Source organism: Saccopteryx leptura, chromosome 4 (assembly GCF_036850995.1).
Source record: "Saccopteryx leptura isolate mSacLep1 chromosome 4, mSacLep1_pri_phased_curated, whole genome shotgun sequence".
In the NCBI taxonomy this organism is placed as follows: domain Eukaryota; kingdom Metazoa; phylum Chordata; class Mammalia; order Chiroptera; family Emballonuridae; genus Saccopteryx; species Saccopteryx leptura.
In genome coordinates this window covers 42,201,828-42,273,916 of record NC_089506.1, presented here as the reverse complement: position 1 = coordinate 42,273,916, position 72,089 = coordinate 42,201,828, and the positions used below count along the sequence as shown (strand labels likewise).

At 40.8% G+C, this 72,089-nt stretch overlaps 1 protein-coding gene across 1 annotated transcript; it reads right to left on the bottom strand.

Annotated features, from left to right (window-relative positions):
* Positions 1 to 20,250: 20,250 nt before the first annotated feature.
* Positions 20,251 to 66,276, bottom strand: EFNB2 (ephrin B2). Its single transcript, XM_066380578.1, has 5 exons — positions 65,774 to 66,276; positions 42,667 to 42,950; positions 26,244 to 26,336; positions 25,397 to 25,510; positions 20,251 to 23,924 (listed from the first exon to the last, which is right to left on the bottom strand). Exons 1-5 carry the CDS (start codon positions 65,893 to 65,895, stop codon positions 23,536 to 23,538), a joined length of 1,002 nt encoding a protein of 333 aa, XP_066236675.1. The 5' UTR covers positions 65,896 to 66,276; the 3' UTR covers positions 20,251 to 23,535.
* Positions 66,277 to 72,089: the final 5,813 nt, after the last annotated feature.

Sequence of the window (72,089 nt, the reverse complement as noted above, 5' to 3'; positions counted from 1 at the left end):
GTTTGTTTTACAAAGCAGATCTTTAATATTTTGTTAAAGTCCAGCTTATCAATTATTTCTTTAGAGAATTGTGCCATTGGTTTTGTATCTGAAATGTCATCACCACACTAAGGTCATCAAGGTTTTCTCCTATGTTATCTTCTAGAAGTCTTATAGTTTTGTGTTTTACATTAATATCTGTGATCCTTTTGAGTTAATTATTGTGAAGGATGGAAGCTCTATGTATAGAGTAATTGTTTTGCTTATAGATGTCCAATTGTTCCAGCACCATTTGTTAAAAAGACTGTCTTTCTTCCATTATACTGTAGTTTACAGTATTTATGTGGGTTTATTCCTCAGCTCTCTATTCTGTTTTGTTGATTATTTTGTCTGTTCTTTCACCACTACACAAGTCTTAATTGCTGTGGCTTTATAGTACATCTTGAAATTGCCTCCAACTTTTTTCTTCTCTTTCAATATCATGTTGGCTATTCTGTGTCTATTCTCTTGTCATATAAGTTCAGTTTGAAAAGAAGTCTTTGGACCAAATCTCCAGAATTAGCAGATCGTTTATTTTAGGTTCAAATAAAATCCAATTGCTTACACCAACAATAAATATAAACAAGCAAAAAACTACTATATCACACCCTATGTTAACGCTATTTATGTTGGTAGATGGCTTTGCCTTAGGAATATAAGGAATTGTAAACTCTGCAATGCAGTAATTACTTATTCAGTTTACACCTTACTGTTTATGCCCAACTTTTTCTAACTTCATCAATTTTTTTGAGGAATGTCAAATAAAAACATGTTTTGCTCTGGTCCTGGCTAGGTGGCTCAGTGAATAAAGCATCAACCTGGCATGTCAGAGGTCCCAGGTTTGACCCCCGGTAAGGGCATGTACGAGAAGCAATCAATAAGTCCACAACTACATGGATCAACTAAGTGAAACAATGAGTTGATGCTTCTCTCTCTCTCTCCTTTACCCCACCCCTTTCCCTTCCTCTCTATCTCTCTCAAATCAATAGAAAAAAAAATTTAAACCCACTCTTTGCTTTGAATATGCTAAAGTGAATAAAAAAGGAAATGGTTAATGCATTATCTTTACAAGCATCCCTTTTCCTATTTCCAGAGAAAATATTTTCATTGAAAAATAAAATTCTTCTATTTCCAGTTATGCCAGTGACCATCACAGTTCCTCCTCTGTTTTGCTTTGCTGTGCTCTGCCCCAAAATATGTCCCCATTCTCCCAGGACTGGGGCAAAGCCAGTGCCCCTGGATGTCTGACAGGCACTGAAGCGTCTTCCCCATGTGCCCATTTCCTCCTCTGAACTCTCCCCCTCTGTTTCCTAAAGACCACTCCACCTCATGGCTGTTCTCGTTATCAACACTCTAAGAAAGCACTTGGTTACATCTATTTAGGCATAACACCAACATAGGAGTTTTTAAGCAAATCATACCCCTTAAATTCTTGCTCATTTGTGTGCTTAGTGTCTAAATAATGAAAGATGAAATAATAAGATGTTTTAAGTATGTAACATGTGTTCAGCTATTGCCAAGTGCCTCAGAGCTTGGTCTCACATGCTACTCAGAACTAATCTCTACAAAGTGTTGTTATAACAAAAAGGGAAACTGAGGCTAATAGAGGTAAAGAAATTTACCTTTGGTGGCAGAGGGAGTAAATGACCTTTCTAGGATTGCAGTAGTCTATCTGATGGCACAGTCCCCGCTCTTCAACAAAACAATGTGTTTAGATCATTTTTAACATTGCTAAGACAGCAGCTCTCCTCCTGTAGTTTTCGATTCGAGAAATGGAATGTTTGACTCTACTAAGTGAATCAGCAGCACCCACATATGCTGCCTTTTTAATGAAATCCTCTCTGTAAGCCCCACACTATTATTCTAGGAAAAACAGGGAAACACACCATTGTTACCTTAAAAGCGTCACTTTATCACCAACAGGAAATTTAGATATTTTCACAGCACATCACAGTTTTGGGAAATACCTTGTAATGTCATTGCCACTCATCACAACTTATGGATTACATGCAGATCCTGCTGCTTAATGAGCTAATAAAGAGGCATTGGTATTACTATATCACAATTATTCTAGTATTTTGATAACCTAGTTTCAAGATATTTGATTTCCTCTGATAACTTTGTTTCACTATGATTGGTTTCTTTGGTCACCTATGTGTTTTATATAATGATTCTTAAAATACTGTTCTTAGAAGGGGTTCGTGAGCTTCACCAGATTGTCATAGGGGTCCTTGGCTTAAAAATTGGTGAAGAACTCCTGTTTCATTGCCTCTCTTGTATACAGAAATCATTCCTCCTCAGCTGTGAAGCAATCTTCTCTAAAAAAAAAAGAGCAACTAGCTTCTTCACTGAGACCAGTGTGTGTCACACAGATGAGACAAGCGTTTGCGGGAGGCTGGGGCCGGGCCAGGTCTGGAATCAGGTAGGGCTCCGGAGAGGGCAGCCCCACCAGGGCTGAGTCAGCGGGAGGCTAGTCAGCCTCCCTGAGGCCGTGGGAACTAAGCAGGTGAGGAGCACGCAGCCCTCTCGCCTTTACAGCCCCGAGGCAGCTCAGCATTTCTCTTCACCTAATTCGGACTTCTGGTTTCCCAGGCTCTGTTGGATTCTCCCCCGTTTGCCCCCATTTCTTATGTCTGGAGCTTCCATCTCTGCTTTGACTCATCTCCGGGAGCCTGACTCCTGGCTGTCAGAGTTCCTGTTATCTGCCTGCTCCCTGACTAAGCCGATTTCTCTAAAAATGAACTGTCTGGCCAAGCTAACCCAATGTTTTGAGACGACAGGGAGGGTTGGTAGAATAAAGTTCTACCTGACAATGAAAATGCTTCTATTCACAATGGTAGGAAATGCTAAGTTTCTTCTCTTTCTAGTTTTTGGTCTCCTTCACCCATTTCTCCCACTGCCACCTCCAGTCCCTGTGTTCTGTGTCTCTAAGCTTTGTCATTTATTTATTTATTTTTATATTTCACACGTAGGAGAGGTCATGTCCTATGATACTTGCCTTTAAATGTCTGACTTATTTCAAAAAATGCTAAATTTCAACTAGAGGTTAGTGCAAATAACGATGCAGGCAGGTTTTGTTTGGTTCGGTTTTCTGGCTGAGTTCACAGATCCTTAACCTGTCCGTGGGCTTGGGTCTCTAACCCCAGTCATGGATGATTGGAAAGGTAATTCATGTGTCTGGGATCACACTGATCTAGAGGTAAATGGCTTCTCATTCTGCTCACAACTCAGTATTTTTCTCGCACGGTCTGCATCCTTTGTAAGCGTCTTTACACTTTTCACTCCCCTTAGTGAGTGCGGTTCTCTGGGAGGGTCTGATGTGTGCTCGACCAGTTCCTCTGGACGGTCAGGACATAATCACTGCCTCCTTCCCTCTGCCCGTTATCGCCTAGTAACAGAGGTGTCTACCGAAGTCTCAGCCCATGACAATCCTGCCCGGGGCAGTGGCCCTGTGCTTGCTGCCCAAGATGACCCTAGCAGTGCCATCACCGTGGAGAGCTCTGCTGCTGGGGCCAAGCTGAGCCTTCAGAAGCGAGCCTAACAAAGTACCTGGATGGTCAGTGGCATGCGTAGGTATTTTCTGCATTGAAATGTGAGTTTTTGGTAAAATTTCTCTTCTTGTTTGCACAACGCTTTGACCTCAGACCCTTGCCCAGGCCTCTCAAGTGAGAATGTGAGTGCTAGGCTGGGGACTAAGGAGGGGCACAGTGTGACATTCCAAGTCAGGTTCTCCCTCGGCACTTGACACATGGCCTTGAATCAAACTGGGGAGCCCAACTCTTCCTGGTCTCTCTGATCCTTTTCCAGGAGACTCCTCAGCTCCTCATCCATACAAATGTTGGGCAGGCCACACCCCAGGCCCGCCAGCAGCCCTAGGCGGGAATGTATCCTAGGGTGATTGAGTTCAATCACAGGCCTGGATCCCGAGTCACAGGTGAGTGACAGAGCCCAGTCCTGGAACTAAGCCTCCAGCTGTCCTGAAGTTTAATTAAACAAATGACGGACTCAGCTGAGCCTTTGGGGGAAGTCTTCAAAACAGATATAGAACTTGTGTATTCTATAAAATAAAGGCTTGCCAATATTCTTTTCATTAACTTATTGTGCTAATAATAGTGGAGACAGTGTCAGCTGTAACATGGTAAAGATTATTAAGACAAACCTTATGGGAGCTGATAATTTGTAAATGTATGTCAATTGCAATTTTTAATGGCTGTCTTAAAATGAGAAGTGATAGGAAACAAAAGTTTTCATCCTCAGTTATGGTATTTTAAAAATTAAATTATTATTTAAAACACTGTTTGTTTATTTACCCATCCACTAAATCTGCTGTATATAACTACAACAACAAAAATAGTAGTAATGAAAGCTAACAATTTTACTATGGACAGTATTGTTTCAAGTACTCTACTTTTATTAACCTATCTAATCACTGCAGCAACACTATGAATTGGTGGCATTAGTTTCTCCATTTTACGAGTGAGGAAACTGAGGCACAGTTTCAGAAACCTGTACTCAGCCCTGGCTGGTTGGTTTAGTGGTAGAGCATCTGCTGGTGTGTGGATGTTTCTATTTGATTCCCAGTCCCCTCCCCCTCCTACAGCCCCCTGCCATAGCCGTGGCACAATTGGTTCAAGCGCATCAGCCCCTTGACACTGAGGATGGCTCTGTGGAGCCTCTGACTCAGGCGCTAAAAATAACTCTGTTGAGAGCATGGCCCCAGACAGGGGTTTCTGGTTAAATCACAATCGGGGCACATGCGGGAATCTATTTCTCTCTCTCCCTTCCCCTTTCTTTTCTTGGATAAGAAGGGGGGGAGGGTAAAGAAACCTGTACTCATTATGAGGCAAGATTTTAAGAAGTAAAACCGTGCGGATGTAAAAGTATTTCTCACTTTGTTAACTGCTTCAATGACCCTAACATAATACTTGTATCGCCAGGAATTCCTTTTGAGAATCATGAAACTCCTCTACCAGTGATTTTCAGAGTGTGGATTTTGACCTTAGGAAATTAAAAAAAGTTGTGAAATAAATATAATGGGTTACATTGTTTAAAAAAAATGAAAAAGAACAAAATAGTATACAAAACATCAGATTATATCACATACGATAATTGTAAATGTTTTCATAAAACTTTTAATTGTGTATTGTGTATACGTGCATAGTGTGTGTGTGTGTGTGTGCATGCGACCGCGCACACCAAGGAACTGTTTCACATATAACTGGGGTTTAGTCAAGAGAACTTCAGTGTCTCCAGGCCAGGGTTGGCCAGGAGCAGGACTGTGAGGATTTGAGCTCATGCTAAGTTAACTGGACCTGCCTGAAAATGCATGGCTGGTTTCTCATCCAATCAGAGCGAAGGTATCATATCCCCTTTGCCTTTGGAACACAATGACAGCTATCTGTTTCTTTCACGGTGAGAGCAAAAGTAGCATATTATCTTCATGGTGTGAGTTAAACACAGAACCCCAAGAAGTAGAGCCGCACACACAGCATGATTCACTTATGATGATAATCACAAGGGAACTATGGCGACAAGGCCTCCTTGCCCTTCTCCCTCTGATCACCAGTCCTGAACAGATCAGCATAGTCATTTCCTCGAGGGTAACCTTAACTAACCTGGCAAACAGAAAGCCGCTGTGGAGGAGCCTCTGTAGAAATATCATATTTCCCATGTATAAGACACACCATTTTTCGAAAACTTTGGGGCCTAAAAACTGGGAGCATCTTATACAGTGGTTGAAGAAGTGTAGCATTTCAAATGCCATAGATGGAACTGAGGATGAGGCAATATATGAAGACAGTGATTCGTCATCAGACACAGGTGAGGACAAGCTAATGAATGGGAATTTTGACAGTGATGAGGACTTGTATGAATGTTATGATGAATAAAACGTGAGTTCAATAACATTATGTAATACACTGTTTTTCAAATTTTGGGCCCCAAAATTAAGGTGTGTCTAATACGTGGGAGCACCTTATACAAGGAGAAATATGGTAATTTCCTGGTGAATGTTACCCTGAAGCAACAGCCCTAATAGAAACCCTCTCTCACCCTCCCTTGGGCTGTAATATGGAGCATCCTTGCCTACCTTCTCTGCAGTTTGGAAGCCTCTTGCTGATTGGTTAAGCCATCTTCATCTTGTATCCCTTGTGCGTAGCTGCAGCTCACTGCATATTTGGTGAATTTGAGGGGTTTCGCTTTTGGTGTGTGCATTCACTTTGATACATAATTTGAATAGAACCATTTAAAAAATAGTAATTACTTCAAATCAATGCATAAAAAGTAACTGATACATACCATGTTTTGAAATTTGATGGCATTCATGGTTAGCACAGATGTAAACTAGGAAGCGGAAAGCGACCCTGAAGAAGCCAGAACTTCTGGCCTCTTAGGCCATATTGTTTTGCTCAGCCCAGTGTGGCAGTCTGGACTCAGAAACTTCTCCGGCTGGGCTGGGTTCACCCCCCCCCAGCCTTTTGTGGGAATAGCTTTTGGACTGTGTGTTTTGTTACCTACTTATCATAAAATTTGCAAGTATGAATCATTGGCAGAAAATTCCCAAGGAAATTCCTGACTGTTGTCAATTTGAGAGATATGAAAGAGTTATAGTCTTGGCCACGCCACCGCTTTCTGCTTGTGGTCCTCTCAGAAATGTAATGCTGCCACCCAGAAAAAATTAAGAATAGGGCAAAAAAGTTTTCTGGCTATGTCTCATATCCCGTCAAGCTCTCAGGGTGTCCTCATTCTTGCTTTTATGATAATAACTGCCTGCATTTTATTACCTAGTATTATTTCTCACGCTCTTAGAATAGGCTGCACATTATGACAAATCTTTTATGTTCACTATCTCATTTGATTCCTTCAACATCTCATGTGGTAGGAGCAACTAATATGCTCATTTTATGGTGAGAAAACTGGACTACAGAGGTTACGGGAGATGCCCAAGATCACAGACAATGAATGCAGACCTGTTGAATTCCAGTCCCCTGCTCCAAGCTCTGGGTCATTCTCTTTTGCTGCCCCGGTTCCTGGTTGGCACCCATCAACTCAGTAGGAAGAAACAGCCTGCTGCCTTAAAAACTTTATTATTCTCTACCTCATACACTTGGACTTCTACTGTTATTGTAGAACAATCCAGACAATGTTTTCATCTCCCTAGATTACAAAATCCCTTTACCCAGTGTGAAAGCATAATATTCCAAAAACAGGTAGAAAAGAATAGATTCATGTCTCTCACTCTGATACAAAAACAAACACACATTAAAGATTTTACGTAACACATGAATGAGGCAACTGGTAAGGTACAAGAGCCAGTTCAAAAGAGAACACAAAGAACAAAACCATTTTAGATCAGGCATATTAAAGTGAGTGTGCTGATGAAGGCAAAGCCAGCTTCTCCCACAGTGGAGCGAACAAGTCCACTGAACTCCTACCTCTGGGTAGACTTCATCTCTGTTTCTTTAAACAGCATAGCATTGCTGTCAGTTATCTCTAACTTACAGAGTCATGCTCGTTCAAAGGCACGGAAAGGCATGCCGTGGATAGCCTGGTCGTGCGCTCTGTTCCAGGGAAATGCAAAGCTAGCCCACCACCTCTTCCTCTTTCTGTGAAGTTTTATTGGAACAGCCTCCCCCTTTGTTTACTGATGGTCTACAGCTGCCTTCACACCACAACAGCAGGACTGAGTAGTCACAACAGACCTCTTGTGGCCACAAAGCCTAAAATGTTTACCATCTGGCCCCTCACAAAAAAAAACACAAAAAAAACATTTGCCAACTCCTGCTCCAGATAACGCCTAGCTTTCCACCGAAGCATCTTTTGTCCTCATAATGGCAAAAGCACATGGCTTTATAGGTTATGGAAGGCAGGTGAAAAGGAGTCTAGGAATTTCTTTCAGACCAATAATTGAGAGAGACATTTGATGGATCAGTTGGCTAGAGCTGATGTAACAAAGTACCAGAGGCTGGGTGGCTTAAACAATAGGTATGTGTTTTCACACAGTTCTGGAGTCCGGAAGTCTGAGGACAAGGTATTGGTGTGACTGGTTCCTTCTGAGAGCCTCAAGGGAGAATCTTTCCCAGGCCTTTCTCCTTGGCCTGTAGATAGCTGTCTTCTCCTTGTGTCTTCACAACCTCTTCCCTTTGTGTCTGTGTTCTAATTCCCCTTTTTATAAGGATGCCAATCATATGGGATTAGGGCCCATCTTAATTACCTTGCTTTAAAGATCTTGTCTTCAAATATGGTCACATTCTGAGCCACTGCAGATTAGAACCACAACATATAAATTTAAGAGGAGGCACAATTCAGCCCATAACATTTGGTTAGAGGGAAACGTGTATACCCATTTGATGTACTGTGAAGACTGTCAGTTTCTCTACCAGTTTGTGAGAACTACGCTATTGCGGCCTGTCCAGATAGAGAGCCATCACTACCCTGTGAATTCTGGAGCTCAGTGGCCATTTGTGAACATTTTCTACTTTTGTCCTGACCTGTGTTTGGGAAAGCTCTGGTTGCAGCCAGCAAATGTGGAACTCTGACATAGAAGCAGGAACTTCTATGCAGCAATAGATTCAATATATACCATTATGTTATAACAGCTACCATCTATCCTGGTTAATTATACCCAGAAAAAATAAGAACTTACTTCGGATCTGAATCAGTTGCACCTTATAAAAAATATATTTGTCATTGGCTTAAATAATGAAGACAGAGCAGTGAGGTGCAAAGAGAGTGTGTTCTTTCCTTACTCTGGAAAAAAAAATTGTTACTGGTTTTTTCCTTCATTTAGAGACGTCAAAAGATGACGTATACGTAATCTAATGCTGCTAATATTAATACTTTGCATGTCTATTAAAATAAGTATAGCTTTTTAAAAAATCAGCAACATAGAATTACTTGTGTTCAAGAGTAAAATCTATCCCAAAGTCAAGTCTTGAGATCAGCTATTTGAAAAATAGAAACTTCGTCCAAAGGTCATTATTATCTCATAGGCCCATTTACATAGGTAACTTCTGCTAATCTTCACAACAGCTCTTCAAGCTTAGAATTAGTAGACCGACCTCTTTTTATTGATGAAGAAACTGAGGTTCCAGAAGGCTAAGTAGCTTTCCCAAGAACTGGGAGTGAGTAAGCAGCAGGAACTGGAGTCCCACCGCCATCCGTCGCCAATGGATAAGCACTTTCAGCTCTCTTTCAGGAAAGCTGTGCCCATGATAGCACTGTGTTTTTGCAAGGGCCTCTTTATATACCATAATTTGGATTAAACAGGAAGGCCGCCACCTGCAGATTTTGCACAGGGCAGGAAGTAGGAAAGATGTGATGAGTACATTGCTCTGAGTTGCATACCACTGCATTCCAAACGCAGAAGGAGATATCACTGGCTGGTCCAGCCTGCTCTCCTGGCAATACGATCTTTTTCTAATGTGTTTTTGTAATGCTCTGATTAAACCTCCTGTCGTTCAGATCCACAGAGTGCAAGCCCTGTGAGTTCTTTCCCTGTGTGCAGAAATTGGCAAAGAGAGAGAGAGAGAGAGAGAGAGAGAGCCTAGAAGAAAACAGATGGATTCTATTTTCTCTCTTCTTGGTTATCACCACTAGCTATTGATTGTGTTGGCTGAATTAATTAAAAGCCTCGCCCAGTTTTTCAATGCCTATAAGAAAAAAATGGAGAGTATTCACGGTCTTTACTGTTTGGGGGAACTGCAGCCAAAGCCAATTCTACATCTGGCTAGAGAAGGCACAATTTGAATGTTACAGAGAAGCTTTGTTGCCAAAAAAATATTTCTATGTCGACTTGCTAAGTGATGACATTTTATTAGGAAAAATAAGAAAAACACGCATTGTCTTCAGAAGGCCTGAGTTAAATAAACCATGTGTTTCCTGCACAAGGCCTTCTAACCTTTAGAAACTGTTCATCAGATTAGACAGTTGAAATTTGAGGGTGGAGGAACTGAGATACTAAACAGGGAGACTTCAGGGGGTGTGGATCCTACCCAAGCAAACTTTGCAGTTTAGTGATAGGTTGAATAAGGCCAGGCAGGAGGAGTGCAAGTCCAGGAGGGCATACGCATGAGCCCTACAATGTGTGGCCTGAGTGGTTGAGAGGAAGATGAAGCAGAGGTGCATTGATCTCATTCAAAACCAGCTTGACCATTTTTCTAAGGCCCAATTCTTTTGCCAGACCCTCCGTTTATAAGTCTCTGATCTGTTGGCTTAATCTCTATTCTGAAACTGTGGACAAGTCCTGCTGGGGGTGAGGACGACGGAGACGCAAAGACCCGACTCCGGGGACCAGGTTCAGTGACGCAGATCCACTTTATTCAGGAAGTAAGCTATCTTATAATACATGGGTTCAGCCTATAGGGTGTTACAGCGTGTCCTTCACAGCCAATGACTGAAAAGATCAGAGAGCTGCGCTCCACCCACATGAAACATTTGTAATATATGCAGATTAGCAAAGCACAGGTGGGCATTGAAGAGGCTTGAAGAGTAGTGTTTGTCCATACACGGTAGATTTCGAGGATTGGGACAGTCTTACCCAAGACAGAGTGGACAACCACACATGTAGTGCCATTTAGGGAGATAGAGGTCTAAGTCCTAGTTGTAGCTCTAGGTCTAAGGAGTTCTAAGTTCTGCCCAAGGAAAAGCATACATACACACACACCTCCTCCTCCCCATTCTTCCTTCTTATCTGATAGCTAGAATTATGTTAGAGAGTTTATGTTCTGTAATTGAAGAGACTGAACACTGTTTGAAAAAAATATCCAAATGAAAAAGAAAATGTTAAGCAGGTATTAGCCATTTATATGTCAGCGATCTTCTGTGCTTATTGGGAAAAAAAGATTCTAGGGTCACATTCTAGTCTTTATCGAATCTGAACCTCTGGCTTTGGATACAGAAAGCTTTATTATATTTTCTTTTTCTGTTTTCTTTTTTTTAACTTCACTGAGGTATAATTGATAAAAAAAATTGTAATATGTTTAAAGTGTACAGATGATTTGATATATGTATACATTATGAGAGGGTTGCCCCCACTCCCCTATGAATTGATTAACACCTCTATCACTACCTGTTATCGTTATTTTTAAAATTTTTTTAAAGTTTTTTAAAAATATGTGTTATTTTCTCAGTAAATTTCAAATATACAGTACAGTGTTATCAACTACAGTCACCATATTATACATTAGATCCTCAGAACTTACTCATCTTACAGCTGAAAGTTTGTACTCTTTTACCACCGCTCCCTATTTTTCCCACCTTTCAGGCCTTGACAATCACTATTCTACTCTCTGCTTCTATGAGTTTGACTTTTTAAAAAGATTACACATGGAAGCGATACCATGCAGTATTTGTCTTTCTCTGACAGGAAATTCTATTTAACACTGGGGCATCAATCAACATTTACAGAACTAGTTTAGTAGAGAGCCATCATTTTTAGAACAAGTCTTTAATTTCCTAAACTTTTATTTTTCTTAATAAAATGAACTTACCTAAAAAGAATATGTTCTTCCTGAAAACTAAGATTAAAGTAGCCTTATGTTTATTGCAGCATTGTTCACAGTGGCCAAGACATGGAAACAACCAAAAAGCCTTTCAATAGATGACTGGATAAAGAAGATGTGGCACATATACACTATGGAATACTACTCAGCCATAAGAAATGATGACATCGAATCATTTACAATAAAATGGTGGGATCTTGATAACATTATATGGAGTGAAATAAGTAAATCAGAAATAACTAAGAATTGCATGATTCCTTCCATACATAGGTGGGACATAAAAATGAGTCTAAGAGACATGGACAAGAGTGTGATGGTTGACCGGGGCGGGGGGTGAGGAAGGGGGAGGGGGAGGGTGGGAGGGGCACAAAGAAAACCAGATAGAAGGTGATGGAGGACAATCTGAGTTTGGGTGATGGGTGATGGGTATGCAACATAATTGAATGAGAATATAACCTGGAGGTGTTTTCTTTGAACATATGTACCTTGATTTATTGATGTCACCCATTAAAATTAATAAAAATTTATATATAAAAAAAAAGAATCACTACTCCCAATAAAATTCTTGCTTTGAAATTCAAAAAAAAAAAAAAAAAAAAAAAAGATTAAAGTATCGGACTGTGATTACTGCTTCAAGAGTAGCTTTAAATTTATGCGTTTTCAAGTCTCCTGCAAAGCTTCCAGTGCAATTATTGGCAAGTGAGGAGTCATTTGGAGGAATCGTTTGGAGAGACACTCAATAAATACAAGGTGAACTAAAAGAAGTCCATGCCTCTTGATGTTTATACAGAACTATTAACACATCCTCTTACTGTTTCCCTATCCTGGTCCACAGTGCATATAGTACAAGCAGAGGCAGAAGTAATGAAGTATACAAGATCCATGAGAGAGTTATTACCTTAATCTTCCTAGATGAAATTTCTGTTAGATCCTGGGTACACACCGTGGTTTGCATTAGCAAGGTAACTGACTGTGACTAAGCGGCTTATACTTGGGCACCTTCTGTACTAGAAAAAAAAGTAAATAGCTATACATTGTGATTGCAGGTCCATAACTCAAGGGAACAGGTTCTGGACACACTGAGTCCTGTATTAGTAGAGAATACACTAATGAACATTGGTTCATATTTAAATATGTGTCATATGCCTTCCCAGAACTTGGCACCAAAGTGATACATAATGCCTTAAAAATTGCTACTTAAAGAGGTGGTACTTTAAATACAACACACACAAAAACAAATAGCTCCTCTTAGTATTAATCTTTTTCATCCATTTGCCTCTTGTAGGTTTTATAGCCTAAAACAGAGTAAGATCGTAAACAAATCAGAGAAGGAGGCAATGGAGTGGAGCAGAAGTTATATATTTAAACCAGGAAAAGAAAAGAAGAAGCAAATTAGAAGGCAGTCTGGCAGTATCTGCACAAATTCCAAATTTGCATCCTCTTTACTACAGTAATTCCACCACTAAGAATTTACCTTAAGGATGTACTTGGAAAAGTAGCTCAAGAGGTTAATCACATGTGAGATAGGAGAGGTGGCACATGCTGTGGTAACAAATAATCCCTCAAATCTTCTAGCTTAACCTGTGAATTTGATTTCTCATAGTAACACAGATCTGCTGGCAGGAAGCTGTACTCCACACAGTTACTCAAAGACCCAGGTTGACCAAGCCCCCTCCATCTTTGAGCTACACCCTTTGGAACTTGTGACATTCTCAGTCACAACAACAGGAAAGGAATAGAGCACAGCACGGGGAGCCTGTATTTTCTCTTTTAGCCTTCACACATCATTCCCATTCTGGCCCATGGCCCTTACCTAAATTGCAACTAGGGCTGAAAGAAATAAGAGGGTACATAAATTATCTGAAGTGCCCCACCGTCTCTGCCGCTAACCGTGAGATGTTCATGACGAAGTGTGTGTACAGACTTAAAAATCAAACTTTGCTACTGGGTAACGATTTAAATAAACTGTGGTATTTTATGCACTTTTTAAAAAATAGACCTGAATGTACCAATAAAGATAGCTTTCCAAGATGTACATATTAGTTACCAATAACAAACCCTGACATAGACCAATATCTATAGGGTGATCTCTAAAATGATCCTTTTTAAAGAAACATGCATTGGGGATTGCAGGAGGGAAGGAAAGGAGGTGGAAGAAGGCAGGGGGATAGATGGTGATGGAGGGAGACTAGACTTGGGGTGGCGAACACACAATGCAATATACAGATGATGTATTGTTGAACTGTGCACCTGAAACCTGTATACTCTTATTAACCAATGTTACCCCAGTTAATTCAATAAAAAGAAGCATGTATATATATATGCGAGTGTATGCACACAATATTTTTCTAAACCAATAGACAAGATTCTATTTATGATGGTTGTCTTGAGGAATTGAGGAGGGGATGGGAAAGGAAACATAATTTTCTACCAGTGCAGTACAATTTTTATCTAAAATTTTAAAATCTAAAAAGATAAATTTAACAGCCTAGTTGATTATATCATGATATTTTCATTAATTTTCTCCAGATCGATCATGGTATTGTGCTTATTTGAAGGGGATTCCTTCTTCTTAGATGCTAAACTGTGGAAAGAAAGTTTCATGAGGTCTGCAACTACTTGCAAATGCTCCATCCAATGAAGCGTGTATGTATCTTTGTGTGTGTACAAACACAAAGTGTGCACATATGTGCAAAATGTTAATTGTTGAATTTATATTATAGATTCATGGGAGTTCATTGTACTGGTCTTTCAACTTCTCTGGACGCCCGAAAATTTTCGAAGTACAAAGCTGTGGAAAATAAAATGAAACTAAATTGTAAAAAGCATCCCACCATAAAACAGAGCTCCTGTCTTTTTCCTTCAGGTTTGGTGTGAATGGAGTTCAGAGGTAGCCACATGAAAATGTCAGAAACAGTCATCAAAATCTGAATTCAAGACTCACTAGAGAAAGCGGTGGTGATGACAATCCGTAACAGAACAAGGTCTCTGAAAGCATTTCTGTCCGGGCCTATAAAAGGTGAGGGCCACCTTATTAAGCATAACCAGACTATTTAAACTGCTTAATCACTGTCGTAAGCACAGTATCTGCTTGGCTGGCAATGCCATTTAACACATTCTGCAGCATATTTCAAACGCTTTTCTGGAATCTGTTCTTCAAGTTAGCATAAATGAGACTCTTAAAAACAATGCACAGGGGGATGAAAAGCCAGATGACTTCAGTTCATTCTCTCCACATCCTTGAGGTGGTGGTGACTCAAGAAGAAAGTATGTCGCTCCAAGTCATTGAGTAGGGGGAGAGAGATGCTGCCATCCCAGTGGACGGCCGCCTTTCCCTGTGTCTCTAATGATCTCTGCGCACCAAGGTTTACGAGTCCTGGTCATTGCCTTATACTCAGATGATGTTTCCTACATTCAGCAATGCTCTGTAGCCAAAACCCTGTCCCCGCCGCGTGTGGCCAAGTAGCTTGAGAGAAAGAAGGCTTCATCAAGGTATACTTTTCATTGTTTGACAAACTAAACCATAGCTCCCTCTCTGGAAATGGGGAATAGTGCCTCTGCCATGTCCAGAAGACATTTTTTATGAAACTTGTGTGACGGCTACGTACAGTCTGAACTTCTGACCCGGGCGCTCCTGGAAAATGCTGTGCTCCAGCCTTCCCTGACCGTCAGCCAACAGTACGGGGAAATAAATTCAGGCGCATTCAAGTGAGGTGAACACAGTCATCATTTTTATCTGAAATATTTAAGGGAGCTGGTCGAGCCCCTTATCTGTCCTCTCCCCTTTCCCAAGGAGGAAAGCTAAAAGGCCGAGCCCTGGGTCTCTGCAGGAGGAGGGCCGCTCCCGCTCCTCTGAAATGCTTACGCTGCCTGTAACTTGTAGGTCACTCTGGCAAACTTCCAGAGAGGCTCAGACCTCATTTTTTTTCCTGCTGTTTTTGAGCTCAGTGCTAACTACTGTTAGCAGACATAAAGCTCTCTGCAAGTCATTCCCCAGAACTAGCTGCAAGAAAACTACCAATTATAGCCAAGAAACAGTCTTTCAAATACACACACACATTGCAATGTGGGCTGGAAACCAGTTGGAAACAGTTTGATTTGCCCTTTCAGGCCAGAGGCAGGCACTCGAGGCCAAGTCCTAGGATGTTTTGAAGAACAGTCATACTAAATTTAACCTCTAACCAGCAGTTGGCATATATGTAATGAAAGATTTAAAAGGGAAAAAATTCAACCCACAGTAACAGAACATACAGGTGGATGAAAACAAGGCTCTTAATAAACAAATACATTAAAAAAAAATAAAAAAGATACTCCAGGAATAAAACAAAGTGGTTCTAATCATTATTACTTCTTCTTACACATGCAACTGAGTTGCCTAATTGTTACTCATGAAGTTTTTAAATTGCTGACTGAACTGTGAACTCCCTGATAGGAGCAATTCTGTCTTTCATGTCTTCTCCAATGCTTAGCGCACCACAGTGCCTGGCATTTGTTAAGTACTGAATAGATGCACGTCGGATAAGTGAACAAATTAATGTGTGTGCTGTGTTCACTGTACAGAAGCTTCTAGACTGGTAGATAAGCCTGAGTCTGCTTGGGTGGGCTGGTTTTTAACATTGTGGACCAGTCTAATTAAAGGGCTCTAGCTGAGAATGGCTGAAACCAGTGTTTCTGCCTGGACATCATTGCTCTCTACTAACCTGTAAGTGTTCGCCGCTGCTAAGCTACAGAAATAATATTTTTGGATCTGTCATGTTTTATAAGCAACACTTCAGAATGAGATACATGTAATCAAGTGAAACCTTAGGAAATCTCCATGAATAGCCCAGAGAATCCCCGTTCATCAGATGGCAGGCCTCAGTGGGTGAGCAGCTATACAGTTTGCCTGGGGTCACAGAAGGAGCCAGAAGTTCCTGACAGAGATGTCCCAGATGCTGTGGGTTGTGTCCTTTCTCTCAGAGTGAAATGACACTTCATCAAAAAGGATGAGCAGGGACCCAGACTATGCTAAATTACACATGTGAAACAAAGAAATTTGGAGTGACGTTTCTAGAAACCTCACACTTTGAGTAACATGCAGATTTACCCAGATGCTAAAGAACTATGAGACAAACACAGACCTCAATAAAAGATGAGCTGAAAGCAATGCCTGTAGCCTCTCTATTTCCTTTCTCTGCTTCATGGACCCTAAAGTTAGACATTAATTTCTATGCTTTTTTTTGGGGGGGGGGGTTAATGTTGTGCTAATGAAGCCACTGTACAAACATGATACATCTGAAGAGGAACCTTGGAGTGTTTGGTTACAATTAATTATAAGCAATTTTCTTTGATGACATTTATCTCTCTTATGGATCTTGGACTTTTAAAGATAGTCACTGTAGCTTTAAAAACAAAGCACACACACCTCTAATCTCTATTAAGCATGAATGGCACTCAGGAAATGAGGGCAGTATTATCAACTAAAAGCTGCTTTCAGTTATACAGCTTTTTGCCACAAAAATCAGAGGTATAAATAATAAGGGAGGTATAAATAACAAGGATGTGTTCTAGACAACAGCACGAAAAGAATTAACGAGTAAGTAAAATCAGCTCATGTCTACAAAAAAGACAAAGTGAAGTTGATTTAAGTTAACTGGAGGCAGAGACCTCCACCACCACCTGTCGAGGGTCCTGGCCCTTGAAATATTTAAACAGAAGATGGAGGCCTGCTTGCAGGGACCTGAAAATGGTTTATAATTAAGGAGGAAAAAGTGATCTATTTAACAGTCCTGCATAGAAGGCTGAACACACAAGAGCACGGTTCCTGGCTTAATAGATATGCATATAAATTGTTAATTATTGAATTAAAAACATTTTTATGCTAGCAAGTATACAGCACCAACAGTGGAGCTCGAGGCCCTGATGTGGGCTCATGATGGAGGTGGGAGGTAAATGGTCCAGTGCAGCCAGAGGGCTGTGGCATTTACCTGCGAACCACTCTTATGGTCTTCAGAATGTTGCCTGTGGGATGCCATGAGAAACAGCAGCTTACATTAAGATACTTTTGTACAGCTGAAAATGCTGTCTTTGCTTCAAACCCTAGTAAAAGTTAGAAGCAACCTTCATGTAGTAGAATCCCACCCTCTCACTGTACAGGGGAGCCTGAGGAGGCACCAAACTTGAAGCGCTTTGCTGAAAGGCCATGGAGCTATCAGCAGCAGAAGTAGAGCTGGAAGCCAGGTCTCCCCTTCCATTCATGTAACACATTTTATCAATGAATGCTTTGTAGTGATAAATGTGAAGGTTTTTTATGAGGGGGTTGGTTGGTTTCTAAGATACAATTAACTTCATATGAAGAATTGTTTTTTGGCCCTGGCCAGTTGGCTCAGCAGTAGATCGTTGGCCTGGCGTGTGGAAGTCCTGGGTTCATTCCCAGCCAGGGCACACAGGAGAAGCGCCATTCTGCTTCTCCACCTCCCTTCTATTTCTTTCTCTCTTCCGCTCCCACAGCCATGGCTCGAATGGTTTGAGCAAAGTTGGCCCCGGGCGCTGAGGATGGCTCCATGGCCTCACCTCAGATGCTAAAATAGCTCCATTGCCAAGCAATAGAGCAGTGTGGTCCAGACCAGCAGAGCATCACCTGGTAGGGGCTTGATGGGTGCATCCTGGTCAGGGTGCATGTGGGAGTCTGTCTTCGCCTCCCCACCGCCCACTTAAAAGAAAATTTTTTTAGGAGATTCTACTAATCAATTTTATCAAGTATACAATTCTTGGGATGAATGAATGTATCTTTAGCTTTTAGTGCACAGCTTAGTCACTAAAAATTGTTCCATTTATCTGGTGTGCTATACTTCATTACATATAGGTATATTTTTTTAAAAACCCCAGTCAGTGCTTCTGTACTTCAGTGAGGGGTAGAAAATACTCTTCTCCATTACAACACTGAACATTTGCCCTCAAGTAGGTCTACAGTGTAAATATTACAGCGTAACCCCAAATCCACTGAAAACAAAAATGAAAGCAGAACACCCCGGTTAGTCTCTTTGGTACTACAGTAGCAATTCTGTCTCCTTTTGAGCCACCTGATGGCCTATTATTGCCATCCAACCAAAAAGAATGGTCATCATTTTTTCCTACGTGATTTCAGAAATTGAGGTTTACTCCTCCAGATTTTACTTTTCTACTTTTGCTGATTCTTCTCTGGGTTGGGTGCAGATCCTAAGAGTAAGCTGCACAGCAACTGATATTTTATTGATTTTTTTCCTCCCTCATTTCCATTGTCAACATTTATCACAGTGTTTGAATGGGAACTATTTTACTAAAAGGGGACGGATAATAGCGAGAGCTGTTCTGAGGAGTGGCCAGCTGGCCGGGACGCCGGCCCACGATGCGGGGGAGAGCTGTTGTCACAGAGGGCTCACCTCTCAGACAGCACCGAGACTCTGGCTGGACAGCCTCTGCGAGACATCTCTGGGCGAGACTCCTCGCCAGTGGAACAGGAAAACGACAGGCCCCATTTCATCCGCTCTTCTTTGAGTTTTGCTTACTGGACTTGGAAAATGTGGTTTCCAAAACAAAGTGGAAACAGTGACGTGGTTGATTTGGTCATTTAAATTGTGAGCACAAAGTAAATGCTGAAAGCCAGCACTTCTGTTCTTTTTTTCTCAACCCAGACCATTCATTAGTGATCTTGGTGTATAAAGTAGAGCAATCAACTTAGTGACCTGGCTATAAATTGTGTCCCTAAACTTGGATTTGCGGTCAGGTGCAGCAGAATAAAATGCTGAAGATGAAACTACTATTCTAGCATACTAAAATTGCGGGCCCTTGTTTTCGTTTGTTTTTTAAGAAGGTATTTGACAAGTTTTTTTTTTTTTCTTTTTTGGTACAAGCAGACATGTGACAAGATCCCTGCTTCCAAAACCAGCTTTTCAAGAGAATCTCTGGGGAGCCTTTGAAACACAAATTCTCCAGTAACTAGCGCTATGATCTGCGGTGAGTCAGTGGGGCCTGGAACGTCTTCCGCTTCGCTCCCTCACTTCCGTGGCCGTTCTCCTTTTCCCACCCTAAGGTATCTCCCTCCCTGTGATAACGATTCACTCGAAACAAAGCACACATTTGATATCCTCACTCGCCCGTGACCCAGATACTGCCCACGATGATGTCCCCCCAAGGGAAGTCAGGTGACCTTTCTTAATACCACCAAGCTTATGAGAGCAAGGGAAAAACACTCCCTAGTGTCTAAGTACCTGGTCACCTCGGTCACCTTCTCCAGGAAGGCTAGCATTCACAATGTAGATACATTCACTGCTGGCCTCTGGCTTGCCCCAAATGCAGTATCACAAACATACATTCATCAATGTTAAAATTTTACATAGAACATTTGATTTTTTTCCTTCCTCTGGGATTATTCCATTAAGAAAAATGAAGCTTTCGATGGCAAGCTGCTCTGCCTGAATGACAACTAGATCAATCTAGGCTAAATGTTGAGATAACAAAGTGTGTTTCCCTCCTGTTCCTCTCACAGATCCCTCTGTGGGGCGCTATTCAGACCACACCCTGGGTGAAACTAGAGCCATTTTCTGTTCAGGATGATTAGGACTCTATAACAGAGAAATAGAGTAGAAGGCAAATTAAAATAACAAACAAAAGAAAAAGAAAGAAAACTGAAAAGAAAAAAAAGAAGAAAAGGAAAATACTTGGAAGGCGCTTTTTCCATAGGAAAAAAATATTTTATTTTTTTAAGAACAAATTCAGTTGGAAACAGACGTGGAATGTGACGTCACGGATTTCATTTTCTGGGGGCTAACTGCAATGTGGAACTAAAGCAGACTGAAAACCTAGGACAGGCTATTAAAATAAAACAAACGAAGAAAAAAAATTTATAACTCAGGCATAATACTGTGTTACTTACAAATTGGACAACGAAATTTTAAATAAATATTCATGGTACATAATTACGGCACAAATATGCAGCAATTTGGCAACCTTTTAAACCACTTTTTTTCCTCATTACAGTGCAAAGGGGAATGACACTGCCGTTTTAACAAGCTGTAGCTAAATACATTGCAAAATTCAGATTTTATACAAAACATCTTGCTTAGACTTTATAAAAAACCAACATTGCTCTATGTACACAATCTGGGTAAGAAAAGCCATTTCTGTCTTGTTTTCATGTGTATTTTTATTAAAAAGGTGAATAAGGCTACTGTAACACCCCAAATCCATATACAGTAAAATCTGAACCTATTTACAGCATCTTCACTTAAACATTATGGTGCAAATTCCAAAGTCGGGTGACTAGGGATGATAATACAAGCAAGGCATTTACAGTAACTTCCCAAAGCTGAACCAACTTCAAATAAAGGGACAGTTGGTAGATTGTCATATTCTGCACCAGACACAAAACAGACGCACAGAACACTTTTCAACTGGTCGCAGGTAACTCTTCATCAATTCATGTGATTTTTCACAGTTTAGCATATAACCAAAATGTAGCCAACCGATGAGACACACATTTGATTTCATTAAAATCAGACTATTTCCCATTTTTCCCCTTCTTACCCCTCTCCCCCATCCTAAAGGTAATTTTTGATGGCTTACAAGAAAATCTTGTATGAACGCACATAAAGGAGAAGGTTGGGGTGATGGAAAGAATTACATATGTACTGTGGCTGGTCACCATGGCAACCTTCCACAGAAATATGATATAGATATATATAATATATATTGCAGATATATATTATACATATATGTACACATGTATACCACACACCCACTCATACATACACACACGCACTTTGGACCAACATCATTTTCAGGTTCAGGAAATAGAGAATAATAATTTCTGTTGCAACTCATTTTTGCAGGTGTTTACTGGAGGTTCGAGAACCTTAAAATGCTGTTGCTACATTTTTTTTTTCCTCCCAATTCAGAAAGCAAAGTGTTACCATAGTAACAGGACTAGGTTAAAGATGTCTATTTTGCATAGCACATAAAAAGTAGGTTTCTTGTTTACTTGTTTTGTTTCCCAAACGGGAGGGGTTGGGTGGAGGGGGAGAGAGGAGGGAGCTAAAGCCAAACTTTCAGCTGAGGCCCCCTCAGTGTGACCCGGTGGATTTTAGCGAACACTTCAGCCATAAGGCAAGGCAAGGGAAAACACAACACAGAAAATAAGTGCCGGAACATCTTGTCATTGTTAAATATATGATGCAGCGACATCGACTTCCTGGTATTCGGGGCTTGCATTTCCTAGTCTACAGTTAACGTGAGATGCCTTCAGAGGACTTGGTTATTTTTGTATTTGCTCTCATTATTGTTATTTTTGGAATGATGTTGTTTTTCCCAGAAGTAGCTGTCCAATTTTTTTCTTTTTTAAAGCACTGGGCACTGGGACCACTTAATTGCCACAAATGAATTTCACATCTTCTGGTGTGTATTGTGTGCAATCTTAAAATATATATTAGTAAAAATCTTTTACTTTATATCCCTTGTGTTCTATATACCTATTATAAATACGTCCTATCCTCCTTCTCCCCCTAGACATCATAATTTATTTCCGTCTTCAGGACTCTAAGAGATTTGCCATATGTGCTTCACCTTGACACAGAGCACCCGCGCGCGGCCTCGCTTAGTACCTACGCTGCGGTCCCCGCAGCCTGGACAGCACCACCATAAACCCAAGTGTCGTAAGGCTCGATCGGGGAGGCGGGGAGGGAACGGGGCATTGGGGGGATGGGGAATCTGACCTACCTTTTATATATAAGAATTCTTTAATAATGTCAATGATGATGGAATTACAGCCTGTTTGACCTTTGGCTTTTAAACAACTAGGTCAGATTTGGCTCTCTGCTATTCTCATAAATGCTTTCCCTGTGTTTAATAAAATGTGATAAGTATAGCAGCTGAGTCTGCTTTAAACATCAGCTAAAGCAGACCGACTTTCCTACAGCGTCGGAGCTGTACATCTTATTGCCAGTACCACAACAGTCCTGCGGGATGGCTCACCAGGCCGCTTGCTCCCTTCCTCTCCCAGCCTGCTCCTCTACCAACAATGCCCCTTTGTTCCACCTACTGAAGGAGGACTGGTTTTTTCCCTGCAAGTTGCTATTTGATAAGAGTGAATTCCTTTAAATGCACCCTAATCCACTGTGTGTGTGTGTGTTGTTGTGTCTCCTACTTGCCTCTTATAATCTTAATGAAACCAAAGTGCTGTGCTACCTAACTGGCTTTCTCCCCCTTCCCCAACTTCTGTTTCAGAGGCAGCAGCGTGGAACTGCGTTTGCAGACAGCCCTTTCCCCCCATCCGCCCCATGCCACCAACTCCTAGTCTTCCTCGCTGACAGCTCAGCGTCTGGCTGGAAGGCTCCTTCTCAGCAAACACAATTTCTGTAAATGTATCATATTATTACCCATTTCAACTGCAGCTGTTGTTGTAAATGGATGGAGTAGGAGACCTCAAACGTTAATGTTCCATTACTGATGCAGAATGTGGCGTGAGAGGGATCCCATGTGAAGTGCGGCAGAGCCCTGGATAACAGGAGTGTGCAACAGTGAGGACTAAAAGCTAGAGATCTTCACAAGCCCCACTCAGCCAGAGGTCTGTACGACAGGTCGAGGGGCACACCCGACGCAGAAGACGGCATTTCCAGGCGTGGTGCCCCAGGACACCTGCCCGGGATGCTCAAGGCTCTCCCTCGTCCACCAACCGCTCTGTCTTCCCTTGGCTTCCATGTAGGCCTGAGCGACTGCGGCACATGGCTTCGAGGATGAGCGGAGTGAGGCGAGCACCGCAGTCTGGACGGGCATCTTCTACACAAGTCTTCCAGCTGTCGGTGAGCATCTGGATTCACCGCGGCCGAAACGCTACACGCTAGGTAAGCTGTCCAACTCAACGGGGTTCTTCTGAGAAGGAGTGTTTCCCTCTCCCCCGCTGTGCTTCAGTCCACTCGCGACACAAGGGGTCATCCAACCCTCCGCGGGCTGGTGGCAGCGGGACAGTAAGTTTCCTCCGGGAAAGCGAAGGCACCGCCAAGTCTCAGACCTTGTAGTAAATGTTTGCTGGGCTCTGGGGAGGCATCTCCTGGACTATGTACACGGGGTGCCCATAATCCCCGCTGACCTTCTCGTAGTGGGGGCAGAAGACACTGTCTGCAGTCCTCAACGGAATGATAATGTCACTGGGCTCGGAGCCGTTGTTGTTGCCGCTGCGCTTGGGGGTGGCCAGTGTGCTCAGGGACAGCGTGGCCGTGTGCTGCGGTGAGTGCTTCCGGTGTCTTCTCCGGTACTTCAGCAGGAGGACCACCAGCGTGATGATGATGACGATGAAGATGATGCATCCTGAAGCAATCCCTGCGAATAAGGCCACTTCGGAACCGAGGATATTGTTGCCAGAATGTCCGGCGCTGTTGCCGTCTGTGCTGGAACCTGCACGGGTGGAGAAAGCAGCAGACCAGTTATCGCTGCCCTGAGTGCTGACGAGCTTCTTGCAGGGCCCTTGAACACACGATCATTAAGCAGGGCCCAAGTCTCAACTGGCAGCCAGACTTTGACAAACCAATTACCTCGTTTAATAGCTAAATGTAAAAGGCAGAAGTCAGCAATCAACGTGAAGGGAGATGTGACTCTAGGTCAGGTTTTCAGGCTGCTCCCAAATCACAGCGTTCCCTTTTCATACATCATCATCCATCAACCGCAGGGACAGGCTGGCTGTGACAGCCAGCCCTTGATCTTGCTTCATGCCTTAACCCATGTCAGCCAGCCTGCGGCCACAGCAGGGGGGAAAAAGGAAGCAGCCGATTCTCTAGGTTGTCAGTGTTGGTGGCCCAGGCTGCACTGCGCTCCTGGTTTCCTCTAGAAATGGTGGCTTCCTGGGAAGCCACACCGCCTGCCTTCTCCAGACAAGCCCTGCCTACTGGCAGCGCGGCACAGGGACGCCAAGGGAGTGATGGGGCCTGGGAAAATGTTCAACGTGTAACTCGTTTGTATTATTTGATTTACACTTAAGAGTATATTTGGAAGGCAGCAGAAACTCTCATGCTGAACAGACTGCCAGCCCAAATGTTAAGCACTAAAAAACTGCCTGGCATCATTATATTATCCATTTATCAGTTTGTCACAAGAATTTGACACATCTTGTCACTGAAAGTCAGAAATAACAACTTCCCTCCTTGATGCTTGGAAAGAGATGGAATATTGCTACAGATGCTAAACTCACATGACTACCCACCAGGCATACAGATCCCTGATACAAACATGCTGAAGTCTGCTCAACAGCTACCATATAAAAAATTCATTAGCACGGTAACAAATACATAGCTGTTTGTTCAAAGACTGTTAAGAAAAGGAAGTTAAGTGATAGCCAATTTTATATGGCATTTTAAACTTCTGCCAGGGATCAGTTTAATATTTTATATTACGTTGAAAATGTAAAAAAAAAAAAAAGTTTTTTGACATTAATCACCTAAAAAACACAGCATTATGTAATATTTTAAGATGTTACCATCTAAAATGTAGAAGAGGATCAATTTAGCTCTTTGTGGATTAGATATAATTAGAGGAGGGATTAGAACATTAATTATATATACATTAACACTGGCTTTAAGCTAGTGTTGCAATCAGCATGAAGTGTCAGCCAATGAAAATAACTTTGTTCTGAGAAAGTAGTGCTAATAGTTGGCATTTATATCTGATGACTTCCACTCTTGAATTTAGGACTCTTTGAGAATGAATTTTATTATTACTGAGTAATAAATAACAGCTAACTGAGCAAAGATGACTGACTTTGGTAACTACAAGTTAATCCTACTGGTGTAGAAGGACTCTGACACTGCTCTACTTCTTGAGATTCTAAGTGTATGGTGCACACAGACCTACACACACAGGTCATGCTGTTATACCTGGATTTGGTTTGACAAAGGGACTTGTTGTTGAACTTCTTCCATTTGTACCAGCTTCTAGTTCTGGACGTCTTGTTGGATCATTATGCCTGGTAGACCCAGCAGAACTTGCATCTATATGAAAAACAAATGATTACTTACAGCACAGATATCTGGTAAGATCTAGCTTTAGGATCTGGAAATATATATATCTCAAGAGGCACGAATATCAACGAACATAAGATTCTTTATGCAAAGTATTATGAGATACAAGAATATAATGTTCCTTTTAAAACAAAAATGGTTATACTAGTTACTTCAGAGGTTTAGATTGTGAGGCCATCTGTGGAAACTATAGGGATTCTTGCATTTGGCAGGCAGAAGCATTGCAGATGACATTTCAATTTAACTGAGCAAGTTGATTGACTACTGTACCAATTTCTAATTAGAAGAATAATTCGTTCTGCACAATAGGTTATCGATAAGCAAAAAGGCTCAACAAACAAAAGTCTTCTGTTGTCAAGATGTAGAAATGGGCAAAACTACAGAAACTTAGTTTTTATTCTGGGTATTTTAATTTTGAACCATAGAGGTGTTTTGCTTTTAAGAGGAAAAACTATATATATTATATATACACATTGATGGTAATGGACATCCTACCTGGTTGACCTTAACTTTTTACCTCCAGGAAAAGAAGTCTGTTACAGTGGCTGAGGAACATCTCAGTGACTCAAGGTACAGACAAAGGTTTGCTTTCAAAACTAAACTGAAGAGTAACTGAAGGTGAATGTTAGCAATACTGATGCCACACTAGCTGGGGGGCTCAACCAGATTACAGTGGCTTCATGAAGCAGCAGATGGTCTTTACCTTGTCCAACTTTCATGAGGATCTTCATGGCTCTTGTCTGGCACACCCCTCCCTCCTGGTTATCCAGGCCCTCCAAAGACCCATTTGATGTAGCTGATTAAAAATAAAATGGACAAAACAAAAAAATAAAGAAAAAATCAGGAAATCAATAAGCCAACTTTACATGAACATGAAATGTCTGAAAACAATTTGAAAAATAAGAATTCACTCTTAGTCACAAGTTTTCTGAAAGTATGGGATGCTGAAAGTCAAAAATAAAAAAAAAAAGAAATAAAGAAAAATGGATACTATCAACACTACTGCATGTATGCTACCTGGTTACAAATTTAGTTAAGCACTTTCTATTGCCTTCATAATCTACTGCTTTAGTAAGAGTACACAGATAGAAACAAAACAAGACAAAACAAAACAGAGTCTTCCAAAAAGCTTACTATTTCGGGGTCAACTCAAAAGAGCAAAGTAGTTAATATGGTAACTTCAAAACGTAGTAATCATCGCACAACACCTGCTTCCTCTACTACAGATTTCCTGCTTCAAGAACAATTAGCTTGATGCGCTGTTTGTCAAGCATCCAAGTTCTATAAACACTAAAAGAGAGATTCCCACACCCCCCTTTTTCTTTTCCCAGCCTTATTCAGGCTTCAAATGTATCCTACAAATCCGTATTTCAAATTCTGAAGTTTGTAACCCTCATTTTTGTAGTTGACCAAGAAGAACGAGTGTGTTATTACCAACATCAACCTTCTTCAAACTCTTCCACCAAGCTCCCTGTTTTAGGGCAACTCTGGATGGACAGAGGAGGACCTATACATCCCACTGCTCCATTAGGGTCCTGTGGCAAATCGGGATATATGGCAAGGGTTGTAGCAGCAACTTGCCTCATTCCCTTTTCACTTCCAAGAAGGACAGACAGAGGAAGGACAACATCTGATCACTTTTGGTATCTCTTGTAAGCAGTCCTTGCTGTATTCCATTTAAATACATTATTGTTCTGTCTTTTTAGGACAGTGAGTTCTCTAAATTGCTTTGTAACTAAAGCTGTAGAGAGGTAGGCTGCCAGGTACTTTGCTGAGGAACAGGATTTAAATTACGGGTCAGGTTCCAGAAGAGAAAAGAAGGTAGGGAGAGCTGGACATTTTCATTCCTCCAAAGTTCAAGGGGTAAAGAATAGAAGTGTTTCATAATACATTTCTGCAATGTAAATCATTCTCTACTTTGGTTATCAAAGTCTTCTCTACTAACGTTATACTCTTAGAAGAAAAAAAAGGGACAGACTTTCTGGTAAAAGTAGACCCAAGAGAAATTTTTTTAATGGTCTCTTTGTTATACAAATGGTGGGTCAGCAAACAGATTCTGGATGTGTATATAGAAATATGCATGTCATGTATAATTATATGATTTGCAAAATCAGACTTATTTAGTTGTCTTTGTATTCTTGAGTTATCGACTTTTACTTTCACTATTTTCCTTACAAACAATGGTTACCTCATGTGCATAAACATCTCTTTGCTTATCTCAGTGTTTCCTTAAAGTTCTGAGTCTCACAATCATATCTCACTCTTCTGCTCTGCTGACACCAAGTTCCTCCTGGGAAACTGGGCAGAAGTTGCCATAATACTTATTGGGGGTGGAGGGTGGGGCGGGACAGAAAGTAGACAGTAGACTCTTGAAGATTGTTGCAAATGTTTGGCAGATAGGTTAAAACAAATACTTAAAAACTACAAAATGTGAATCTAACTAAATCATTTTCCCCCTACTTCTTCACTTTTCTCTTTCCCTTTTCCTGCCTCTAAATATGTGCCTTAATTTCAAAGAACCCTTTCTCTTAAAAATTTAGAACAGTGTGAATATCTATGAGTAGGTACTATATCTGGATAATTTTAGAGCAGCACTATCTTTACTTAATTATTTAGATTTGATTTCTCAATTGAGCTTTCTCAAACATAAAAATGTTTTAATACAGAAAAAAAACTAGGAAACTGATGTCCCTTTTTGTCTGTTGGTTTCAAAAGTTTAGTTCACTTTGTTGAGAGGAAATCTCATTGTTTTCTAATTCATATACACAAGTTAAATGACATTTTTTCTTGCTTAACACTATGCTGGCAGATCATAAAAATAGGAGCTAAAGGGTGGGGCACAGAAAAAATGGGAAGAAATACTGATTTAATCTTGAGAAGAAAAGGTCAAGGATTTAGGTCTGAAAAGCAAAAATAAGTGAATAGCAGAAAGGTAAAACAAGGCAGGGCAGAGAAAAGTCACTGGCAAATATAATGAAAATCAACATCTGGAGAGGTAGAAACTCCTGGCTATTTCTACCTTGTCAATTTGGAAGCACAAGAGTTACCCATAATTTGAGTGATATTTTACTTTTGATTTTATTTGTAGGTCAATGCCTTTCTGTGCAGAGTTCCCTTTGATTTACTGAAAATGATGTCTGAAGAACCCCTGAATATACAGAACTCTAGCAGTATTCAAATTACATCGCAATATATACTCTTTAGCATCCACAGACTATAAGATAGTAGGGGAATGAAACTGTATTGTATCTTTAACAGCTGAAATTCTATTCTTTGGGAAGTAAAAAGCCTTTAAACCCCGGGGTTAGACAGAGAGAAACCCACAGATGATATTTGTAGAGGTCTTGACAGTTGAAGCTATTGCTGATTTGGCGGAGGGTGAGGGGTGAAGGGCAAGAGCTGGTGGCCACGAGGCAGAAAAACACTGAGTGAGGGCAGTTCTTTCCTTCTCCGTGCCTGGAATCTGCTTCTTTCTCCTCGAAGTCAACTTGGAAGTTGCAAAGATTACTGAAGATATTGAAAAATTCATTACTAAGTTTAAACAGTACCCAAATACTCGGCTCTTTAAAAAGAGGATAAATTTTAAAACCTAGTGTGATATTCTGCCAGGAAAAGACTTTTGTCCTAAGTTAGTATTGGTCTATATTGTCACAGAAAACCCTGCTTTCAGATGTTACTACCAACTGAGGCTTCAGCAGGTAAACTTTATAGCAAGTATAAACTAATTCAGAGTAACTCAACTTATTTTATATTGGAATCCACTGTAAAAACTAACCTTTCTCCTCCCCTCTACCTCCTCATCCAGGAGTGTAAGGGGTGTGGCTTTCATTCTAGAGGTCCCGCTGTCTTCACCTTGAGAAAGTACAAAGCCATGCATCTGCCTTGATAATGCTCTTTCCTGGCAGGGCAGGCTGAAATAAAGCCGCAACACTAATACTCTATTTCTCCGGCAACAGCCAGTCACCAAGAAGTTTTAAAAAGTTTAGTGGCTGACTTTGAGAAACAACAAAGAAACTGCTAATGCTTAACAATAAAATCCATTTCCCTTTCAGGAGACAATTTTGCAATTATTTTTATTGTTGATTGGAATGTATCAAGACTTTTTAACATAAAGAAGGAGTAAAAACTACATTGTTACCTCATTATACCTTCTTTTCCTTTATATCTCTCTACCAGCATGATCTAATCCCTCCATAATAGGTAGTACTAAATGGATGAAATTGCATTTAATCATTTAGAGACAGAAAAAAATAACATTGTTATACCTACGCTTTTAGTGCCCAGACATTTTTTTTTTTCTTGGCCCAGGGAAAAAAAGCTTTATAAAATTAAAAATTACTAGAAAAGGTCCTCCATCTAGTTAGAAATAAGTTTAATAAAAATACATGGGCATTTTAATAGCCTGCTTTTAAAAGCTTTTGCTTCAGGAATCTAATTGCATGTAGTGAGTACACTGAAATCACTATATTGTTCCCCCAGGGCCTGATTTTCAGTAGGTGGAGAACATTGCTCAGCAAAAAAGTATACTGAGTTCATGCTGCCTGTCTTCTTTACATTTTAAAACTACACAGCCAACATCTGTGGTTTCCCATTAATCTGCACACAAATTTAGCTGCAGTTCTTACTCACTGGAAATAGGATACTGGTTAGCTGAGTAGAAAATAGAGAATCAGTGAGTAAAGCAGACTAAAAGGGCAAGCATATTTCTGGCTGTGTTTTTTAGACTGTGCCCAGGGAGAGGAAGTACATTGCATTTAAACATGTCTTCATCTGATTGTTATTGCTGTGCATCCCAGGGGGCCGTATAAGAGGCTGCACTGGATCTCGGCTGTTTTTAGCCTGTCCTATCAGTAAACGTAGTGCTAATCAGATGGAGAATTCAACTGCTGGACTGGTGCCGATATAGGGGTCACATTCACAAAAAGGTTAGGAATAGGGGGCAGCACACAAAAAACTTCTACAGAATCATAGCTTCACTGTGTTCACAAAATTCTTAGGTTGTAAAGGAAAGAATGAATCATCAACATACACTAATATTTTAGAGGATATGTCAAACTATTTTAAAATGTAGCTTATTGGGAGGAGGCTGGGAATGCATTGTGGGATGGAGGGGTGGTTGATGGGACACTCAAAAGCAATTATTTTTTTATCAACCAAAGAAGTCCACGAAAAAGAGATAGATAATGAGTGTACATGGTCAGGAAAATCAGAGTTCAGTTTTCTAGCAAGAATGAAAACCTTGTCATTACATAAAGCTGCACATGACATATTCACTCATATCTGATTATGAGACACACAACATTTTATGATTATTCTCAACATCATTCTCTTTGTACTGTCCTTTTCCACCATGTCACCATATGCTGGCCCTGCTTACTTTGATTTCTTAGGCCAACCTTCCTACACATTAGTCTCCTTAAGCCCAACACAGTTTTCCAAAGAACCAGAAACCTATCACCTGGCAAAGTTAAGCACTAAAAGAAGCAGAATCAAGTGAGAGAAATATGGAAAGTAAAGGCAGGATATTAAAATAAACATTTTTATTTTAATGAGGGCTACTGTTTTCCTTTATGAGGGCTAACAACTCCTTGTCTAAAAGAAAAAAAATGGAAATGAGATATGTAAGTTGAAAAACAAAGAGGCTAATAAAAATATAATTACTTAATGGAAAGACACAACTCAAGAAGCTAAGCCCTGTCTACTTAACGTCTGACCATCAGTTCAAATTCAAATGTGTGAGGTAAATTCAAAATGTGTACTACAGAAACAGAGAATCAATTTCTAGAACTCAAATGATTGTAGTTTAATGCTTGGGTATCATGGTTCTCCTTTCAGATAACAACCTAAAAAAAAATCTAACATGGAAATGATAATGTCAACTGAATGCCAAAAAATAAATATGCAATTTTTTTAATTAATAAAAACTCATGAAATAGAAACATCTGTATGGAAGAAGAAAAATTTACTTCTTCTAACTTTTTCTTCCTCTTTATGTATTTTTCTTTGTAGATTTACAGTGAAAAAATGAGGTATACCATCATGACTTTCCAAAAGCCTTGTTATTTTTGCTTGGCATAATATCACAAAAAAAGTTCAGCAATCTTTCAAAACCACATGGCATTTCATCCCATAACGCCTGATTTTAGAGTAAAAGTTTTATAGTACTTCTTAAATGGTCTCACAAAAGAAAAATACAAAGACAGGTATTTTCAAAAAGAAATATATATCCACAAAAACTATTTCTTTCTTTTTTAATTCTCTACTTGTTGAGACAACTCTTACTGGCATTTGATTAAGTGGCTTTAGCGTGTGGGGAATAATTCACAGTTGAAACACTGGATAAGCTACCAGTGATAGAGGATGTGTGTTTCTCACCCAAGGAAACAATATTCCAACGTGATAGGAAGAATCATTTAAATTAAATCCACATCACTATGGCTGTGCTTTGAAATTTTAAAGCAGTAAATCAGGCATTAAGAAGTAATAACTGGCTTAGCCCCAGTGACTTCTCTACAACATGATTAATTATGTTTCTCCGCTAGACAGAACGATTTAGAAAAATGAATTTATAAATGAAGCCACAATTTAGACCTTCCCTCTTGTATTCTAGCATTAAAATATGAGTAACAATACCAGGTTATAAAGTATAAATGGATGCTCTCAATAAAGTGGTATAAGTATAATTCCACAATTTCAAATGTTCATCATGAATAGAATGCTATATTGACAGCTCAGAAAAAGGTTTTTTTTTAAAAAAATGTAACAACCTTAAACAGTTTGGTAAACTGTCTTTGTGTGTTCACCAAAAGATTTTCCTTTGCCATTTCACTTACTTTTATGGGAACACAGAAGATAAGAGGATACTATGTAGAACGGAGTGTAAGGGTACCAATATAATACATATTATTATACCTCATATCCCATACATCATATAAGACATGGAGGGTCTACCTATTGAGAGAATGACAATACAAAGCAATAAACACTACATCTAGAACATAAGAAATTCGATCACAGCTTACTCATAAAATATTTTAACCATTAAAAACTGATAGAGATCAAGTAAGTGACAATCACTGAAGATGCTGAGAGCCATAGTTATCTTTAATAATCAAGTCCTGAAAGGTCTCTGATTATATACAGTCTGAGTGAAAAAGGTGGGAAAAGTAGTAAGTGTAAGTGTGTGCATACCTAGGGGTATATATCGCTGAAAAAAATACCCACCAAGCTCAACTGGGTACATTAACACTTTTCTGAGAAAGATCAAACAATCCTAGCAATACATTACCTTTCCTCCCTACCTTTTTTTTTTTTTTTTTAACGAGAGGCATGATTAAACACAAGGTTATTTCTGAGTGCTTTACTCTATTTCCCTTCAAAATATTGCTCGCAGTATATCCTGTTGTCTTGATTTTTAATGAAGTCTGTTGAGAAAAAACATCCCTTTGCTAAGTCCAAGATTTTACTGCTAGAAGTTATAATGATTTTATGCAGGTGGAATCTCTCATTAGGTTAAAAAAAAAATTCAACATGAATCCATAAAAAAGCTTTTCATCTAACATGCTTAAGGGAGTTTATCTTATTGTCACAGTGATTCAGACAAAATTATCACAAAAGAATGGGATAATCAACAGTAAAAATATACATGAGAGTCAACCTTAGCATGGGCCAACAACTACTAAAAAAGAGAAATTGTGTTTTAAAAATAGGTGCCCAGATGACTACTTCAATATAATAATCACGCTCACATTAAAGAAAAAAGAAAGACAAAGAACGATGTTAGGAGTTCTAAATATAAAACATAATTCCCTATTGTCTATATTAGCTTAATTTAAGTATTGGGATTTTAAAAATGAGACTTCCCGGTCAAAAGATAGCGATAATATCAGATGAAAATGCTCCGAAATATGAAGAAGCATATGTGTGAGTGAAGGGTTATTTCTAGTACACAGCCCACTACTCATGCCTAAGTTTTTAACCGTCTTACTCATTAAAATACCTTTGTAGAGATACAGAAATGTCTAGAGAGCAAAGAGTCAGAGTAAAAAGTTCATGGTGGGGAGGGGCTGCACATCCCACAGACCTCTGCTCATTCTGCTGGCACTAATTTGTATGCAATGATATTAATGACCCAGTAATTGCGGGACCACAGCACTGAAGTGGAAAACATCCATCTGAGACAGAGTTCAGCTCTGGGTGGTAGGACTTCAGCAGGGACTGAATTAATGTTTGCTGACAGTTTAGAATACAACACTGCAGATGAGAAAATGTGCCACTCTCATGGCATAACAGTTTAGATGGACATGATGTTATTTGCTTTGACCATCGAGACACCAGTGGTAACCCCAATAAAGGGCCTTGTCTGAACGTGCCTTACATGCGAACCTTGTTTCGTTCGGCGGGCATGCTTTCTCCTCTAAGTATCTAGAGCAATTTTCCACATGTTTGCTTCAATAAAAGAATACCTTCATCTTCTGGTTTAATATCAGAAACAACGAAACTAGGCTACCTCACTAATGCAAAAAGCCATTTGCTAAGCACATCTGTCTTTTAGAAACACACAGCCGGGTTCCTCTGTGAAGTGATCAATTATGCTCCTGCCAGAGGTCCTGCCAATCCATCCATCCATCCATCCATCCATCCATCCATCCATCCATCCATCCATCCATCCATCCATCGATTCAAACTGCAGCACCGGAACTTGGTTAAGGAAATTTTTAGTCTCTTAATCCCTCTACTTGAGAGACTTTTAAAATAATTTTACCATTTAGCAACTTTCTATTGAGGGCCTTTTAAAAGTCCTTGGTAATATTTTTAAAAAGCCAAGTAGCACAGTCTTATGGAAGAAATGGAATTGATTAATAAATAGTATATCTAAGAAAAAATTCAGGTATTACAACCACCTTGTCCCAAGGCCTTTTCTCCTTCCCTACTGCTCTGTAGACATTCTTCGTTTAACTTTGGGGCATATGATTAAAGTCTGTTATTACTGAAGTTAGCTATACAATATAGGACAGGGTATCAGGCCCAACATGCTTGATACAGGTAGAGGGTTCCTGGTACACCTATCACCTGAGGTGCTTTGCTATTGCTATGAATGTGTTATGCATGCATAGAGTATACTCTTTTCTGTAATTATACATGTGATATGATATATTCAAATACTATCTCTCCTCTTGCTGTATATGCATCTATATGCTTGGTGACTCAGGAGGGAGACATTGTCATAAACTAACACTGGTCTAAGGGTCTGACAGCCTTGACTTGAGTTTTGACACTGACATTTCATGGCTGTGTGAACTGTAGTTACTAAACAACTCACCCTTTTGAAGTTTCAGTTTTTTCTCAGTGATAAAAATTTCTCCATCACCTGTGTTTTAAGACTCCAAAGGGACACAGAGCATGTGAGGCAGCAACACTTCCCCCCAAACGACCAAACATCCAGCCTGAGACCTCAGAATGAACGTTAGGAACAAATGTGTGACTCTTAAGAACAATATAAGGTTTTTCTATTGATTGATTGATTTTCTGAGCGAGGAGTGAGGAGGAGGAGGAGGAGGAGGAGGAGGAGGAGGAGGAGGAGAGAGAGAGAGAGAGAGAGAGAAAGGGAAAGAATGGGAAGCATCAACTTATAGTAGTGTAGTTGCTTCCCATCTGTGCCCTGACCAGGCAAGCCCAGGGTTTCGAACTGGCAACCTCAGCGTTCCAGGTTGATGCTTTATCCACTGTGCCACCACAGGTCAGGCTCTTAAGAACAATATAAATAAGTTTTTACAAAGTCATCTTTTGTATCTGTTTGTGCCTCCTGGCTACTTTCTAAACTGCTTTATTTTGCTTTAAATTTTGATCATCATGATAAATATTTAAAGGCTATTAAGAAAGAAATGTTCTCTCATGCTTGTACTAAGTCTCCAGTATTGTTCAATTATTTAAGTCTAAGTGAACTTTTAAAAAGCTATAAATACAGGTGCTAAAGATATTAAGATGTATTTTATGAAACAGTAAAGGCAGTTTTATTCTGAGCAATTCCTAAATAATTTCTTTTCCTTAAGTGATCACCTTTATTTCTCACCTGCTCTTGCTTTGCTCTTGTTTTGATATGAAGGACTGGTTTCTCCCATCACTTTGGGAATCAGACTAGTCCTGTTCTTTTGTTGGTTATTTTGGGAATTAGGAATAGTGCTCACAGGACTCTCTTTGTCTAACTCTAAATGAGATAAGCTGTCACTAACTGCCTAGGTGACGCCATGTAACATGAACAATCTCAATCTACAATAGAATTCTCCTCCTAAACCCTGAGTGATCCGGGACAAATATCCCAATGCCGTAACTTCAGCAGACCCATAAGACAGAAGCTTCTCAGCACAATCTCCAGTTAAGCAGAAGCCAAGGCTTTACTTCTCAAGTACAAAAAATTAAAGCTCTATTCATATTAAACTCAACAAGGAGTCTTACAGAGGGCCTTCAATACAGTCAGAAAAGGATTTCACATTACGTTAAAAGATAATAGAAACGACACTGTAATTCTCAGAATAATGAAATGGTGTCCTTTCCCAGGTAGTCTCTGTGACAAGGCAAGTCTGACACATTTTTTTCCCCTCTAGGAGTATAATACATTAGGAGCTGCTAAAATGATCAATAAAAACAGCATTTCCTCTGTAACAGGGAACTGAGAAAAAGGCTGGCAAACGGGTTAAATGGCAAGTGGGGAAAATGATTACGCATTTGGAAGACTCCTCTCGGTCCATCTCCTTTGAGTCTTACAGAGGACACGCTAACAAGCTTGGGCAATTCCACCAACAAAAAGACACATAAATGCCTGTTTCCTGGTAAGAGAAGCCCAGGGACAAAAGAACTTTCATAACACTCCAGAAGACAAAGAGGGAAGATCTTATAATTAAGTTATGTTGCATTACTGAAACTTGTAAACTTTCTGAAGTTTCATTTCAAGGATGGTTTTCAAATAAATGGTACTTTCTGTGCCCATCTTCCCCACCCCTAGCTTGCAAGAAAGCACAGGTTTGTCTTGTCTTCCGTCTCGTACATCTTCCCTCACTCCAAAGACTTCCTTAGTCCTACTCCTTTGGTGCCCAGTACGGAGGCAAGCACTTTACACATATTACCCATTTAAATGCACATCTTCCAGAGAAGGCAGGTACTGCCACCACCCTTAATTCACTAAAGAAGAGCTGTGGCAGACACTGGTTGGCTTATTGGTTGAAGAGCAGTCAGGAGCCAAGGTCTGACCCCTTCAGACTCTCAACTATGTTAATCTGTAGTTCTACGTGGCGTCTGTGTATATATCCCCCAGCACCAAGATTCGGATGAACTTTCTATTACAAAGTTGATCGCTATAAGTTAAAAATAAAAGTGTTTGAATGTTAGAATTCAGCACTTATAGGCAAGGCATCAAACATAAATTCTCATTCCAAAGTCAGAGGACATAAGTGACAGGCTGATGTACCCATATCACTAAACTTGACAGAAACGTAGCTTTTGCTACATTTATCATATAAATAATTCATCAGCTAAAGCATCTAATTACTTCACAGAGACCACACATTCTTATATATTGTAAAGGAAACCTAGATGCAGACGGACATTTGAAAGTGGTCATAACAATTTTGCTGGGGGAAAAATAGTACTTTCAGTATGTTTTAGTGCCATCTGCCATACCTGTTCCCCTGATGTGTAAATCAAAACCAAGAAAGACAAAAAAGAAAACAAACAAATATATAGACACATTCAACAAAAACACAGAAATGAAATTTGTTCTTCTGTTTTGGTTGTTTAAAAATAGTTTCATTATATTTGTGTGCAAGTGTTTTAATTTATTTTGCGATTTTGTTCAGCAGTGGAGTTTATGCCTAAAAATAGCAAAGCTGACTGTGGAGCCTTCCAATTTTATATGCTCTGATAAAAAAAAAATGCTTTGAAGAACTAAAAGCAATGAAGGGTCTAAGAATGGCGACTCTTTCTAACTCACTCAGTGTTTCTTAGGAAGAGTGTGGAAAGGGAGGGATGCCTTTCGGAAGGATGACCGTGAACACACAAGGTGCATCTTATAGAACAACTTTTAACAGAATCATTAGAAATGCCGACCTTTAGAATGCTTTCCACAGACCCATGTCCTGACTATGGATTTGCAGTAAAATCACATAAAAGCTTCACAAGCTAAATTGGGAGGAGCTCTGAGCACGTGGTGTTCTTTGTCTAACAACTCTGTCATGGCCACTGTTTCCTAAAAAAAAAAATGTCAGCACAATGGCATTCATTTTCATCCATCTCTGACTCATGAAATTTTGGTAGTGTGATGAAAACCTCTTCATAGCTATTTTGCAAGATTTCATGTGAAGGTTGGTTAACCAACCCACAGAACCTTCATGAGGCTGGATGTTGCAAAGGGCCAGCACACCAAAATTGACTCATTCAGCTCTATCACCTCTAAAAGAAAGCAAGCACAGTGTCTACAAAAAAAACTTTAAACCAAATATGAACAAAGGCTGAGAACACAGGAATGCTTTCCTAATACTAAGTGAAGTGTTTACTAAGATAGAACCTCTGCTGACAACCTGCAACTTCAGAACAGAGAGTTATTATATAAACCCTTTTTAGAGGTTAAAGACATAATAAAAACAACCACAGATTATGTAAAACGCTTACTATATTTTCAAAGTAATTAAGAATCTGAATGTATTATAAAATGGGGCTTTATCAGACCAAGTGATCTTAACATCCTCACCTTTGGATCATTTAAGATTAGGAGATTTTATTATTCAAATTAGGTCAAAGGCTAATTACTGAAATAGGTCACTTGAAAAAGTAAATTCTAAACATTAAGAAATATATATTTTTTCCTTTTTTTTTTTTTTTTTGCCACAAGTCAAAGCAAATAATCATCGATGAGAAGAATTAATTAGGATTCATAGCATTTTGTCATGCCATGAGGATACTCAGGAAATTTAAAAACACATTTCCAATTAAAAATTAATATTTATTTCTGAAACTCAAAAGTATGATGACTGTATCTTAAATCTAGCAATAGTACAAATGAAATTTACAGAACATCTTGTCCATTTCAATTGGAGAAAAACCATTACTAAGAAGAGATCTTCTAGTGGATGTTTCCAATCATAAAAAGGTTGGAAACTGGAGACTTCCATCACTAGCCGTAACAATAGCAGTAGCAGCAGTTTCTAGAGAAGAAACTCAAATTCAAAGAAATAAAGTGACTTTCTTGGTAAGCTCAGGTAGCAGGACTAGAATTCACATCTCTGGGCCCAGTGCTCCTGGAATCAGTTCATGGAGCGAAGGACCTTGCGTCAGTTCAATCTATTAGCAATTTGGACTGCTCCCCTTCAGTCATGAAGCAGGACTCCAAACTATCAATTCCCTTCTCCCTCCCATAGCAAGAAACCAACACCCAATAATGATGATTTTCATACTGATACTCTTAACTATGAATGTGCTTATGAAGTAGACACTAAGATTTGAAATTAAGCACATACAGTATACACTGTAGCAATTCAAAACCATCAGTATTATTAACGTCTCAAAAAGAACTGCTGAAGTGTTAATAATATAATTGTAAATTTTAGTGTTTTTCATCATTCTACATAGTATAGTACTGTTTTAAGTAGAATACGACTGACTGTGTGTATGAGAGAAAGAGAGGGAAAGAGAGATTGAGATTGATGTGGAAAGTAACCACTTTTTAAAAATCTCTTAATTGTTTTGGTACTTTGGGATTCTTGAAGAAGCAAAGAAAGTCAACATTAACTTTTTAAACTACAGTGTGTCTGTAAAGTCATGGTGCACTTTTGACCGGTCACAGGAAAGCAACAAAAGATGATAGAAATGTGAAATCTGCACCAAATAAAAGGAAAACCCTTCCAGTTTCTGTAGGATGATGTGGCAGCATGTGCGCATGCGCAGATGATAATGTAACACCGTGTATACAGCAGAGCAGCCCATGGCCATGCCAGTTGAGATGTGGATGGTACAGAGGAAAGTTCACTGTGTTCTGTGGCTCGCTAAATTCAAATCTGTGACCAAAGTGCAACGTGAATATCGGCGCGTTTATAACAAAGTGCCACCACATAGGAATAACATTACTCAGTGGGATAAGCAGTTGAAGGAAACCGGCAGTTTGGTGGAGAAACCCCGTTCTGGTAGGCCATCAGTCAGTGACGAGTCTGTAGAGGCTATACGGGATAGTTACCTAAGGAGCCCTAAAAAATCTGTGCATGAGCCCACATCGAACTGCACTGAATAGGTATGAAACTGGGAGAGCTTTCATTTTATTTGGTGCCGATTTCACATTTCTATCATCTTTTGTTGCTTTCCTGTAACCGGTCAAAAGTGCACCATGACTTTACGGACACACTGTATTTTAAAATTTGTTCTTTTCATCATTCATTTTCTTTCCAGGGAAGGCTGTAAATCAATGAGCTTCTCTGTAGGCTGGGTGAGAAATCAGCTTCTGCATTTTCCCAAGTTCTGAAATGTCTTCCTGAGTCTGTGACATGGTGGAAGTCCTTCAACTCTCAGTGCACAGTCTGCAGGGACTTCCCGGCACACTTCTGAGCTCTGAGCCCTTTACCCAGCCCTGTGACAAGCACCCAACTAGCGGCATTCAGACAACCTCTCATTGTTTCAGACTGAAAACCCTCAACTCTATTTTAAGAACAATTCTTTTATCCCAGGCTACCACATGCTTCTGCACTGTAAATCATAACTCCAAGGAGAATTGTGGAGGTCAGCAGAGCTCAGCTACCTGCTAATGAACCTAATAATGCATTTTTAGAAAAAGAAAAAAAAGAAATGCCATTATTATGTGAATTAGTATTATAATTAATTACAAATTAAACCATGCTTCTATAATACAAACCTATCATGTGTTGAAGTCGTTCACTATTAAATGCTCACTGCATTAAACAAAAAGATGTTGCTAAACAGTGTATTAATTATTTGCAGTTCCTGCCTGTTATTTCAGACTAAAGGCTAAGCTCATAATGTATGCTGAAATCTCACTTATACTCATTGGGAACTTAGAATTTTTAAGGCCATTTTTATGAAGTCATAAACTGAGCTATATGGAGGAGGGAATCTGGGTCTGTTGGCTGATCTGCATGAAATAGCCAATCAGTGAACTTGGGCTGTGGGTACAGTTCTAGTGACATATACTTGACACCTTAGGAACATCTGATATAGGGCACCAGGTGCCCCTTCCACCTCATGTTCTTTCTTCCACTCTACATGGGGAATTAACCTTCCTAATGAATTCATATAAGGACATTTTCTGTCCTTGGCAAACAGTCTTACTTAAAATGTCTAATAAAAAATGCTAGGCTTCCAAAAGCTTAAGGTTTCTATTTATTTTACCTAATAACTACAATATTTTATATTGTCAAAGCTTTCTCTATTATTTTATACACTTTGCCACTCCATCTACTTATTTCATCCCTTCGAATGCCGTTTTCATTTTATAATAATTATTTCTTTAAACCTATAATTTAGCTCTCCCCCTTTTTCTTTGTTACTTATTCTTGCTCAGCCTCTCTCTGTGTATCAAGGTGACTTACAAATAGGTTCTCAGTGTCTGTGGCATTTCAGGTTCACAGCAAAGGACAAGATAATGAGATAGTTATGGCCACTTTTGTTTTAGTTACAAATATAGTAAAAAAAAGAAAAAGAGTGTGGGTCCTGGCCGGATGGCTCAGTGGTAGAGCGTTGGAGCGGCATGTGGAAGTCCCGGGTTCAATTACTGGCCAGGGCACACAGGAGAAGTGCCCATCTGCTTCTCCACCCTACCTCCTCTCCTTTCTCTTTCTCTCTCTCTTCCCTTCCCGCAGCCAAGGCTCCACTGGAGCAAAGTTGGCCCAGGCGCTGAGGACGGCTCCATGGCCTCCACATCAGGTGCTAGAATGGGTCCAGTTGTGGAGCAATGCCCCAGATGGGCAGAGCATCACCTCCTAGTGGGCTTGCCGGGTGGATCCCGGTTGGGCATCCGTGGGAGTCTGTCTCTCTGCCTCCCTGCTTCTCACTTCAGAAAAAAAAAAATGAGTGTGTTATTGAGCACTAAATCACTATTCAGTGAAGTATTGATTCTGAGCTTTTAAAAAGAGCAACTAGCAGGTTGAGAAAGCAGAGCTTCAACCTGGTCACCAAGAGATGGGAGGGTACAGCCACTGAGCGGCAGTTTCGTGTTCCATAAGGAACTGAAGTCCATGGCAACCAACAAGTGTAGACGCCATCCCAACAAAGAGCAAAATTTTAAACCAATGAAATTAAGAAAGAAATACTTCATTGCTTGAGTGATGTGAACATCTGTCTCAGTCACCCAGACCACACTGACTAACCACGGGCTTGGCACGGCCCTGCCTGTGCTAGGTTGTGGTTTGCACTTCGGAAATATGTGTTGCAGGGGCTGCCTCCTTTGACTTCATAGCCTCACCAGTGAACAGCCGTTCAGATATGACTCTAAGGATACACAGTACCTGTTCCTAAAGCAATGTATCAGTTATACAGATTTTAAAAAAGTAATTGCTGAGCAACGCCAAGTGTCTGCTTCGTTTTCTAACTCTGGTTCGATGTGCCCGTGTATAACCGCAGTTTGCCTCTTAACACCCGCCCTTCGAACCTATGCGCTCCACCTCACGGACGCCTTCACGAGGAAAGGGTACACTACAGCATCTTTTACTGTTAAACCCCTAGTACTCAGCTACAGTTGCTGGCACAGAGTAAACACTAAATGAATGAGTGAATGAAAAGATGGATAAATAGATGAAAAGTCACAGCACATGATTTATCCATCAAAATCTCACCAATGGTCCTAAAAATGGTTTTGTCAGTAGAGATGCTGAGTATATTCATATATATTCATTTATATTACAAAAACTCTTAGAAGACTTTTTTCTCTTTAGGTATTTATATCTAATGAGCACTATTAGTAAAGGGTCCCACATTCAATTAAGGTTTCTTCAAAAATAAAAAAAAAGGACAATTTTCAGCAATGATTCTCACCAAATATTTGCCACAATATAATTTTAAGGAAGCAAAAACTGATACAAACCTATTAAGCTTAACCTAATTTCTATAAAATAAATAAATAGAATTATACTTACATATAATGTAATAATCTTTGTTCTTCTGAAATTCTAGACCCCAGAGGTTAGGGCTGAATTCTTGAAACTTGATAGTAAATTTTACATCTTGGTCTGGTTTGGCACAGTTGAGGAGAGGAGTATTTTCCTTCTTAATAGTGCATCTGTCTGCTTGGTCTTTATCAACCATATAAACTTTATAATATTCATACTGGCCAACAGTTTTAGAGTCCACTTTGGGGCAAATAATATCCAATTTGTCTCCTATCTGTGGGTATAGTACCAGTCCTTGTCCAGGTAGAAATCTAAAAGCATAAAAAAAAATACCGAGTTGATAAAAGTTAACAATATTAATAATAATAATAATCACAATGTAGCCAGATGACGTCAATAATTCCAAACTACAATTTTATAAATCCATACTTTTACTATCAAAAGTATCTTAGTTCTTGTCAGCATGGGATTTAGGAATTTAAAAACTTTAAAGAAGAGAAAGAACCACTCTCCTCACTCCATGCAATAGGACCAGTCAACCGCTGACATTTCTTCATCACCCCATCCCTTGTAATAGTTCAGTACTCCTTTGTGCAACATTACAATAACTTTTCCTCCTGGTGAGTCAGACCTTCCCACCTGTTTGTTTCTTTTTAACCATTGGCAGCTTTCATTTATTGGACATGCCACAGAAAGATGGCATCAATGCCAGGGAACAGTGGGTGCACTAATACTTTGTTGTCTTGTTAGTTTCCATTGGCTGTTGATGTTAATTAACAGACAAGTTTCATCAAGAATGCTTCAAATTACTTATCACAATTAGTCAGTTACTAATCAAACAATGGGTTTTTTATTACACTGAACAAAAGAAATGTCTTACAAACTCATAAAAGATAACTAGAAATAATTAGTGGCAGTATTGATTCAGCTGCAAGGGGAAGAGTCCCTGACTTGCAAGGACAGCAACAACTGTCCTTGTTCCACCAACCCTTTGTCCCCCTCCCTTGACATGTATTTGCTCCAATTAATTCTTAGAAACAAATCTTTAGAACTAAGACAACTGATACAGCATCCCCTCAATGCTTACAGCTAAAAGCTCTCTCTCCCCTCCCTCCTTCTTGCCAGCCATGCTGCTGAAAGATCTTTCTTAATGGGGAGTTTCTCTGAGAAACTGAAACAAGAGCTTCCTAATGAACATCCTTCTACAAGTGCTAACACTAACAACACACTTAGAAATCCCGACTCTTTCCTCCATAAGAAGCCAAGCCTTCAGGCTCATTAAAATAGTAAAGCCTGAGAACAAAGCATCACATCTGAATACTTCCAATCCAACCATTTATTTAAACCAGGGAAGCCCACCCAGCCATGACAACACATGGGTCATAATTCACCCAGAGAAAGTCAGGATGATGGGGAACCCCAATTTAAAATCCATACTGAGGAAACAGGTGATGATTTATACTAATGAATGGTATTACTTTTCTGAAAATTGCATGAGGTTGGTTATGGAGTATCACAGAACATAACAGAAGTTACATTATAGATTTATATTAAAAACCAGTGCTCTTCATGGCAGGAAAAATGCATGTTGGACAGTGGTGTGTCATCGTCCTTGGGAATGCTATCATACAATCTTCAAGAGAGAGTACCCCACACTTATTTACTGAGCTTTTTTTATCCAGGACATATGACATTTATTCATTAACAAAGAGAGAGAGAAAGAAAGAAAAAAAGAAAAAAAAAGAAAGAAGAGAGGAAGGAAGGAAGGGAGGGAGGGAGGGAGGGAGGGAGGACAAAAATCACCTAACAAAATCTCAAATTGAACATATTTTTATAACAATGACCAATTTCACACAAATGTGTATACATATGAAGAATTTTCTATGACTTTTGAGAAATGAGAATCACCACTCAGTGAAAGTCTCTTTTTGACCTTCTTGACCATTTCTATCTATAGTTTTGTGGAAGATGCTTTGAAAATTCATCTCTAGGAGACTGAAGGATGCCTGGGTATTCCCTCTACCCCCTGAGTGCAGTGTAGTCTCTTGAGGCAATTCCATCTTCTTTGTGAATAAAACAGATGCTGGGTTCTGCTGGAGAGACTGAAGGAATGACTCAGAATGTCTGTAGGTCAGGCATTTTAGTCTTCACCCTGCCCCCCACCAGCAATCCCAATGTGTCCCTGCGATTAAGAAGTGGGGCTGGCAGTCAGTACAAATGAAATACACTGAGCACTATCTTTCGTTCACTGCCTGACACATCCTTATTTTCAGTTTTATTCCTTAACCTTCTTAGGAAATCTGCATTGCATCCAAGAACCAGAGGCCAATTCCTCCAAGTAGTTTTGATTCTAAATTTTCTCTTTTAATAGCTGGCACAGAGCGATCACCACATGTAAGCTGTTGGTAGAAGTATTCATAAATCACAACCAAGGTCTGCAGCCTGGATGCCTGTACCCTCCTCCTCTCAAAGCTCTGATTTCACACCCATCAACTCTTACCATGGGCCAGTGCCCAGGCTTCAGAGACCAGAATCCTTGGCAGACAGATGGACCTATTTTCATGTCCATCCAGTCGATTCCTTTTTAAAAAACGCAGATCTCTTCTTATCCCCACCCCCAAGCTGTATATCATCTCTGCCTATCTTAGAACTCTCCCACATCATACCCTATGTCTAAAGTTTGGCTCACTGAGCTCTTTCTTCATTCAAATGCTCCTAAGATTCTGTTCTTTTCCCAAAGACTCATCAGAGATTTCCTGCCACCTATGTCAGTAACTCCTCATGACTCTGTCTTCACTCACCAACTCTGAGTTACAGCTTTAAGTGGTGCTAATGGGTGAGGTCAAGAACATGACACATGGAACGGTGTGCCTACGTGGATCTCCACATTCTAGACCAGATTTTCTGAAGGCACATGAAAAGCCATAATGGTCAGTGACGGGGGCATGATGTATGGGGAAGGTAACCCATGGGGTAGCTTATCAAAACAGAGGGGAAGGGGAGAAACCTTAAATTTCAATAAGCATATTTAATATGCTCATAAAAAAGCAAACTTCAACAGAACTCACTCTTTCTAATGCTTTGATAAGAATCAATTCACTTTTCAGAATATATTCTGGCAAAAAGTAAAGCAATAATTTTACCTTTCTCCCTGAAAAAATAATTGTTTCAAGGGTTCCCTTAAAACATTATTGCTTCTTTATTTAAATCCATACAAAGAGGACTCAATACTTGAGTGCTTTAGTGGTTTACTTTTTAAGCCTCTAGAAATATATATACATATATCTATATATAAACCGGTTAGCATACCAGTGACTTTGATTGATGAGATTATGGTTTCTCAGTAGACAAAGGGTGTGGCTGAGCTTTGAGCCTAAATCATGAATTCCTTGTACACGTCACCACTATGTGCAGTCCAGCCCCTGAAGCCTCTTTCTTCCCTCCCAGAAACCCTGGCAGTTTCTAAGGCAACATCAGAACAAACAAGAGTGAAGTGTGTATGTAACAACCAAAGCCCGTATTTCGTGCCCGATTCTAAGTGACAAAAAAGTAGAAGATCCTGATCATCAGGAATTTACAATCTAGCTCCCTGAGGGCAAGCAGGTCTCCTGTGTGTCTGATTCAATGCTGAATGCCCAAGGGCTGACATATGGTAAATGCTCAGTAAGTAATGTATGAAGTTGAAAAAAAAAATTTGAAAGGACAAATGGAAGCCAAAATATACACAAATAAAGTTAAGTCAAATTAGGTGCCACGAACTATTTGCAATTACATGCATGGAAGGAATGCTCAGGATAGGACCACCTAGAATTGGGACAGAGGTGTGCTGTGAGCAGAGATGGGATTTCCAGAAGACACCATCCCAGGCGTGATGGTGTTTCTGGAGAAAAAGGAGACGTGCAGCTGGAGTTTCAGACCTGTTCTCTCTGGAAGGATTTATGAGTATCAGCAGTCTTCCACAATCCCTTTCTATTAAAAATGCAAGGCAATTAACCACCTCCAGAACCACTAATAACAAAAACACTGCTGCTTTTGAGCACTTACCCTTTGCTAAGCACTGATCAAAGCGCCTTACATCACATTATCTTCATTTAATCACCACACACGTACCTAACATGCAATACAGATGAGGACACACCTGTGCCAAACATGAGGCACAAGAGAAAAAGCCCCCTTTTGCTGCACACTTTTCAGTTCTCACTGCATTACATTAAGGCAGAAATCTGGTTTGTGAAATGCATTTTTTTTTCTACATTGAGTTTTTCATGGCTAAGCCGTAAACTAGAGGAAAATCAAGAGGAAATCAATATATACATAAGCTTGCGAGCATCACACAGTCTGGCTAGCTCCGTGCCAATCGCCTTAGTTGTGCCCAAAGCTGAGGCTGCCTCTGAGGTAAGAGGACATGAGACCACAGCTCACAAGATGGCGTTCTGGTATCCCCGCCTTTCCCCAGGAGGCCAAGCATCAAAAGACAATGCCCAACTAAATGGAATTTGCGTATTAAATGCAATATTACAGATGGACTCAAGACAACTATGAGACTTGAAGGACATATGTGAACAGAAAATGGGGTGAATGTCTTAATACTGCTCTTTTTGAATGGAAAACAATGTAGCCCATATATCAAAATCAAGTCAGTAGAGGTTTATTTTTGAAGCTAGGTCATTAATATTTAGATTTTGTCATCTCAAGATTGCTTAGAGATTTAATACATCTGAGAATATAGTACATCTATGCCTCAAATATTTTGTAATATTCAATAATACACTTATGTTGACCTAGCCAGTGTCAAAAAAAAAAAAAAAAAAAAAAAAAAAAAAGAATAACTATGGTGGTGACAAGTGACTAATTTTCAATTACTAAACTGACTATTCATAATGGATGTCAAACACAGATTTCTTTTTTTGTAATTAAATAATGTTCACCTTTTAACGAAAAGGAGCAAAGAAGGAAAGCCCCATATTTTCAACCCATACTGCACGGGTGAGTTGTTTTTATTTTTATTTTTATTTTATTTTATTTTTTTTTTTTTTTTTCATTTTTCTGAAGCTGGAAACAGGGAGAGACAGTCAGACAGACTCCCGCATGCGCCCGACCGGGATCCACCCGGCACGCCCACCATGGGCGGCGCTCTGCCCCACAGGGGGCGATGCTCTGCCCATCCTGGGCGTCGCCATATTGCGACAAGAGCCACTCTAGCGCCTGGGGCAGAGGCCAAGGAGCCATCCCCAGCGCCCGGGCCATCTTTGCTCCAATGGAGCCTTGGCTGCGGGAGGGGAAGAGAGAGACAGAGAGGAAAGTGCGGCGGAGGGGTGGAGAAGCAGATGGGCGCTTCTCCTGTGTGCCCTGGCCGGGAATCGAACCCGGGTCCTCCGCACGCTAGGCCGGAGTTGTTTTTATTAAACTATATCCCAAACAAAAAGTGATTAGAGGCGTCATTTAATAAAGTTCGCTGGTTTTAAATACAGAACAAAATAAACAAAGATGACCAACAGTGCTTCATGTCCTGCAGAGGAGAGAGAACATTACCAGGTTAGAGTTTTCTGAGCCAGGCTCCTCAAGGTCAGAACAGTCACCTCGCGGCTTTCCTGGGAGGGGGAAGCTGCATTCTGCTCCCCCATCAGCAGACCCGGGGCTCAGGACGGCGTCCTGGACACGGGTGCTGTGGCTCCGTGCTTCCCACTGGAGGCCTCCTTGGAGTTCCACACTAGTGGGGGGCTGAGCAGGAACAGGCAACTCCTGTGGTTTTCCCATCACTCGTTCCCAAACAGGGTGATGACTTTGAGTTAAATATAAAGACAGTACAATGTGGAATAAAATGGAAACCTGAAGTAAGATTCCAAAGTTAAGCTGCTTGAAATGAAATGATTTGATATAAAATATGTTTTTATCTACTGATTACTTACTGAACTTAATCCAAGTTTTTAAAAGTTACTCTGCAAACCAGACTGTAATACTTCCACGGGGAATACTCTGAATCAATCTAATAACCCAAATTGGACATTAATATTTAATAATCTAAATTACACATTTCAAACTTCACATTCACCACTGTAAAAACTATTTTTATCACACAGCCATTATGCCACATGGTATTCTTTAATGTTTTAATCCACACTAGGAACCCATGCTTGTTTAAAAAGCTAGTATAATGCATTTAAAGCATAAACAAGCCACTTAAGAGTTTATGGATCACAACATGCAATCTTCTTAGATAGAGCAGAACCTCACACATTGTGATCTCAAGTCTGAATTCTTCTATTGACCAGTACTGTATTCTCAGGTTTCACAAGAGAAACCAGAGGGAGGCCATGGCTGCCGTACTGACCTCTGAACCCGGGGCAATGGAACAGGGGGACCCTGGGGAGCCAGGACGATGAGATGCTCAGGCACAGCTGTGTAGTGGAACCACAGCTCACTTCTCAACCCCTTGTGGACTCCCTGTTTTCCTTGTTTCTTTTTTTCTATCCTACCTGCTCCTGTATTGCCTCTGACCATCCTCCTCAGGACAACCATTCAATGACTTCTTTCCCTTTTCTTCAAGGTTGACTAAACTATGTAGGTTCACCTAGAATAGCCAAATCATTGTGAAAATATACATGAAATACAAAAGACTTGGATCTTCTATAAAAGGCAATACATGAAGGTAAATGGAGAATAGGACAAACTACCACATAAACAAGGGCAAATCAGTATGTTGTAAGGGAATGCAGAAACGTCAAGCTAACACAGAAGAAAAGAGATGTGAAGAAAAACATGTTGCCAAGAAAGACCAGTTTCTGTGTCCATACAAATTACTGGGTTGGGCAAAGCCCCTCCAAGCAGACATGACAATATTGTTTCTAATTTAAGAAGTATCAATTCCAATCCAAAGCCACTTCTATTTATTATTCTGCACATAAATATCTACTTAAGTATCGAAAATTTCTGCACACTTACGAAAGATATTATCCACCTGAAAACAAAACTGTGGACTTGCCAGGCCGGTAGCGGCGCAGTGGATAGAGTGTCGACCTGGAACACTGAGGTCCCAGGTTCAAACCCTGAGGTTGCCAGCTTGAGCAAGGGGTCACTCACTCTGCTGTAACCCCTCCATCAAGGCACATATGAGAAAGCAATCAATGAACACTTAAGGTGCCACAACTATGAGTTGATGTTTCTTATCTTTCTGCCTTCCTGTCTCTCTTTCTCTCTCTCTCTCTCTCTCTCTCTCTCAAACCAAAACACAAAAACTGTGGACTCATTTAACAGGACTAATGTAAATCCTGTCAATATGCAAAATGGGGTGACAGGAGAGCTATAAGGGATGATCTATCTCTGGAGCACATTGGTAAGCAAAATCAGATTCATAAGTAAATAGATTTTCTTTCATGGAGAATTATTTTTATTTTTCCTTTCATTTCAAATTACATCATTAGTGTATATGATGAATACTCTAATTTTCAATTTTCTGTACTTTTCAGAATTTTCTGCAATAAACATTACATGATTTTGTGATCAGACTGGAACATTTATTTGTACAGTTTCAAAGAACAAATTATATTTTTGAAATCTTTCATAACTGTGGTTTTTAAAATAAGCATTTAAAAATTTTAAAGCCTGTAGACTTTCTTTTTTGATGTAATTCCTTAGAAAGCTTAACTAAAAATAGCTGTTATAGTTTGAATTGTAATCTATTCATCAAATAAATTTTTGAGTCCACAAAAGCTGTAGGGAGAGCTAATATGTCACGTACAACTAGTTCATTTAAATATATAAAAAATATGGCAGAGACACAGTTTACGCTTAGTCACTGAACTGTACAAGTCTGGGAGTTGGCTAACATTTTAGGGACTCGGAGTGCCAGCTTTAGGAACTTAAGAAACAGGTTTACCTAAGCAGTTGTCACACACCAACAGCAATATAATATCATAAAATAGGGCTATTCACAAATCAAAGTTCTGCACTGAGCACACTCTGAGTTGCTCACATTTTAGAACACATGCAGTTTCCCCATAAAGTGTTTTGACTTTTATTTTAATTAAATGTCAAAGTTCTGCTGGGAAGAAGAGCAGTCAGTTTATAAATGGGGTGAGGGTGAAATTCTGACTGAGGAAAAGCACTCCGCTGCTTTGCTGTAACGGGCTGGTCTTTGCAGTTGCCTCTTGACAAAAGATGCACGTTGCTCCAGGTAATCCCAAAACCTTGACCTGTAACTGCACCGTGCACTTGGGCTTTGTACTCTGTGTGGAGCTAGAACAGCATTAACACAGAAGCCCAGGACTTTCAAAAATGCTCTGTGCACTGAGTAATATAAATACCCTGGAAGAATGACCATGAGCGTGTAAATATGATGGCACGTTTCATAAACAGGCAGGATATTCAGTAGTGCATTTCTTTCATTTAATGCTCGATTGCTGCTACCACTTAATAAGACATTGTCTAAATGCCTAAAACAGAGAGTTTGTTATAAAACATATAAATAAAAGCAGTGCCCCCCAAAAGACTTAGGCAATATCAACCATAAGAAATAATTGGGAAAAAAAAAATTCCTTTTTGGTGGATAGCACTTTACTGCCCCCTTTTGCACTTTAACATCAGAACAAGTTTCAGTACAAACTTCTTCTGAAACCAGAGAGATAGTGGGGTGTAGCTACAGGGTGTCAGGTTTATACAGAATTAGGTTACCAGATCCCAGTGCTTAGAGTAACAAGTAATTACCTTAAAACTTCCAGCGAGTGCACCACTGTCTTCTCAGTGGCTTCAAACCTCCAAGAAATAAAGTAGGAACTGGAGGCTGTAATTGCCACTTTCTGCTTTAATTCGAATGTGTATGTGTGCTGGAACAACTGCCTGTTTTCACAGGTGCCCCTCCTCGCACACTTTTCTGAAACAAATATCATCTGCAACATGAACCTGCTTTATTCAAGGAAAAGAAAAGGGCATAAAAAGCAGGCTACACAATTTGGGACCATTAAAGTGTTATAAATCCGAGAACTAAGAGGAGGGCTGTGCTTTCCAAACTTCACACCCATGACAAGCAAAGTCTTTTCAAGAAAGGGAAAGATGAGAAGCCCAGGAATTCAAATGCTCTGTGAGCCTATAGGCACACGAACCAGTTTGGCAACTCTTGCAGGTGAGGCGCTACAGTCTTTGTGCCCCTGCATCTATGCATACACTTAAAAAATACTAAACTCGTCTAAAGGGGTTTTATTTCTAAAATTTGAATCTGCCATACAAAGCTAGAGGACCCCATAGTTGGCTCAGTGACCTCAACTTGCATTTATCAGTCTGTGTGTGCTGATGTGTATACTTTTATTTAAGCTTAATCCATTTCCCTCTGTCATTCTACAATTACCATACAAGTCAAAATAATATTAAATTTCACAGCCTACGCTGTTGCACGACTGAATGAAAACTGACTCCTTTTGATGTTAATCTTGTCTTTTATTTGTGATATAATGCTCAAAACACTGGTGGCTAAAGTAAACTTTATTTTTAAATGCTCAAAGGTAATATTTTCATAGTTTAAGTTTTTTTTTCTCAGAAAAATACCACAAGTAATTATTTAATTTTTAACCATGTCATGATTTTCATTGTTAATAAAGACCTGCAATTCACAGCAGCACAGCTTATACCAAGCTCAGGTTAAAAAAAAAGAGATCTTCATCTCTAAGTCAAACTTTAAGTCTATGATAAACAGATTTTGCTGTTTTCTTTTCACAGGTTCACAGAGACCAGTTGATCTAAAATATGCCCTCCCGGCCCTGGCCGGCTGGCTCAGTGGTAGAGCGTCGGCCTGGCGTGTAGAAGTCCTGGGTTCAATTCCCGGCCAGGGCAAACAGGAGAAGCGCCCATCTGCTTCTCCACCCCTCCCCCTCTCCTTCCTCTCTGTCTCTCTCTTCCCCTCCCACAGCCAAGGAGCAAAGATGGCCCGGGCGCTGGGGATGGCTCCTTGGCCTCTGCTCCAGGCACTAAAGTGGCTCTGGTCACGGCAGAGCGACGCCCCGGAGGGGCAGAGCATCGCCCCCTGGTGGGCGTGCCAGGTGGATCCCGGTCAGGCGCATGCAGGAGTCTGTCTGACTGTCTCTCCCCGTTTCTAGCTTCAGAAAAATACAAAAATAAATAAATAAAATAAAATAAAATACACCCTCCCTCAAAACTTTCCAGAAAAGACCATCATGCCATGAATTTTGTATTGAGGGAAAGCAGCACTGAGGGATACGGACAGTGAGTCTGGGATGCTCTGATGCACAGTGGGAAAGTGAACAAGGGAGTGAATCACTAAGGCCGGCCTTTGTCATGCTGGCTTGACCACGCTGGCTCCATTATCGAAACAATTATTTCACAACCCTCAGAGGCAAGAGACAGTGCAAGCTTCTTTCCCAACTGTAATTTGCTTGCACCTGTACGGTCTTGTTCCATACCTTGCTTTTAGCAAGAGTCTATAAAGGAAGGTGGAACTCTCGTTATTTATAGGTGAGGCACCAGGAAGAAAAATGGCTTTCATATAGAAAAAAATTTAAAGGGCATTTCCAGCTCGTTCTCTGTTGTTTTAGATATAAGCGTGGAGCTCTATTTGATCATCTAGCCGAGTGGGAAAATCACAGAGATGAAAGTCACGCGTAAATCATACAGGGAACGGGTTGGCATTTTAACAACTCGAAGAAATGGAATTAAGATCATAGCACATAGCAATATCACAACCTAGAATGTGGGTGTATCTTTTCTACCAACCCCTCCCATCTCTTTCATTCCTATCATCACTTTTTTTTTTTTTTTTACTTTCAAAGAATTTTGTCTATTTAGAAAAACAATTCACCCATGTTTTATGGGTGAATGAAACTGTGGTGGGGCAAACAGCTCTGAAAGAAAAAGTGCGCCACCAAGGGGGTCCAATGCTTGCTCTTCACGCTGAAGTGTGACTCTAGGACTGAGTCTGTCCCGTTCACCCCAGGACCCCACTCCCCTGACCTCCCCGTGCCTTGCTTAGAATGGGTGGCCAATAGGTGCCTGTGTACATAAAGACTAAATACCTTTACTTAGGTTTACGAAGAGACAAAATTCTTTTAGCTCTCTCTCAATGTAAGGTGAGATTCTTCTTGCCAGCCAAGCATAATAAGTCTAAGCAACACAATTTATAAGGCGGTGCGTAACCACTTTACAGCCCCCTAAATGGCTGCCTCCTGGGTACTTCCTCCTTCCCAGGCTCCAGAGCAGGGTCAGGGATAGGTCTGTGGTGGGCAAATGACAGGAGACATTTTCCTGCACCTTTCACAGCTTGGCAACAGCCCAGAGAGTAGGGAGAAAAGAGAGGGAAGAGAAACAAAGCAGGTTACACAACAGCCAGGTCTGCACTGCTAATCGGTAAGAGGAGTAAAACCGAACTGGGTTACTGACTTCCACACAGATCACCCCAAAACTGTGTAGCTTACAAAAATCTGAATGGTGCTCCATTATAACTTGGTGGACAACACATTTCCTGCTCAGTGTCCACAAGGAGCCTGGAATGACCTTGACCAAAAAAAGCAAAAACATCCCAGAAGCTAAATACTCTTAAGTTATTCAAGCAAGCTGCTACTGCACTAAAATGAAGGAATCTGGACAAGAGGAGAGAAGAGGGTGCCCCAAGGTTCTCTAGAAGGAGTAGAGATCCGGTTGTTTGAACTCCAGCTGGCTGCGTGGTCTACAGGTATAGGCAGATGATAAGTCCCGGGGAAATGCCATCCGGAGAGGCTCACTTGAGAACCCCAGACCCACCAATACTTGCCGCCTGCCTTCCTGAAACAAACTGCTCCAAACTTGCAGAACATCAAAAGCCAGATGGGCTATACTGAATGAATCCACAGGCAAGAAGCCAGAATCCCAGTTTGCTGTAGAAATAGGCCTGGACTTGATTTGAGTCTTCTCAGCTCTGACAAGCTGGAAGCTGGCACAGCTCCCAAAATCCAAAATAAAATGGCATTTAATTGTGACTAGATTCTAAAAAAGATGTCATGCTATCCCCGTAGCTTGACACATGCGCCACACCTAACTAAATGCAACTCCCCTTGAAAATCTGACGTTTTCCCCCAGCTAGGAAGTACCGTAATCTAATATTTACATTTTAGAAACAAAATTGTTGGTAATGAAAGGAAATATATCCAGTAAGTACATTAATATTATATACTTTCATAACTGTCTACTCTCCATTGGGTACAGCCTTGTTATATCAAAGATTTAAAAGCTCCATTTAGAATGGCACGCCCATCAGAGGAAAGACTATAAGATGGACAAGGAAAGAATCAAACCCCAAACTCCCTTTTTAGCCACCTTGTGTGTATTGCTTTGAGCGAACACGCGCTTACTTTAGTACTCACTTTCTGCCTATTCCATGCAACAGCCTGAGGAAGAGAGGCCGAGACTTAGAAGGGAGTCTGGAACCAGAGTATGCGAGTTCAAATACAGACTGGACCACTTATTAGCTACAGGACTGTTGGCAAGATAATTAACCAATCTGTGCCTCAGTTTCCCCATTGGTATCATGGGGATCATAAAGTACCCCTCTCAGATGGTTACTACGAAGGCTGAATGCATTGGTTAGCACAGCAGCTGGCACAGAGTAAGTGCTCTATACAATGTGATTAAATGAAATATACAGTGTCCACCAGGTAAGTAGGTTTCCAAATAAGAAATATCATTTAATATTAATGCAAAAAAATGCTACATTGTCCATCAGTACAGGTTGAATTTGTGTGTTCATTCACCAACCCAATCTCTTACTGAACCCGTAGTAGAACACACAAAGTGAATTCTGACCAGGCCCTGCTCCATCTGTGGTGGAGACGAGGGAGCAGGTCCAGGTTATAAACGCCACAGCAAAGCATCAGGGGTTGAAAGCACAAAAGAGTATCTACTTTGGTAGAAGGGAAATAAAAAGGTGCTTCTTAGAGCTGAAAAGACTTAAAGAACATATAAAAGTCTGGCAGCTAAAGAAGCTACAATGTAACATGAGAGACTTTAAAAGGTGAAAGTGCCATGTTATAATTTTTATTAACATTTTACTCTTACTTATTCTGCATTTGTATTTGAAAGACAAACTGAACCAGGGCTAGGCACATAGTAGGTATTTTCAATTAGCTTTAATTAATATTAGCAGACATTAATTGGCCCATTGTGCCAAGCATAGAGCTAAATAAACTCTTTAAATCCTGACCACAATTCTATTACTTTTTTATTCAGTACTATTATTGTCCCCATTTCTGAGATGGGACAAAGAACAAACATAGCAAATACTGGTCCCAAAGCTACACAGCTAAAAGATAACTAAAGTGGTATTGTGTTCATACAGCCAGATTCCAAAGCATGCATTTTGACGAAACTAAAATAGCACTTGCCTGGCTGTCTTTGCTAAATCGAACTGCCTGACCTTTCCATGATCAAGACAGGCCTTTTGAAATCGAGTACTGCTAATTCTCTTATTAATAAAGTAGCTGAGGAATCACTGGGCTCACTCTCTCACAGGGGTGATGTGTGTCATTTGTGGGCTCTGTCTTTGAGTTACGCTCGGATAAAACAAGGTACATGTTTGCAGATATACACTTTATAGGCACACATGCCTGGAGTTGAAAAGTTATTACTTTGAGTTGTGTATTTCAGACATCTACTGTGACTCTGCTTACAGATGCCTGCCATCTCTCAGTTCCCCCTCCCCTGGGCTGCTTTTTGGGGGACACTCCTCCAGAACGAGTGCCATTCCCTTCCTGTGTTCCCAACGCACACAGGTCCTATGCACCACAGCACGAGATGCTGTTGCTTCCACCAAAATTTCCTCTACTACTCTTAGAATTGAAATCTTTTGAGAGTAGAGATTGTTCTTCTTTGTATTCTCAGAGACTAGTAACAGACCTCACAGCTCATAAGTGCTTGTGAATAAATCAATAAATTATCTACCATCAATGACCTAGATGATCCCTTATGGCCTCCAAAGAGGCAAGAATGGGGCACAGAGCAGAGAGGCAGGACTACAGACTTCTTCCGAGATCCCACAATAGCCTGTAAAAGGATGATGGCCTAATGTTGAGCTGTTTTCCAAAAAAGGTTGATCTAGGGCAGTGGTCCCCAGCCCCCGGGCTGCAGACCAGTACTGGTCCGTGGGCCATTTGGTACCGGTTCGCAGAGAAAGAATAAATAACTTACGCTATTTCCGTTTTATTTATATTTAAGTCTGAACGATGTTTTATTTTTTAAAAAATGACCAGATTCCCTCTGTTACATCCGTCTAAGACTCACTCTTGATGCTTTTCTCGGTCACGTGATACATTTATCCATCCCACCCTAAAGGCCGGTCCGTGAAAATATTTTCTGCCATTAAACTGGTCCGTGGCCTAAAAAAGGTTGGAGACCACTGATCTAGGGCAAAGGTTCAAGGTGTGGTCTCCGACCAGCATCAGCATCAACTGAGAGCTAGTTAGAAATGTAAATTTCAAGTCCCACCCTGTCCTCAGGAATTACAAACTCTCTGGGGAGCTGGGGTAGCAGTCCTGTTTTAACAAGCCCCCAGGTGATTCTAAATCCCTAACATTCTAGAGCTGCTGGTCTAAAGGTAGATCCCTACTAGCAAGTGGTATGTTAATAAAGAGTAGGCAGCCATAAACACACATTTGTGTCGGTTCATTCAAGTATTACTTACTGGACGTCAATGCTAGCTAGTAGATGATGAAATAAAACAATTCTTGTCTCTGCCTTTCAGGGACAGGGAGGGCGGCAATGAAGGGGATTAAGGTTTGCATATGAATCATGATAGTGCAGTGTATAATAATCTTCCTATGCCCTAGGTATTTAACTAAAGTGCTGTGGGATTATAGAGAAAACATTTAAAGAAATTACCTTTGATCTATTACATCATAAAGAGAGGGCACTCATCTAGGGGAAACTGTGAACTTTATGATCAGTCCATCATAATAAAGATTCATTTTCTCATAAACAAAGGGGGGAGGGCTGTATGGGACTGATAAGTGTTTGCTTTTATTCAAAATGTACCCCAAATATAGTTCCAGTAGTGAAGGGACAACTGACCTTTTCTAATTTCTTCTGCAGGTCGGTATGTTCTGAGCTGACCTTGAACATAACTGGCCTCGCCCCACTCACATATTGGGCAGTTCCTATTCAGGGCAAATGTTTTCAGGCCAGGTTCAGAAACATTTCCTCGGGTGGTGGAACCACACCGGGCCTCAGGTTCCTAGGCTGGAACACAAGAGGCTGATGAGACACTGGAAGGAACACTTCAGACACTCTGGCTCCGTAGGTCCGAGACTCTGATATGCAGAGAGGTTCGGTATCCCGCAGGGAGTACAGACTGGGCACTACCGGGTAGCAGGCAGAAGGTTGGGAGATGCGCTCTCCCCAACGCAAACTCCTGCTGAACAAGTAGAAGCCCAGGCCTGTCTATAATCACACATTTTCTTCTAACACAATCTCACTGACACATTGGTTTAAAAAATGTGGGTGGCACTCATAATTATTCTGGGGTGACACAAGAGTAATCTTTACGTAAAAAGGGAGTAATGCCTCGAAAGCAATAAGGCCTTAACTAGCAAATCCTGAAGGAATGATACCAGGACTGTAGTCAAAACTAGATAGCACTAAATTTAAGAGAAGAACATGAACTGGATTGTTTAATAATTTTATACCTAACACGTGAAGAATCTATAGTTCTTGCAAAGTTCTCGAAAGCAAGGCAGAACACCAGCGAGTGGTTCATTCACAGCGTTCAGAACGTGTGCCCTCCACTGGACACGTCAGAACGTTTATCTATCCATACTTTAGAGAAGAGAAACAGCAAACTATGAATACTTCACTACTGCCAATTTTCTCTATATTTTGTTTAGATTTTATGTTTATAGAGTTACGAAGGGCAGAAACAACTTGTTTTTCTTGAATGGAACATTCTCCTGTTCTATGCTCTTTTTTTTTTTTTTTTTTTTTTTTTGGAAGTCTGCAAGCATGCACTCACCTGTCACAAAATGCCTTGGACTAGAATTACATGTTTGAATTTATACATGAAAAGGAAAATAAAGAGCCACTACTGATTTTCTGTGGGAGCAACAGAAATAACTAGGTTTATCCGGCACTCAATGGGCACAGACAACATTTCCTAACTAATCTGGTAAACCAGATTCGGCCAGCCTTACCTTTAACACTTCTAAAATATGTTCACAGCAGGTAGAACAAACCTAAACAGTGGAGGGCGGTTAGTAAACAAGCTGCAGGGCTTTCCAGCATCATTTCTTTAATCACTTTAACCCTGTTCTTAATAGAAAGCTGAAGGCCAGGGCAATTCAGCTTCTTCTTTTGTCATCTGCCCTTCCATAAATATGCACCAGTTTGCAATTGAAAAGCTGAAGGGGGCCGCAAGCTTGCCGGACATTTATCATGCTCTGTTCCCAGTTAACAAGCAAATACTTTAGCTGAATGGGCCATTAGCAATCATTGTCAAATGCAGAATGCAAGGTGCTTGGATGTGACCAGCTTGTAAATTAGGGGGTGTCCCTTCCCTTTGATGAATCTAGACAAGTGCAATGGATCTTTTGATATAGATTACTGAATTAAGTTAGAAAGAAAGGGAAAAGCAGTAGGCACTGGGTATGCCAGGTCTATGTACAATCATTTTAAAAAATGTTTTTAATCTATGACAGCCACATAATCAAGACCAGAAGCACGGGCAACAAATGCAATAAATCTACAGCCCAAAACAGGTGGTCGAGTCAGCTGTCTGAGAATTCAGAATAAAAATCAATGAAATGGGTCAGAAATAGAATATTTAGGACTAATGAAGATCTTCAGACTCTCACAGAATGTGTGCGTGTCTAGAAAGGCCCCATGTTGCTGTTAAGAAAACAGCCCCGAATGCCCTTGAGCCAGCCACTCCATCACGAAAGACACTTGGGTTGTTTGTAGCTTTCAGCATTGTCAATGTCTTAACAGTTCAGACTCTCCTAAAGAACTGCTGAAACTTTTCTTCAACGCCAAATGGGAGGCAATAAAGCAAATATTTCCTTTCTGGCTTGACCCAATTGCGGATGTCACTCTGCGTGTAACCCAATCGTGCCTTCAATGGCTTATTTTGTTTAGTGAGTAAAATAGAAAGTGTGGAAGGCCAAAACAAAAGTACAGCTTATTTACAACACCGTTCAGTACAGGGGACAATGAGATTCAACAGCATGACGATTTCGTTATTGTCATATTTAACTTTAAAGCTGGGCAGCACTAACATCTTCATAAGCCCTTCATTGACACACAAGGTGCTTATCCCATTCAACTTCAAGATTAAGACTCATATTTATGAGTAAAATATCATCAAGAGCAAGCCCACCGGTTTGGGCATACTGGATTACTACAGAATAGAATGAAAACTAAATTCCTGTTTTTATTTATTTTATTACATACTTTTTCCAGGATGGGAAGAACTCAGAGAAGAGTTGTCTGGCGGAGGGAGAGGGACAATACGTAATGTTTACCTTCTCTTTTCCCACTTTGTGCGAGATGGCTCAGGGTCTGAGAGATGGCTGAAATCAAAAGGTCTCTGTTTTCTTTTCAGATAACTCCAACCCTACCTATCCCTTCTGGTCTCTGTTCCTTCTCAGCATGTCCCTGCCTGAAGCCCAAATAGATTAAGGAAGGGACCGCCAAGTGCAGTTAATCCTACAGAATGGCTACCGCTGTTAGGCCAGGAGTTAAAAAGGAAAAATCTTGCAGGCCTTAACAACTGCAGTGATCTGAAGTTTTAATCAGCCCCAATCGCAATCTCTAAAAAGGGCAGTCAATGAAATCTACCTTTGCCATATTATCCGCCACCAATGAGCAAGAACTGAGCAGCTTTTCTTCCCTGCTCTCACCAGCCCAGGCCACAAGTAGGGCTTTCATACTTTCTAATCCGAGTTTCCAAGTCTGTGTGGTTCTCACATAATAGCCAACAGCCTGGAGCAAGGGCTTCCATTTCTACACCCCTTTGAGAGACGTGTCATTTCCAACATCAAGCTAATCTATATGTTGCCATGGCTTCACCCTTTATCTGCCTTTACATCTTATGAACTGCATGGATTTACCACATTATTTTTATCTGAAAGACAGAAAATGGTGGTTTTATTGCCATACAATCAGATTACTGCTGCTAGTTTCTCTATGCCTTTTTACCATACTTCAATCAAAAGGGATCAGTTTCTTTATACTCTGCCCTTGATTTACATTACATCTGTAAAGACCTAGTCTGGGTTGTAATCCCCTTATTAACTATGACCAGGGTTGATTTGCCTAAAAATAAAAGCAAATTGTGTCAGACCCTTTCACTTTGTTTTTGATTCGGAACTACAAAATGGATTACTAAAGAAATCTTCAGAGTTCACACGGCTAGTATAGTACTGAATTTAAAATGAGAATTAAACAAGTTAAACAGGGGAGCCATGTCAACGGTTTACATTTTCCATCATGGGAGAAGGGCTGAATTGCTTATGTCTTTGTGTTATTTGGCTTTAGAGAGACAATGAAGCCACGGGAGTTTTTCCAAGCTGTTCCGAACACTGTCCCATTCCCTACCCTTCCTTCTTTGCGTTTCTTATATTCTTCTCTCAGCCCCATTCTAATTCTTTCTCCGTAAGGGGGAGGGGGAGCTCTTCCCTGAAAGAGCTAATTCCTAGCTAAAGCTTATAGTTCTATGGGTCCTGCATATTTTAATCAAAATATTTTAAACAGTTGAACACTCCTATTTAAGGCTCTACTCCTCAACACAAAGGGTGAGCTCATAAGCAAATCTATGTAGATGTATGATAAGTGACCTGAAAAACAGGCTCTTTATGTCCGCAGCAAATGAAGGCAGAGATTAGGCAGACAAGAGTACCATTTTAATTATTTTTCTTAAGAGTGCTTCTTTTTGTCTTATTTGCAATGGGAGAATTTAAGAATAAAGTTTTCAGAAGATGTTTTTAAAAATAGCCTTCTTTTTAAAATTCTTCCTTTCTTGACCTGAGGACCTACAAGGTTTCCTTTCCCCACCATTCCCATTCCTATGATGCATCACTGCAGTCACGCTGGGCTCTCAAATCATTACCTATTAGGAGGACAGACTGGGAAACATTGCTCTAAGGGGGATGTTCCTCCTCAACCTCCTGGGAGCTACCTGAGGCATTTCAGTGGAAGGCAAGGTAGAAAAGATTTAGTTGCTCCATTGCAGTGAAGGTAATTACCATGGTGATCCACCAACTAAAGGATTTATCTCAGTAAGTTTACAGAGAAGAGGTTTTATGATAACGAATCAAAATAAACCCCTTATTCTTTAGCAGACTCTGTATAAAGAAGCCTACTAAACTCTAGTTTTTTTTGGCTGACCTGGGAATGATGCCTAATTCACCTGTCCTCATACTTGAGCCTAGGAGTCAGAAACATTTAGAAATGTTGAAGTCATTTGCATTTCTTTGCATCGGTTGGACAAGTGTCAACAGCTAAGCTTTGTGAAAGATTTAGAACCAAGTGCTTAACAAATCATCTTAACCTCCAGCTCCCATTTCTGAGGCTTGAAGCTGTAATTGCTGAGGTTACAAAGTGCAGTCCCTAGACACATGATTCCCAAATAAATTCTCTTCTCGTCTGAAAGAAGGTTACCAAGCGTGTTGTGAGGTATCGCTTTAGCTCCGTCTTTGTGCTCTCTCTGGCTCAGTTGTCCTGTGGAACAACGACAGTCCATTACCTACAGTTTATCATCCTGACAAAACGTGAGGAATGTGGATGTGAAAGCACTAACAATTCCACCCCTGGTGCTTTGTGCTTTTTTCTCTCTATATTAAAACCGATGAGATTAACCCAAACGCAAACTGGAGCATAGTTCAAGAGGCTATTCAATCAGTGCTGAATGTGCATTTGTTTACCTACAAAAATAAGAATTTCAGACACAATGGAAGGCAGGCTGGCTTATATATGGTATTGAATGGACTGTTTAAACAGCACTATCCATTGTAGTTTATTTTATCAATCTCTGACAGGTCCATATTTATTCAGAGCCTGACTGTGGTGGAGCCCACAGTCTTACAGTCTTATAGGTTATCTGGATATTATCCGGCCATTCTTTTCTATCCAGTCAATCAATATCAGGAATTCAGTATTTTGTAGGGAAAAATGACACGGCAAAAGCAAAATGCATTGTTAATTAACTAGTATGTGGTGCATAAGAAATAGCACCCCTAGACATAAAAAATTAATGCTCAACTAAAATTTTCAACAAAGTCAGTGTAACTCATTTTAGAATACTGTATCAATACAGACTTGATCCCTCTAAAGTGAAATATATATATATTTTTAAAGAAACAACTAATTTATTTTGGCAAAAACATCATGCTTGGAAAAAATTTTCTACTAAAATGTTAATTAGAAATTAGTGAAAGCCAGGTTTTGCTAGTCTCTCCTGAAGTTAAAAAAAAAAAATTGCTTAAACTGCCTAAATGGCTACAACTGACCTAAATCTACCAGAGCCTAAGGATATGATGTTAATAATCTAATAGGGCGAAGGGTTCAGTATATATAACTTTCAATTACTGCACAAACTCTTAGGGACGGGAGCAGCAGTGTGATTAAAGTAGTTACGGATAGGGTAAATTCACAAAAGGGGTGAATTTACAAAAGGTTTTCCGGACTCCATATCCAAACAGCTGCTGCATGCTCCCTATGTCCACCACCTGCTAAAAAAGCTGACCCCCGAATGAAACAAATCTAATTACTGATGGTTGCTTCATTATAAATGGTTTCCCCAGTTCATATGAACTGATGTGAAACTTCAACGCATTTGATTACTTTCTGGCCACAACACATTGACAAACTTTCCTTAGAAATAAATATTCGATTTCCCTAAATAAAGTGACCCCTTGCTACGAGGGGTTCTTATTCATCCCTCCCGGAAGCAATCTTCCTGATCTTTGAATCTAGCATTCAGTTACATACTTTAAGAAGACATCTTCCAGGGACTAATTCCCAGTCCTCCAGGCAAGCCATCATCATGAGAACTATAAAAGAAATTCTTGAGGGCTGGAACAATCACTCCGACAGCAACATCAGCAGTGCAAGGAGGCTTCTTTCTCTAAAATGCAGGCCTCCACGAAGGTCTCTAAATCTGTGGCCACAGTCGGAAAGAAACAGACTAAGGCTAATCATCAGGATAAGTAAATAACAATCCCCACACACATTAGGAAAAGAAATATTAATGTCTAAACCTTACACTGAAATAAGTATTGTTCTATTTTTTTTTTCCCAAGGAGGCATTTCTAATGCTCTTCCTGGATACACGCAAACTAATAGTTAATAATGCAAAGATACATATACAGAGCTGAACGCTGGAGGGGTTAATGGGGGAAATCTTTTTAAAGTAGATTTAAGTATAAATATTAAATCCTGATGGGAAAGAAAATCAACCTCCAAAGGCAGTTCGTCAGTGAAAGTGCAAAGCGGAGCAGAGCAGGCAGCCTGGGGGAAGAGGTGAGGGCTGGCGCCGCGAGCATTGCGCATGGAAGAGTGACCTCTGTAGGCACAAAGCGAGCACTGGCTGGCCTCGTCCCGGCTCCTAAACGCGGCTCCCCGCCCGCCTCGCCTCGCCTCGCCTCGCTGGGACTCGGGCTGCTGCGAGCAGGTCCGAGCCCGGCGCTTTCTGGCACCGCTCGGTGCCTCACGATTCGGCATTGGTGTAAAGACGTTACTGCCACTAATTTCTCAGCAAATATAGTATCTTACATAAGGAGGGGAGGTGGGAGAGGAGGGGAAGACGTCCATACAAGATCAGATAAAATAGAAGAAGGTTAAGTAACTTTTAAATATGAGCATCACTCATGAATTTGTTTGATTCGATTTAAAACTGTGAATTTCTCACCCTTGTAATTGGTAATTCTTGGCTAATGTGTTGGTGAATTTAAAATTGACCACTTTTAACGGAGTGGACACAATTATTTAATTAAGATGTAATTTCTAAATCACATCCCCCGACTCCTAAATCCACAGCCAACTTCCTCAACTTCAATAAGGCTATTGGGTTTTGCTTCTGATCTCAAACGCTTACTACAGGAATCAGCCAATGTCTCCATAGTTTTCCTAAGTTTCCCAACGCAAAATTCCATGATTCTGCAAAACATTTTTGGCGGATTCCAAGTGCATCCCAAGCATGAGGTAATATACAATAGTGAGTGCACAGACCACTAACTGCGAGTTATTTAGGCATGGATCACCTTTCCTAAATTCTCAATGCACTCCGGTAGCTCACACTGAAAGTTAATCTTCTCAAGGCCTGGCTTCCCCCCAGCTACACTGTTTGATAAAAGCTAGTCGGCTGCAAGGATCCCATTCCTGCCCAGGCTCCCCAAGCGCGAAGGCTTCCGCGAGGCCGACGGAGCAGGGCCTTAGCTTTCGTAGAACGCGTCTTTAAAATAAAGTCGGCTAGCGGGACCGCACCGAGTTCAGGACACTCACTAGTTTAGAAACCAAGGGAGAGGCCAACGTGCAGCGGCACCTCCAGGAAGAGCCCAAGGCCCGTCTCCGGGGCGGGGAGCAGAGGACTCGCCCCGGAGTTCTCCGGCGGAGCTGGCGAGCTCCCGGCGCACGACCGGGCAGGCGGCGCGCCACCTGGACGTGCGCCCTCCGAGACGCTACGGGAGGCCCAGGGACCACAGGCTCCCTTCTCCGGGGTGCGCCCCCTGCCCCGAGCCCGCCGTCCCCGCCCGCCCGGATCGTGCTCGGGCTTTCCTTGGGGGCGCAGCATCTCCGCCTCTCTCCAGAGTGCGCCAGCCCTGTGTGTGGCCGTGTTCTCCAACCTCGAAAAGGAGTGAGGGTCAGGTATTGCCATCCGCCACCTTCGTGGACGTGGCCTCAGTGTCGCCAGGGGACTCTTAGCGCCGGGGAGCTTATGGAGGAAGGAAGGCGGGGAGGGCGCTTCTTGGGGTTGGCGCTCTGGCTGGAAAGCCGAGCAAGGAGAGTCTACCAAGTGCAATGTGGCGTGGACGAGGGACGGGGATATGGGCAGGGAAGAAGAAAGAACCGAAGTTCCAGAAACAGGCTCTCATTCTCCGCGGCCCAACCCTTCCTCCCGTAGGGGCCGCGAGGCGCGGCAGACCCCGGGGTGGCGAGGGTGATCGCGGATGCCACTTACTTGGAGTTCGAAGAATTCCAATAGATGGGCTCTAAAACTATCGATCTGGAAATCGCACTTCTGCATAAAACCATCAAAACTCCCCAGCAGTACTTCCACACGGAGTCCCTCCTCGCAGCCATGGCCAAACCGCTCCCAGCTCCGTGCACTCGGGGCGGCGGAGGGACTGGGCGCGGGCCTGAAGACCCAATTCTCCAGGCAGAAAGGGGGGGGGGCGCAGGCAGCTCTGGGGCACGCAGAGCAGCTTCAGCAGTCGCCGAGGACAGTGGCGCTCCCGTCGGGGCTCTCAGGAAGAGAGGCGGGAGAGCACACGCAGGGCGCGGCGGCGCGGCGGGCTTGGGGCTCCGGGTCGCCGCGCCGGACCCAGCTTGAATCGCTGGCTCCCGTGCGGCTCCAGGGTGCCGGGCGCTAGGCGGCAGGGAGGGCGCGCGGCCGGGACACAAAGGCGGAGAGAAGAGATGACTGGGCGCGGGCGGCGGGCGCTGCGTCCCGAGGGGGGCCGCCTCGCACTATAGATCCAGGAGGGCCGGCAGCGGCCCGAGAGCGCGGGCGCCGAGTTGACGCGGTTCCATGTCCCAGAGCGCGGAGCGGTGAGGGATGTCTCCGGGAGCGCAGGAGCCTCCTCACTCCTCGCGGCTCCCTAGCCTGCAAAGCAGGCAGAAGGGGCTTGGTCCCAGCCGCGGGCGCCGGACGCGCGCGAGCCTTTGTGTGCGGGGAGGGCGCCGGGACCCGCTCTGTGTGCGGCTACTCGGTTCTGCCAGCGCCGCTGTCCCTGCCGAGGAGTCAGCGCGCTCGGCGCGCTGTCAGAGCACTATAAACGTGGGGCCCCGCCCCACACAGCAGAGCCCATTGGTTCTCTGCACGGCAGCCACACCTTGGTTGGGCGGCTGGAGCGTCGGTCACCCGCCTCCGTCCTACATTGGGTGCTGCGAGGCGGGGCGCCGGCTGACAGGTGAGCCCCGCCCTCGGCCCCCCTGCAGCGGCGCGAGCGCAGCTCAGGCGAGTCGGCGAAGGAGAGGGTTCTGAGTGTGCGTCCTGAGACCCCTGAGCAGCGGGGCCGGGGCACTAACGGCGACCGCTGGGTGGAAAGCGGAAACAGCAGGGTGCCACCTGTCCCCGCTCCCAGGACGCGACTTCATTGCCCGGCAAGTGTCTTAACTTTGAAAGAGGGACACGTCCAGGGCAAAACTTTCCCTGCGGAGTCGAAGGCAGTCCGTTTTCCCCGTGCGTCTTCCTTCTTTATGTGAAGTTTCTCCTTCGCACAGTGTCTCACACCCCACTACGCGCATCTCTTCGCTGCCCCGCCCCCACCAGGCCTCTCGGTGATGTGTTCAATCCTAATTTCCTACCAAATGTCAGCTGGGGCTCAACTAGAGTCAACGGGGCCGGGAGACCCAAAATGACTCCCGGGGACGAGGCGCCGGCAGGGCAGCAGATACTGGGGCGCGACGTCCTGGCCCCGCATTCTCCGCGCCTTGCTTAGCACGAAGGCAGCACTTCTTGCAAGTGTTACCGGCACACTCGCGCCTGCCACGGGACTTTCTCCTTAATTAGTCTCCTGGACACATTCCCCAAGGTGACCAGGAATTTGGGGGTGACGCTATCAAATAGCGCCCAAACGGAGAGGTGGCAGGAATTCTATCTATACTTGGGTTCTTGGCGAAGTGCTTTCTCAAAGAACGACTTGGACAAATGCCAGTGTCGAGTGCTTCCACGGACCCACAGCGCCCACTAGTGGCCAGTTTACTCTAAGTGCGAGAGCACAAGGGTCTATCCATCTGGACCCTGCTTGTCTCCCCCGCCAATCTAATCGCGCAGAAAAAGACTCAAGAAGAATCTTCTTAAAAGACCAAGAGCAGAACATGGCAGAAATAAGGCATAGTACAAATGTACAATTGTTTGAAAAAAATGTCATATACTCACAACACGCTTTAAAAAAACCTGTCTACTCCAGGATTTAATGTTTCAGACGCAAAGAACTGGGAAGTATTCCAACAGTTGTATTTCTTTACCTAAATTATTTGCTAAAGTAAATTTAAAGAGAAAATATATGTTAAAAACATCTTGTTTAGATACTTTTACTTTCGTCTGTTTTTTCAGCTCTTGAAGATTTTATGGTGCATTAATTACTCGCCTTTGAAATATTAACCATAAATGAATGTATATTTCAACTGGGAGTATAAAAAAATTGTGAAGACTAAGATAGAAAACATTATTTATGATACAAGAGGTTGTGAATACATTTATATTATTCCAAATTGATCTTTATGAAAGAAAACTTTCTATTTCTCAATTGCTAGTTGTAAATAAGCCTCCAACTTGAAATAATTGTAATTTAAGAGACTCAAAAGATCATGGTCAGATTCCTAGGACTGAAAAACCAGGAAGGGGCAGGCAGTATTATTTATAATTTTTCAAGGGTTAAAAAAAAAACCTTTTAATTAAGCTTAAAATAGTTAAGGAGTTTATTATAAAGCTAGCTAAAAGATCTTTTAAAAGAACTAAATCTGAGTATCTCAAGTATGTTTTATATTTAGCAAACTTACATTGTGAAGTTTAAGTTGTGACCTCTTAACTCCTACATCCTCTCTTCACCGACACCAGAGGAAATAAAGGAAATTTGCATTGTCTGAAAATAACCATGGCTTCCATTTTTAGTAAATCAAATATTTCTCAATCCACAGCATTTTACCTTGGGAAAGATGTAAATGTGTATGTAAAAATCGCTTCCTATTTTTATTTGACCAAAAAAATCCTACACAAAAGATTCCTGTTGTACAACTTTAGAGTGTATGTATCAACTTGCAGTAAATATGGAGTAATTAGTTGTAGAGATTATGTGAAAAGCATCAGCAGTAACCATTTCAAGATGCTACCATTCCATTGTTGTTTAGATAGTAATTTCATATATCACACCGTCAAAAAAAAATCATAGCAGGATGTACAAGACAAAATTGAATTTTTAAACATGCCAACCCAAGAGGTACCAATCACATCAGTTTAATACTTCTTTGTATTTGAACTGTTTTACAATTAAATTGTTGGAGAAACATGGTTATTTTTGAAAATCTGTAATTTATCAGCAACTTAATTCACCCCACATCAAAAATAAATTTTATTTTAGCATAGGAAGTTACTTTAAACTATTTCTAGAGGTAAGGATGAAGATTCTAAAAGTGAAATTAAGAATTTTGGGAATTGCAATTATAAAAATTGATATAAATTTAAATGTTAAAGTAGCAAATATGTTTAGTGTATATTTAGTTCCAGTTTATAAAACAGAGCAATCAATTTTGCCCAAGAAAATTCCCCTTACTGGTTACATTTCTGCCCCTGGAACTCCGGAGCATGCACTGATCTTTATAACCTAGGTTTTCTTACATATTCCTTGCACAGTAACCTATCAATGCTAATATGTACTTCAAAAGATATCTTCAATGTAACTTCTGTAAAAACAAAGAACAAAGAAAGGCCTTATCTAAACATTACTGAAAAATGAAATGTTATATACACAATTAAATGTTGTCCAAGCCATGTAGCCCTAAGTCTCCATGAAAACTGTACCTTTGTTAAATAGCATTGCATGCAGTTTATTTCACACAAGTTTTTAGAACTTCTGCAAATGTTATTTTACTCAATTTACTGGGGAAGACTTTCTGAAACAAAAAGAAAATAAACCCTGTCCTAGATCAACTTTGTCATACATTCCTGCCCCATCTAGCTTCTAAAATTCAGATTACACACTGAAGCTTCTTAGATTTATGAGTTTGGTAGGAAAAAGGTATTGGCTATTACATTAGGCTCTTGGTCATTTTTTTTTCTCTTTGGGAAGTTTAACAACTCATACTTTATAGACAACATTCTACTTATAAAACCAAAATAACAGTTTTCCACTATAGTAGTCATTTAAATCTCTAGCACAATCTATGATTGCTTTTACATTATTAATGCAAAAGCAGCATATGTGGAAAGAATAGTTATGGCTCGAACTATCTTGGGCATTTGGCATGAAGCCTCATTTCCTTATTAGCAAACCAACAGGTTTATTGGACCAGACAAGCTCCAGTCACCATTCCAAATGGGATTTTTGGTGGAGATACACGTGCAGATAGTAGCTAGTGGTGAAGTTTTTGTCACTCAATTATAGTACTTCAAATTCTCTAACCATTCCCATTTTATGGAATACTGTATATTTAAAAAGTTAAATTCTGCTCTAAACATATAAGGGGTATTACAGAAAGCAGTCATTAGATAAATGGATAGAATTTTTGCTGAGACATTCAACAGCATTTAGAACCCAGCTGCAATTTTATATTTAATTCCTTACTTATCATTTATTTTATCCATAGTGAAAACCTGGAAAGTGAAGGAAACAATCATTACTCAAATGTATTTGAAGTATAAACCCATTTTATTCTAATGCTAACAAAGCCAGATTTAGTCAGCAACAATATATACCAATCCTGGAAAATATACCGAGATGCTATTAAATACATGCACACCTTTGCCTGAGTGATAGTGAAACTGCTGGGTCAGTGAAGTTGTACTTCTTACTTTACTAGCTTCAGGCATAGCAATACTAAAGAAATATGTATAAAAAATACAACTGTTTTGAGAACAGCCTTCAAGACTTCCAACAAAGTTCACTCACTCACGCACACTTTTGATATTGGGTCACCCACTTCCAGTGTTTCCTAGCTGCAAATCAATTACTCCAGTAACTGCAGATACTGAATCAGGCAATGTAATCATATCTGAAAACCAATGACAAATTCGCTACAAAATGTATCGCAAAGTAACAGCTAATGTAAATCTTCTTGATTACCGTACCACTAGTAACTCCAAGATTATGGACAACTGAATATTTTGTTTTAAGCGAGTAAACAAAAAACATGAACAAAAGTAATAGGGATCAAGACCACCATTAATGGCAATTCAGAAAATAAACAAGTTGGGCCTACTGCTTGGGTTTTCAATAACCATGCTAATTTCTAGATTGAAGCCCTGGATTTTTTATCTTCAGTGGTCCTTTTAGGTCCTCTCACTAATAACACTTTGGTACTTCAGTGTTCGTAAGACTACAGCAGGGAGTGACAAGTCTCAGAAATAAGCTATCGTGTCTTCAGAATTTCTCACGGCCAGTAGTAAGGCAAAACAGATCAATGGTTCTGGGTACAAAGGAACGGAAAATTGAGAACTGAAAACAGAAGCTCTAGTTAACATAAAAGCTTCGGAGAAATTTTAAGTGACAATGGAGGATCCTTCACATAAAATGAGGCATTAGAAATGATATACAGAGTTCAACTAGTCAGGATTCTATGCTTATTTTACTTTATAAAATTAAAAAGTACAAAGCCACTGAAAATTCTTAAGGTACTGGTGGCCATACAAAAAAGCTATGTACATATCAGTATATATTATCACAAATAAATGACTCAGTATTTAACTGACAACAGAAATGGCCTAAAAGTCCTACACCTTCATAAGGAAAATTGGAGCAGTAATCTTAAAATAAACCCCTTTACCTCTTTGCAACATGAGTCCTCACACCAAGCGAATTTAAAGGTTTAGTTTATACAACTGTTTTAATTCTGCAAACTCCGTAATATAAATGGCAGTAACTATCAATTTTAAATAATGTACAGCTAGTGCTCGACTTATGACCACGATTGATTTTGACAGACTGGTCATAATACGATTTGGTTGTAAGTTGAGTAGGCTATATGTACAGTACTGTGAAATGTTATAAAAATCTTTAAATCATATTTTATAATTTTTTCATTATTGTTATATATTGTAATTTTCTTTGTTCATTTTTATGCCATTTGAATCATCTCTCCACCATTTTGTTTCTTATTTTTACATTCGTCAGGTTTAAGTAAAACACTGCATTACCAGTATAACTGGTTTGATATTTGCAAAGACAACTTCCTCTTGGTAGACATCTTGGGAGGGGTTTGATGAAAAATATTCAAGACACAAAACACAAATTGCTGTACTGAGTCTGGGATAACAGTTGAAAAGGTGCACGTGGAGATGGTAGTGCTGCCGGAAGCTGGTCCACACTGTTGTACGCCCAGCTGGGCAACGCTTGCGCTGCCAGACGCAGAGCAGTCATGGCTAGCGATTGTGGCCGTCAAGTCGAATGGTCATAAGTTGCATAGGTCGTAAATAGATCAATATTTGTAATAAAGTCACTAATTCTATAATGCATAAATAACCTAAAATATGAAGTTGTCAATAAAGGTGTATTTAATAAATTAGGGAATATCTAAACTACTGATAGACTGGGAGACAATCTGAACTTCTATAATAT

Coding starts and splice junctions, on each gene's coding strand:
- EFNB2 (XM_066380578.1), bottom strand. CDS start 65,895: ATGGCTGCGAGGAGGGACTCCGTGTGGAAGTACTGCTGGGGAGTTTTG. Junction 26,337..42,666: donor CAAAGATTATTACATTATAT/GTAAGTATAATT, acceptor ATTTTTAATCAG/CTACATCAAATGGGTCTTTG. Junction 25,511..26,243: donor CCTCATGAAAGTTGGACAAG/GTAAAGACCATC, acceptor TTTTTCATATAG/ATGCAAGTTCTGCTGGGTCT.